Source organism: Hibiscus syriacus, unplaced genomic scaffold (assembly GCF_006381635.1).
Source record: "Hibiscus syriacus cultivar Baekdansim isolate YM2019G1 unplaced genomic scaffold, ASM638163v2 tig00110911_pilon, whole genome shotgun sequence".
Lineage (NCBI taxonomy): Eukaryota > Viridiplantae > Streptophyta > Magnoliopsida > Malvales > Malvaceae > Hibiscus > Hibiscus syriacus.
Genome location: NW_024062910.1, coordinates 328955 through 401043, shown reverse-complemented (window position 1 = coordinate 401043; position 72089 = coordinate 328955). Strand labels below are relative to the sequence as shown.

General features: G+C 33.9%; 1 protein-coding gene and 1 long non-coding RNA gene across 2 annotated transcripts; one reads left to right on the top strand and one right to left on the bottom strand.

Moving 5' to 3' along the window:
* Positions 1-13846: 13846 nt before the first annotated feature.
* LOC120146329 (BES1/BZR1 homolog protein 2-like) lies at positions 13847-14512 on the top strand. Its single transcript, XM_039159923.1, has 2 exons — positions 13847-14056; positions 14144-14512. Exons 1-2 carry the CDS (start codon positions 13847-13849, stop codon positions 14510-14512), a joined length of 579 nt encoding a protein of 192 aa, XP_039015854.1.
* A 33787-nt stretch (positions 14513-48299) lies between these two features.
* Positions 48300-60752, bottom strand: LOC120146318. Its single transcript, XR_005518207.1, has 3 exons — positions 60741-60752; positions 57645-57651; positions 48300-48436 (listed from the first exon to the last, which is right to left on the bottom strand). It is a non-coding gene; the product is annotated as an uncharacterized LOC120146318 (long non-coding RNA).
* Between the last annotated feature and the right edge of the window lie 11337 nt (positions 60753-72089).

Below are 72089 nucleotides of genomic sequence, written 5' to 3'. Positions count from 1 at the left end.
AGGTAGACATATTTCAAATGTAATGGAAAAGTTTTAAGTTCCAATTTAGGTGCATGCAGTAGATATGATTCTGGGGGTTAACTTCATTAAAATCTAAGGGTTCAAATTTCATACCTGATCTAGTATGAAGGAAACTAGATTGTTCCTCTGATTATCCTTCGTAATCTACTTTCATGTCCTTGGCGAGGAACCCAGTTAATGCTTTATTCAGACTGGTATTTCCAAAGCCATAGTTCTCAGAATCGTCTTCTAAAAATATTTCGCCTGGGCCATGATTTTCGTGTTTATGCATCATGATTATTGAGTCATGGCACAAAGTATTGTATTCATCTAGCTTTAAAAATTTATCGAGGCTAAGAATTGCCTTTTCCTCTTCTTCTATTGAGTCTGTTTCTCTAATGATTGACATTCTTATGAATCGTCCACATAATTCATAGAGTTGAATAAATTTATTGTGACACTTTGCTCTCTACCCACATTGTGAGTTCTCCCTTCTTGCAATCTATTATGATTCGTCAGTGGCTAAAAATGGTCGTCTAAGGATGATAGGTGCATTTTCATTGGCTTCGCAGTCCATGATGAGGAAATCAACTGGAAATACGAATTTATCAAACTTCACAATGACATCTTCTATTCTTCCCTCAATACGCACATAAGATCGATCAGCTAGCTCTAGGATAACTATGGTTGGGCAAAGTGTCACAATAAATTTATTACCAATTGAACATGGTATTACAAAATTGCCAGTCTTTTTGGTTTGGTGGGAGTTTGCTTACTACAGAGAAGATTTCTGTTGCCATGGCAACATATTCCATTTTCCTCTTCTTTGTAACGACGTCTTTTAGAAACTTAGCATAAGAAGACATTTGCTCAATGACTTCAAGTAAAAACACTTTGATATACAACTGATCCAGAACATCAACAAATTTCTTAAACTGTATATCATCATTATGTTTCTTTAATCGTTAAGGGAATGGTGGTGGAGGTCTTACGCAATCTGCTATTGGTGCTGAGGAATCTCTGGCCTTGGCCATAAATTTCCTATTATCTGGTTGATGATTTTTAGAGCCTTCATCCTTTTCCTTCTTTTTGGACAATTCATCATTCTCCGTATATTTGTCTTGATCTTTGTTTGTGTAGTGCCTTGGCGAGAATTGTTCAGTGTTCTCCCCAAACTTGTCATTATGGTTAACCTATGTTCCATCCTCAATGTAAGTACACTGCACTGCTCCTTTCCATGATGTTTAGTGATTTCAGTATCACTAGGGAGATTTCCTTGTGGGAAAGAGTGTAATGTTGTTGTAATTTGACCCACTTGGTTCTCTAATGCTCTCAGGGATGAGCTATGGCATTGGAAAAGGGCTGCTTGGCTTTGCAACAAAGTTCCTTGGTTTTTTATTGTTGATGAATGCTCGTGCATCAGGGTCTTTGTTGAAGCCATGAAATCCTTTGTCGAGGCCATGAATTCCTATAATGAAACTTCTAAGAAGTTAGAATTGGGATTGGTATTAGAGGAAGAAGTTGTGCCTTTAGCGTTTCACCAGGGTAGCTGATGATCTTGATTATGAAATATTGATGGTCGAGTTACTCTGCTGTGGCCTATTGTAATTCACTGCTTGATTGTTATTGTTTCCCTGATTACCCCATGAAAAATTCGGATGTTGTCTCCAGCCATGATTGTATGTATTTGAGTAGGAATTATTGTTGCTTCGGTTGTAATTGCCCACAAAATTGGTAGACTCATGATTTTCTGTACATTCATTCTCATGATGATTGCTGTGACAAAATATGCATGAATTACTGGTTGCCTTAACTTCTCTCACCACATTAGGACGCTGCAAATTTTTCAACATATTAGTTATGGCAGAAAGTTGAGCATCTACTAAATCCTTACCCTCAATTTCATATGCTCCATATGTTTTTCTGTTGGTTCCCAGCCTTGTGTTTGGGAATTGATAGCGGTTATTTTCTATCATGTTAAGGATATCAAAGACTTCTTCGGGTGATTTGTCAAGTAAGGTGCCATTTTATTAGGCATCTATCATCATTCGAGTAGGTGCATTAACTTGTTGTAAAACATCACTAATTGAGTCTAGTCATGAAATCCGTGGTTTACACACTTGCAAAGTAAACTTTTATACCTATCCCAACATTCGTACATTGATTCATCATCTCCTTGGTGAAAACTTGCAATATCATTGCGAAGCTTTGTATTCATATTGGGTGGATTGTATCGAAGTAGGAAACTTTTGTATAAATCTGCCCAAGATTCCATTGAGCCTGAAGCAACTCCACTGAGCCATGCCTTGCTCTATCGCGTAGGGAATAAGGAAAAAGTTTAAGTTTAAGCACGTCTTGATGCACACCTTGTTGTCAGAATGAATAACATACTTCAAGGAAGGCACGATATGATGTCTAGCATCCTCATTAGGTGGACCACCAAATTGACTGATAGAATTTAGCATGTTAAACATCAATGGTTTGAGCTCAAAATGGGTTGCTTGTATCTCAAGTGCCATGATGCCTGGATTGAGATAATAAAGAATTGGATTCAAGTGATCTCGTATTGCTTGTGGTCTTGCAACTTCTCTCTAAAGATTAATTGCCATATTAGGATCTGTTTGATTTCCTATATTGTTGCCTTGAAATTGTATTTGGTTCATATACTCTGCAGTTCATTGGTTACGTCACCTTTGTCTGAATGATTATTTAATTTCAGGGTTGAATGGTTCCAATGGTTTACCAGCCACCTCAGGGTCATGCAATGATAAAAACCAAAAAATAAATTAAAAAAATAAAATACGTTAAACTAAGTAAATATAGGGTGACAAGAAAAACTTGTTATGGCAAAAAATGAAAACAAATTAGTTGCCAATCCCAAGCAACGGCGCCAAAAACTTGATCGCTTGTAAATGTATATGCTAAGGCAAACAATTATGTACAAGTATACACAATCGATTCAAGTAATATAGGGTAAGTGAGTTATTGTCTCCTCAAGGATTGGTCGAATATGTTTAAGCTCCACCACAACCAGAACTAGTTGTCGTAAGCTAATTCCTATAATCTTGTCAAACTAGAAAACTATTAATAATAAAGCAAAACAAGGAAATATTGTAAAATATGGTTGTAGAAAAGTTTGGTCAAGAGAAAATAAATATGCAAAACTATCGAATTAAAATAAAGAAAAAACAAACGTTGATTCAAATATATTCAAAACAACATCGTATATTCAGACTTTTCACAGAGCACTCATGCTAATCTTTTGTTATGACAAGCAATTATTCTAAGTCTAGAATGAATTATTATGATATGCTTAACTGCCCTATAGGATTACTAAGTATTCTTAGACGGTTGTTATAGCAATACTCGTCAACTACAACCCTTGCTTTGTCAAACTGTTGTTGTAATAATACCTCTAAGCGGAAACTATAATCATTGTCTATCCTACTCTAGCATCTATCCCTTTTAGTCATTAAAACTCGCTCCTTATCTCTAAGGTAGACAAGTTAGAACGTCACCATCCCAGATCCATTCCGTTGTTCATGTAGATCTATCTTAATTATCTCGAATCTAAGAATCAATATCTAGACAAAAGGCAATCTCTCGACACTCTTACAATGTCAAGACATGTTTCACCTAGACCCAAGGCAATCTCTCAAAGCTCTTACAGTGTCAACGAAAAATATTCAAACAATGAACAAAACAGTCATGAGCAAAATCATAATTTGTCATTCATAAAGTAGAAAATAATTGTTTAGGCAAAACAAAGATTAACACCAAGTAAGACAAATCATGGTATTATCAAAAAGTTAACCAAGTATCATCGTTTTAATACAACCCCAAATACGTAAAGAAATTAAGAACAAAGGAAGAACGACTCCGAAAACCGGGGGCTCTATCGTCACAATTCTGATTAACACCGCGCCTTCCCTGGCGACCAGCCTCTTTCGAGGCCCGACCGCTGCTCTACTACCGTCTGGATACGGAGGACACCAAGGAAAGTCGGTTGGTAAACGGTGGGGAAGCACTGTTGTTGCTCGCTCACACTTTAAGTAAAGCTCTTCTAATTTCCTTGCCTACCTTTGTTGGCGACTATGCTGGGTATTATAAAGGAAATCTCCTAGGGTTTCACATAAGTGAAGATTCCCTAGATACCCGTTAATGTCTTGTCTAGGCTAAAAAAGGAAAGGTGGCTGGCTGTTGTCAGAATCTTGAGGGTTTGCTTGCACGTGAGGGAAGTCGTACAACTGGTATGTGATATAGGCGATTTCGTCATATCCGCTTCAACTTTGAAGATGAACCTTGCCTTGGTGAGATAAATCTACTCCTTACTCTCTTTAACTTCTCTATTTCATTGGCCCTTAGAAATTACGTTGTCGCGACTAAAATGTTCTTCCTAAGTAAATTTCCTGCACTTACACAATCCACACATACCTTTCTCCTCAGCAGCATCAGTCAAACCAAATAAATCTTGCCGAAGCAAAACTTATCCACCACAAATAAATATAAACTAAATACAGCTAAATGCAACTAATATGTTGTGCATACTTTGTTTAGATGAGCAATAACTTATGTAAAAAGACTAGAAATAGAGTCTTTTTATGAGTTATCAGTTCGATATTCCCAAAGTGCATCAATTTATTTTAAACTTGAATCCTTTCGGTCGGTTTAACAAATTTTTCAAGAATTGTTTTAATTTCTCGATTTGATACTTCGGTCTGTCCATTTGTTTATGGATGGTAAGCAGTAGCAATTCTTTGAGTTACTCTAAATTTCTTCATTAGCAATTCGATTACTCGATTGATGAATTGAGTTCCCCTATCGCTTATTATAGCTTGTGGTGTGTCAAACCTGGAAAAATAGTATTTTTTAAAAAATTAACTGTGGTTTTAGCATCATTATTCCGACTGGCCTTAGCTTCCACCCATTTAGAATCATAATCTACAACTAAAATAATATATGTATTTCCAAATGATGAAATATAAGGACCAATATAATCAATTTCCCAAACATAAAAATTTCACAAACTTGTATAGAATTAAATGGCATTTCATTCCTACGGCTTAAATTATCTGTACGTTGAATATTTCACAAGTTTTACAAAATATATATGAGTCTCGAAAGATATTAGGCCAAAAGAAATTGCATTCAAGAATTTGATGAGTTGTACATTTTGGCCCAAAATGACCACCGCAAGAGTAAGAATGACAAAATTGTAAAATTGAATTTACCTCACTTTCGACAATACATCGCCAAATTATCTGATCTGAGCAGTGCTTCCGTAAATAAGGATCATCCAAAATATAGTATTGGGATTCACACTGATTCGATTGATTTCAGCTCTCGGCAAATCTAATGGTAACTTACTGTGGCCAAATAATTGACCATGTTGCAAACCATGGGGTTATGCTTTGCGCCACCATGAATTTTTTTCAGGAAATTCTTGTCTAAGTGGTGGGTTAGATGTGGAAAGGGGAATTCGACTCAAGTGATCCGCTACCAGATTTTTGCATCCCTTTTTGTCTTTGATTTCCAAGTTAAATTCTGTAAAAGAAGGATCTATCGGATAAGCCTCGATTTTTCTTCCTTTTTGCTCATCAAATACCTTAAGGTTGCATGATCAGAAAAGACAATAATTTTAGTCCCAATCAAATAAGATCCAATTTTTCTAAAGAAAAAATTATAGCAAAAAGTTCTTTTTTCGTAGTTGAATAATTTTTCTGAGATGAGTCCAAAGTTCGGGATGCATAGGCTATGACATGTTAGGGTCATGTTGATTAATGCTGACTAATCCTCCTCCACTGGCGGCATCTACTATTTTCATCTCCATTGGTAAAAAACCTTCATAAAAGTATTGAATTATCGTTTACTCACTCAATTCGTGTTGCGGATAACGTGCACAAAGTTTTTTAAATCGTTCCCAATAGTCATAAAGACTTTATTCGCTCTTTATTTGAATAGAAAGAATGCTCCTTCATAAGTTACTTGCTTTAGCCGCTGGAAAGAACATGTCAAGAAAAATTAAACTCATGTCAGCTCATGAATTAACTGAATTTGGAGGTAAATAAAATAACCAATCTTTAGCCAAGTCGGATAAAGAGAAAGGGAAAGCCCTTAATTTAATTTGATATTCGATAACTCCTTGTGGTTTCATGCTAGTACAAACCATGTGGAATTCCAACAAGTGTTTGTGTGGATCTTCAGTGGGAAAACCGTGGAAGATGGGAAGAAGATGAATGAGTCCTGTCTTTAATTGAAACAGAGTCCCTCCACTAGGAAAATTGATGCATAATGCGTCTGAGTGATAGGTGTTGTGGCTAGCTCTCGGATCATTTGTTCTTTTTCTTCTGCCATCGGGATATTATATGTGTATGCTTCAGAGTTTGTCTCCGGATTTGATTCTACTTCTGAACTCTGCTCTTGTTCTTCTTGTATTTTTCTCTTTTCTCGAAGCGTTTGTGCGTGGATTCTTCGTGCTCGTGCTTCGATCTCCGGATCTAGATCTACTAATTCACCTGGGTTTCTTCTGGTCATAAATCAAAAACTAGAAAAATAAATCAGTACTTGTCGTTAGTCCCCGACAACGACACCAATTTGATAACCGTCGTTTTGTTATCAAAATAATTTTGGCTTCTTAATAAATAGAAAGGAAAATGTAGTATAAGAAGTAGGGTCGATCCACAGGGATTGTGGTGTTTCTGATTTAGTAAAACTCTTTCTTGATTTAAAAGAAAATAGAGTTCCAGATGAAGATGAAAAGATATAATAAAAATAAATAATTATAATTTTAAAAAAGGAAAAATAATAAAATAATAAATATTAATAGTAATAAATATAAAAGGGGGTTTTAAAATTATTTAAAGAAATAAAATATAAAGATTAAAAATAAATAAAATAGATAGGGATAAAGAAAACATATTGTAAAAGCAGCCACCGGCTTCATCTTTGCCTCAAATTCCTCGGATCATCGAAACTGATCTTTACTTCAAGATTCACGTCGGTTACTACAAGAACAATTTCTCGCTGCCACTCGAATTATGTTGTTTCAATAATAACTGATTTCGATCTCCGTTTCCTCTTAGAAAACAATTTTGCTAAGTGTGTTCTCAGGAAGTTGAATGTGCTTCAATAAGCTAATCCTTCTTCAACGTTAACCATAACAATCTCCAAACCAATGTTGAAATTCGTTTTGATTTGAAAAATATGCCCAGAAAATAGAGAGAAAAATCCGAAGCGATTTAAGTACTTACAATTCTCACGTTTGGAATTGAGCCTTCGCTTTAGCCCTCGGCTTAAAAGAAATTTAGCTAAGCATTACCAAAGTCATACTTAGCATATTTGAAAACAAAATTTTAAAGGGAAATAAAGGAAGTATGCGAAAAATAGAGAGAAAACTATAGAGAAAAAGAAGATTTTATTCTCAGATTAGAGAGAGATATTTCTAGGCTTTCCCTGAGAGGGCATTTATAGTCTTCAAATTCCTAAATACAAGCTAAAGATAATTCCTAAAATAATATCTTAAATCTTAATTAAAACACTTAAAACTATTTAAACTAAAATACCTAAAACAAAGATAAAATAAAATAATATTTAAAATAATATCCTAAATCCTAATTGAAATACTAAAACCTATTTAAACTAAAATACTTAAAACAAATATAATGTTTAAAATATTATCCGAAAACTTGAGTTTAATCCAAATCCGAATTCCAGAGACGTGCAATTGATCTATTTGTTCTTCTAAGCGCTAACTGGACCTTCTAGAAACTGCCACATCAAACCGTGTCATGCCTAGAGTCGTGCCCATGTCTCCAGCCGTGACCAATTAATAAAAAAATTGCAGAATGCACCCGTTTTACTACTAATTCTGGAGAGTAAGACCCTGCATGAAAATAAGCATAACACAACCAAATCAGCAGCAATAAATCCATAAAATCGAAGAATTAACGAGCAAATATTACCGATTCAGAACACTCATCAATAGTTTAACATTTCTCCAACTTCTACCAATGGATGTTAATGTGGAGTTTTTTTTAGCATGTCTAAGAATTTTCTAAATTGATTCTCTTGCCTATGGGGTTATAGACGTTGTGAGAACGGTGGAAGTGGATGAATCTCAATATGTGACTATTTTTATTTTTCCATAGTATTTTGGCTGGTATTGGGTCCTGATACTGTTGGAGTATTACCTAGTCCAGCTTTCTTCATCTGCTGATTTGGTGTCTTACTTTAAACAAATTCTAAGCTATCTAATTTTGCAACAGCATTTCGATCAACTTCCTCTATTTGGGTACCGCTTCTCAGGGTGATTATCTTGCAGTGCTAACTCCCTTGTTGTCGATCATTTTTAGTGTTTCTCGAAAAAGTTCCTTGTGGCCTAGAGTTTAGAGCATTTGTAATATGACCCACTTGATTCTCTAGGGATCTCGAGGATGCAGCCTGAGTTTGTATTATGTCAACAGTGCTTGCATTGTTGAATAATATGAAGATAATGAGGCTTTATTCTAATGTGGTCTTTGTGGTGGCTAATTTTGACTGAAACCAGGTGGTCATTGCCATAGCATTTAGTCTGACATTATTAGATGTTCCAGCAACTTGATTTCCCCACCCTAAATTTGGGTGTTGCTTCCATCCTGCATTATAAGTATTAGAATAAGGATTATTGTTCTGATTTTAATTTCCCATATAATACACTGATGTTGGGTTTGGACACTTATCAAACGCGTGATCATCACCATAATGCACGCATAGTGAAATGGATGATTTAACTTCCTTTACCTCGCTAGTCTTCTACATTGTTTTTATCATATCTGCTAAAGATGATACATGGGTAGAAAGACAAGTGATGCTTCAAGTTCAATGGAATCTGGAGCCCCTCTTCTCATCCCTATCCGAGTGGTAGGGTATTAGTGATCATATTAGAAATACGTTCTACGATATCATATGCCTCGTTATAAAACTTATCCAACAAGGTTCCATTTATCTAGGTGTCACTTACCATTCTTATATTTTTGTTTAACCCGTTATAAAATATTTTCATCTGAGTCCAATGCTGGAAACCATGCATAGCACATTTGCGAATAAAAAATCTTTGTATCACTCTCATGCCTCGTACAAAGTTTCGTCATTTTCTTGCCTGAGAGATGTTATACACTCCTTAATCTAGCATTCATATTAAGTGGATTATACCTGAGTAGAAACCTCTGGCATAAGTGATTCCAAGATGTGACTGAGCCTGATGGCAAGGCATTAAGCCATCCTCTAGCTTTATCCCATAAAGAATAAGGGAACAACTTCAATCTTAACGCTTCTTCAGGAACACCTTGTGGTTTAAATGAGTCACATACTATCATAAATAGTCGTAAATGTAATTTTTGATCTTCTACTAGCATACCTTCTAATTGTCCCACAATTCGGAGCATTTGCGATATAGTTGGATTTAATTCAAATTGTGTAGCTTACATTGGAGGTCTGACAATTTCAAGATTTAAATCATCCAAGATAAGAACCACATGTTCACGGATTGGTCGATCTCGATCATCACACTTGGCAACAATAGGAGGATATTGGGCAACCAAATTACCCTACTCATTCAAAATAGGCAGGCCATCCCCCCTTGAGTCATGTTGCACAGTTATCTTCTTCTCCTCCGAAGAGTTTGTTCGATTACCCTACCAAAAGGATAATGATCTTCGGCATGAATGCCTCTTCGCTTACAATAGATGATGAACCTGTTGATGGAGAAAACTCAACAGATTAAATAAAAAGAAGAAAAATTCAATAACTGAAATAAATAATATTAATTGTTAATCTCTGACAAAGGTGTCAAAAACTTCTTGCATGTAAAATAATGCTATGGAAATCTATGTAAGTATACACGTCGAATAATGTATTAAAATGGACACAGTGTCGGTTGTTGAACCAAAAGGATTAGATTATCTGATCTGCTAGATATTGTAAAAGAATGAGAGTGGTTTGCAGAATAAATTAATTAAAAAAATGCGTGAAATAATAAACAACAATCTAAATTAGGAACTAAAGCTGAGAGTGATTTTAATGGTTGGAATTACTAGATATTCTTCCTTAATTGTTAAGGTATGATATGGAAAAATTACCCAATTTCTCTACTGTTTGCTATGGTTCTAATGTGAACCGTCTCCGTCGATGACTAGTTCTACGGTCACTTCCCCTTAAAGGCTCTATGTCTATAGATATTAGTTAAGTGACACTAATGGAGTACTCCCTATCTCAACATGTAAGACGTGTCCTCTATTTCTAAAGAAACCACGAGAAATCTGTTGAGTCGCCTCTCACACTACCCTTCCGATGTTGAGATTAATCTAAGTATCACTAAAAAATCATCATTAACTTAGTGAGATTGGCGTTAAAAACTCCAATTGAGTAAAACAACAAATTACAAGTTAAGAATCATCCATCAATATTAAAGAAATCATCCAAGTAATCTCAAGCCTAATGACTTTGTTCATGCCCCAAAAATAATGAAACATCCTCATCGTTTGCAACATCATGCACTTTCCACCAGAGAAAAACAAGAAAGAAACAAATAGAGTGCTAAACTAACAGTTCATAATAGCATGCTTTAATTATAAATGCAACTATTATGCACCCAAGCACAACCAATTAGGCCTGTAAACGAACCGAACGCACACGAGCGGAGGTATGTTCATGTTCGTTCATTTAATAAATAAGCGAACATAAATGAACACGAACATAAACGAACAAATTTTTTTTTGTTCATGTTCGTTCATTAAGGAATATAGCTTGTAATATGTGTCCAATTCTGACTTGACAAATGTAAAATTATCAACACTTCTAATATGTTGGTCATATTTAGCTGTGCCAGTTTTAATACCTTTACCAAACTGACTGAATAAGGAGCTAACACTACTCTTAGAAGTACCACAAATACTAACACTTTGACTCCCATCAGTAGATGAAACAACATTTGCTGCTTTATGAGCCTTAACATATTCTTGGTACAACTCATATAAAATACATCGAACTATTTGCATTTCTCTCGAAGCCTCATCATGTGAATAAATAGTATGGAAAGAAAACTCAAGCAATTTCATTTTATACCTGGTAAAGAGAATGACATCAATTAGAACTCAAATAAATTCATTAAAATAAAATTCAAACAACTTAAATTTATATCTGGGATCTAAAATGACACCAATTGAAATTAACAAGTTACAAGTACCCCAATACTTGTCAAATTTTTTCTTCATTTTCATAGCCATAGCTACCATGTAATCACTTCCTCCTAAAACTACTGCATCCAATGCTTCTTTTATCCCAAACAATTCGCTAAGAAATAAATTGTATGTAGGATATTCGAACCTATAATATTAAAAAAATAATTAGTAGTAAATTCTTTGTATTAAAAATTAATAAAAAGGAATCAAGCTATACCTGAAATGATTTTTGTAGCTTCATTGAAAAGTGCCAAGAATGAGCAAACCTCTTCAACTTTTTTCCAGTCTTCCTCGCTCAGTAAAGTAGTGTATGTAGACTCTCGATCGACATAATTCACAAACACTTCTTTGAACTCTAAAGCAGTAGACAACATAGCATATGTAGCACTCCACATGGTACTAACATCTAAAATCAAGTCCTTTTTTGGCATTGAGAGTTGTTTGGCGAGTTAACTAAAAATATACAATCGACCCGGAGAGGCATTGACATGTTTCACACTCTCATGAACATTATAAATTATGTCTTCAATTTCTCCAAGACCATCCTGAACTAACAAATTAAGAATATGTGCACAACACCGCACATGGAATAATTTTCCACCAACATCAAGTTTCTTCTGAAGATTCAAATTTTCCATCAATTTTCTAGCCACCGCATCATTAGTCTTAGCATTGTCCACTGTCAAAGTCACCACCTTTGTCTCAATGGTCCACTCCTTTAGACACTTAAAAGTGAATCATAGATACATACTCCAGAATACGGTGGAGGCACGTCAACAAAACTTAATATGCGTTTGTGAAGCTTGAAATCAAAATCTACAAAATGGCATGTAACTACCATATAATGGATGTTTTGATTCCATGTCCACATATCTGTAGTGATGCTCACACGCTTGACAGAATCCAACAATTTTTGAACTCTTTTCTTCCCAATCTCATAACTGGAAATACAATCTTATTTAACAGAACCACGTGAGATCTTGTTAAATCCTGGATTTTCTTCTTTCATTACCACATTAAATAGTCCATACTCCACAAAATTAAAAGGTAATTCATGAACCATGATCATGTGGGAAATAACCTTTCTCATCTTTTCATTGTCAAACTTCCAATTTCGAACTATAGATGAAGAATCTGATTTACCAGGCTGCACTTTTAAACTTAATTGACCTCTGTTAACCACTTTCAACTTTGACAATCACCATATGCCTATGCAACGGCGTGGTGGTTCCATATTTCATTTTCTTAAACTTTTCTCCACAATGGCTACATTCACACAAGTCAGTTCCATCATGCAACTTTACCATTCGGAAATGTTCCCAAACTCCCGAAGTCTTCTTTCTCTTCCTTCTAGTGAATGGAGTTGGTTCTTCATTGTTGGTTGCATCAACGTGTTCTACACTAGCTGTAGCTACTGCATCTACTTCTTCATTATCAGCTGTAATAAAAACAAAATCTGGATTTTGTGTACTTTCCATGTTGGAGTGTTGGTACTTGATTCAAATTTAGTTGATTCAAGTGGAGAATCAGACATTTGTGGTACAACAATGAGTAAATGTTAGCATTAGCAAATAAAATGATTTTTTTCTATTATCAAATTAAAATAGTAGCATATCAACTAAAATAGTATAGCTAAATTGATGTAAAGCAAACACAGCGGCAATGGAATGAAATCAACTTACAGTAGCGACCATAATAACTAAACCTACTAAAATATGGCATCATAACAGTACATAACACCAAAACTTCATCAATCTTCAACCCATCTCAACATCATCCAGTCCCCATATCATACTAACACCAATACAAACCAAGCATGTATATAGAGTTATAACAAAGTGGACAACAATTCCGATATACCGCAAATACAACACCAAATGGATACATCAACTCAGCAACAAAAACCATATTCATCGAACATAAACAACCTCCCCACAGTGGCATAAACGAAGGCCAACAATAGTCTTTCGCAACACTACACAGCACCAGCAAATCTCTAACTGCAGGAATAGGCCTTTCTGTCATTTTCGTTTTCTATTGAGCTTTTCCTTGACAAATATACTGGTATGAATATATCAATGCTAACTACTTTTATTTTCTCTTCCTACCGTGTATCTGATTTCATGTTATTCTGTTGAGAAAGGGATTGGTTTCTAGTCAAAAGGGTCTTACTTGTTCGGGCATTTCAGTATGCCATAGATTAACCAAACTACACATTTCCTTTTTTCCACGAACCAAAAATTAAAAACACAAAACATGCCATAAAAAATCCTTAACAAAAAACCAATCCACCACGTGACAGGGCAGGGCAGTTTCATGTTTTCCAACCTTGATTAGGCTATCATCAATACTAGTATTCTTTTCTGGGTTTATATCACTTTAGATTACTTGTATTCAACCAAGTGTGAAATCAAAAGAGAAAGACAGGGCCAGAAACATAGGAAGAATCTAAGAAACCAACGTTACGAAAGCCTAAAACTTTCCCAACTTCAACCATAGAGCAAAGCAATATTTTCGTGAGAAATAGATTTGGTCTCATGCGTGTCTCTATTGGGACTCCACACATTTCTGCATCTTCTTCTCCCAAGGTTGGAACTTGAAAGAGAGAAAAAAGTAAGAAATTAGTGAAGATGATAGGGAGATTACTCACATGGAAAGAAAGGGAGAACATTAAGAGGAGAGAACAGAGAAGAAGAGCCATAGCTGCAAACATATACTCTAGACTCCGAGCTCAAGGAAATTATAAGCTCCCCAAATATTTCGACAATAACGAGGTCTTGAAAGCTCTTTGTGCCGAGGCTGGTTGGATCGTTGAAGAAGATGGCACCACTTACCGCAAGGTTTCCTTTTCCCTTCACTTCACTTGTATGGAATTTTACTTTTTGAAGCTTGTTCTAAAATGGGTTTCTGTTCATCTTTTGATGCAGGGATGCAAGCCACCTCTGTTGGAGCTCGGAGCGACTTCGACCAACATCAGTTCATGTTCATCTATTCAACCCAGTCCAGAGTCTTCATCTTTCCCAAGCCCCGAACCTTTCTACCATACGAGTCCCTCATCTTCCTTATGCTCGAGTCTAACTCGTTTCGATTCAAATACCTCGACTCACCTCCTTCCATTCCTCCGCAACATTGTAGCCATATCCAGCAGCGCTCCACTGACCTCGCCACTTTCTTCCCACACTAGAGGATCTAAGTTCAAATCTGACTGGGACTCCCTAAGAGCAACTCTAACACGGATGACTGGGCAACGACGGGTGGGCTGGAGAAGACCGACTGGTCGAATGCACCATTCATAGCGGTGTACAAGGGGTTCCACATTGTTCAAGATTCCATAAAAAGTCCCTAAATTCACACCCCAAAATTAACAGACCAAAAAAATCAAATTATTTACCTTATGAAATCACGTTCAAGATGCCAAGATGAAGGGAAAGAGATGAAGCTCTATCGAATCATTGCACTTGAAGACTTGAAGTTCTGTCGAATCGTTGCAGAAATAAAAATTGTGGAGAGTGGGGAGAGTTGAGAATCAAGAACGGCTAAATGACGGGATGGAGAAGAGTTGAGAAAATATTGTTTTTTAGATTTAGGGTTTTTTATTACCGCTTAATCAGGCTGTAAAATTGGGTTAATTATGAATTTGGTCATCAAAATATCATATTAATTAATATTTTTAAGATACATACAAATTGGTCACCAAAATTGATTTAAGAATATTGGGTTAAACATAAATGAAAGCACATAAACGAACATAACTGAACGTTCACGAACGTAAATGAACGAACGAGACCTATGTTCATGTTCGTTCATTTAATAAATAAATGTACATAAACGAACTTCCCGTCGCACGGTTCGTAAACGGTTTACTGAACTTTCAGTTCATTTACATGCCTATCTATAGAGGAGTATACTCCAAAAAAAAGAATAGGAGTAAAAATGACCATTTAGGTAAACATTGGAGGCTCTTTTTGGTATAATGCCTATATTAAAAATGTAGGAATCAAAATTAATAAATGAAAAATATAGTGGCCAAAAGGGCAATTGTAGTAACCAAATGGGAACAAATATAAACATGGTAAAAGACAAGGAAAAAATGTGAATGACATGAAGCACAAGCAATAAAATCAAGTAAAGCCATAAGTAACATATAGGGCTAAACCAGAAATTATTAAAATGATATATCAAATGTATGAACAACATAAAACATAAGCAAACAAGTAAAATGGACTAAAATGAAAATGCTAAAAAAATTAAAGGCTCGGGAAAAAACTTCATTTAATGGCTAAAGTGTAACTATTACAAATGTTGAGACCCTTCCTACACAAATATCCCCTAACAAGTCACGCGAGTCCCCTCACCCTAAACAATGTCATTTGACGCTCCATATATAAGGCAAATCTAGGGGGAAAGATCTCATGTTGCAATTTTTCTCTTTTTGCCTAAAATGGAAACACAAACCCTCTACTTTTTTTCTTTATATTTAGAGATAGAAGAACAAGGACCACCACGCCGACCGTCGTAGACGGGAATTAGAAATGGGCGAAATGAACCACTTCGATCCTAAAACCCCTAAAATGATATACCTAACTCTAAAATGAACCAAAATAAAACCCTCGAATACTCAAAACACTCAAAGCAATGGCTTTAGACTCGCCCCTCTCCAAACAATGGCTCAAAGCCTAAATTCTAGAGGTAAATAAGTTACCAGTGGTCTGAAAACCCCTTTGACTCCGATGAAGTAATCAACTACGTTTTGTGAAGACTAAGGGTAAGTTTTAGGGTTCCTTTTCTTCTAGTTTTTTTCTATTTCTTTTTTTCCTCTGATTTTTCTCTCCTCCCTATCTTTGGTTTGGTTAGCTGCTTATATATCTCCAAAAAATTCCAAGGAGGCTCTTTTTTTTTCTTATTTAGTTTCTTTTCATCCTTGCGAGTGAGGGAAAAAAGAGGTGCCTTTTCCAGTTGATTCGTCTACGTGGCTCAATCAAGGGCTAGGAGAGGCCCTCGATATCTCATAATATTTTTGCGCAAAAGGATGCCTCTGCCACTACCATTGTTGTAGCATTTAGAGAGGCAGCTAATGTGGTGTGGGGATCAAAGTCTGGCATATTTTAGTGGTGAGAACACAAAACAACACGTTTATGAGCTAGAACGTTTGGTGTGTGTGCCACACGTGTGGGCAAGTCAACGATTGAGATTCCACAACATTTGCAGTTAATTCATATATTAGGGTAAAACACTAATTTTGGTTTAATCTAGATCATTTTATATGGTCTATATATGATGGCTCCCATTGTACGGTGATGGAAGGGTTAGAAAACCTTTATGCATTGCTGAAAGGGTTAGAAACCCTAATTTCTTCACGCATGGGGTACCATTGGATCTCAAATAGATCCAACGACTGATGATATGCAAGGCTTTGAGAAAGCTAGAAACGCTAACTGCTTGGGTCACATGTGGGCTTCTTCTATTGGGCTCATTTGTTGGGAACTTGTATTGGGCTTGCTTTGTAATTAATTTAGGCTTGAAGTGTTTGGACATGTAACATGTTAAATAAAAAGTAAATGATATATATATATATATATGTGTGTGTGTGTGTGTTTAATATTTAATAACAATTAATAATCGATATATATATATATATACACTTATATTTAATATAATAATAATAAACCATAGTAAATAACAATTAATGTTAGTAGTAATGATATAATATTATATTATAATAATACTAACTAGTAACAATGATACTAATGATTATAAAAAATAAGAATAAAATGGATCTCAGACAAAATTAGGTGTCTACAACTTCCTCTCTTTACTCGTTGTTGTGGAACAAGAACAGAGCAAAGAAAAATGATAGCTAATTTTGTTTGGTCATATCGTAACTTCATTTTTCTGGAGCTCATTGATAACCCCGTAAAAAGGTTATATTTTGTGTTTTTTCTTAGGTTATTGGTTGTTTAAAAGCTCATTTAACTACATATAGTTGCATTTAGGTCTATAAAGTTGCATTTGGTGGTTTAATTTTGCTGCAACATTTTATTGTTGAAACTGGTGTTGTGTAAGGGGAAAGGTCATGTTTTGTTGATGATGTGCAAGTAACTGATGCTAAAGGAGACAAGGTAAAAAGGTTGAAACAGAATTGGAGAAATGCTACAAATTTTAGATAGCATTTCTCGGTGTAGAAAAAGACAAAAATGATGAAGATATCTTTAATCGTTGCCAGTTGTCTAGATATGAAACCTCCTCTACCAGCTGCCCAACCTAAGAATATGAAGACAATATTTCCTTAGGTTAAAAAAGGAATTAGAGTGTTTTATTGTGAATTTAAGAGTCTCTTGGGAGTTACAGTGTTTTATTGTGAATTTAAGTTAAGAGTTCTTGGAAGTTGGACATTTTTTAGTATAAATAAGATAAGAGATGAAGAGAAAGGGGTGAGGAAACAAGAGGAAAAACAAAGTGCTCCGTTCTTTTATTTTCTTTATTTTCTTCCTCCTTTTGTAGTGTTCTCCATAGCCAATATCCAAGGGGATAGTAAGCTAGGCCTTTGAGAGAAACTAGCTTACAAAATTGGTTCAAGAAAACTCACAACAGAACTTGGGAGTTCTCTTCTCCTTCCTTGTTTTTCACTTATATTTATTTGTGGCTTTTGTAATAGAATGAAATATTATTCTTGTGGATGATATGTACCCCACCATGAACTAACATTATTGGGTGTGGGTTTGCTTCGGATAATTACATTTTAATTTTAATGAATGGTTTATACTTCTATGTTTAAATACTGCTTTGTTCATTGTTTAAATGTTAATAGCTTAGAATTATAAGAGATTTCGAGAGTTAGACATTTTCTAAGTTTTGATGTCTAATATCAAGAGAGTTAAGTTAGATCAACATGAAAATGGAGCTAACCTAGGATGACAAGGTTTTAAATCGCCTTAGAGATATGGAAAGGGTTTCAATGACTAAAAGGGGTAGAACTTAATCAATAGGACTGTATTGCAGTTTATACTGAGAGGTATTGTCGTAGAATTTTATCTGTCAGGTTCCTTACTAGAGATAACCTAGGATCACTTTAGTAAAACCCGACGAGCAGCATACTCATGGAAAATGTGAACCATTCTAGAGACAAGGCATATGATTCCTTAGTAAACCCAATCGTTTATCCCTATTGTAGCTTATTTGTGAGAGGTTCTCAAGTTATCTTATTTCATAGTCCAGTGCTTAACTTTATTTTGCTATAGCAATTCTTTGACTTTACTTTGTTGTCTGCCATAGCATTTCACAATCGATACTTCAATAATTTTCCACAATATTCTCACTCAATTGTTTATACTGCCATATATATATATTTAATTCATATATTTTTGGTGCATTAGCTTAACTTGGAAATCCCTTCAATCCATATAGAGATGATACTCACTACTACTATATTACTTGTTCAATTGTGTATACTTGCACAAATTTGCGTTTAATTTATAGCACTCACATACACAACAAGTTTTTGGCGTCGTTGTCGGGGATTGGCAATTGATTTTAAGTTTAGTTATTGCATTGTTTTCTTTATTTATTTTGTATAGATTTATTTGTTATTTTTGTTTACCATTTTTAGGTGTTGTGCTAGTGCATGACCTGAGGAAGACGTAAGGGATCCTTATTACATTTGGTATAAAAATCGAACACTTTTTTCATTAAAGGAGACATTTTTAAAGAGTGCAAAGAATCATGCAACATGGAAATTAACACGTAGAGGATTTTGAAGATCTGAATGCTACAACAATTCAGAATGTTGAAGTTATACTTTTCCCACATGTCATTAGAGATCACTTATCTCTTATTTAGGATGATCTTAGCCCTGATATTGTATCCCCTGAAATTTAGGTAGCCTAATTCGAGGTTAAGCCGATAATGTTCAACATGTTAAACTTGATCGGATAATTTGGTGGTGCGCCTCACGAAGATGCAAGCCAATATATTCATGCATTCTTGTATGTTTGTGATTCATTCAGGCAACAAGGTATGCATGAAGATGTGTTAAAGCCCAAGTTATTTCCCTATTCATTGTGTGACCAAGCAAGGGCTTAGTTCGGTAGAGTTCCATCCAGTTGGATGGAATCTTGGGCAGATTTGTGTACAAGCTTTTTGTTGTGGTATAATCCACCCAACATGAACACCCAACTTTAAAATGACTTAGCAACCTTTTATCAAGCTGATGACGAGTCAGTATATGAGTGTTGGGACCGATACAAAGGATAAGTCACCTGAAGAAGCTTTTGATATACTTGATAGGATAAAAAACAGTGACTACCAATTACCCTTTTTAAGGCTACAAACGGGGATGAGAACCCAAAGAATGTTTGAGTTGGATGTTAAGGATTCAGTTTAAGCTCAATTGTCGGCTATCACCAAGTGCAGTGAATGAAGTAAATGTGGCTAGTTCTGCATTTTTTATGCCATGGCAATATCATGTGAGCAGATGCCCTGACAACCATGAGTTTATCAACTACATGGGGAACTTCAATCGAAGCAACAACAAACCTTACTCCAATACTTAACCCCCAAAATGATGTCAAAATCCTAATTTCTCATGGGGAAATCAAGGCAACAATAATGCAAGCGGCTCACCTAGGCAGCAAAATATGAATGGACCCCCGAGGTTTCAACAAAAAGTTTCGTGGCAAAACGCCAACAAGGGCAACATCTTCATCAAATACCAATTCATTGGAAGCTACTTTAAAATATTTCATGATGACTACCAAGGCTCTACTGCAAGATCATACCACATCTATTAAGAACCAATGAGCCTTATTACAAATTCAGGGAGCATTGTTGCAAAGTCATGGCTCATCTCTAAGAGCTTTGGAAGGCCAAGTCGAATAAGTTGTTGCAACATTATATGGGAACCTACAAGGCAGTCTGCCCAGTGATACTAAAGTCACTAAACAACATGGTAAGGAGCAGTGTAGTGCACTCATTCTATGGAGTGGCACTAAAATTAACCAACATGATAAGTTTAAGGGAAAGAAAATAGATGATCCCAACCCCAAGATTGTATAAATAGAACCTGAGTTACAAGAGAATGAACCTTTGGAGAAGGATGAGAATGAGGGTTCAACAAGTGAATCTATTAATGGTAGACAGAATAATGCTACAACAGAAGAGAGAGCCCGACCAGCAGAAGTAGAAATCGTACCCCTACCACCCTTTCCTCAAAGGCTGAAAAAGCAAAATCAAGACCTTCAATTCAATAAGCTTGTGAATATACTTAACCAATTGTACATCAATGTCCCATTTCTAAAGGCTATTTATCAAATACCCATATATGTAAAATTTCTCAAGGATATCATCACCAATAAAATAAAGGTTAAGAAGTATGAAACAATAGCCACTACAAATGAATGATTTTCTGTGATGAGTAAACTTTCGCCAAAGTAAAAAGATTCGGGTAGCTTTATCATTCCTTGCTCTATATGTGGATAATTATATGGGGATAGCCTTATGCGATCTTGGATCGAGTGTGAATTTAATGCCCAAGTCAAAATTCTTAAAGCTTGGAATGAGAAATGCAAGGCAAACCACTGATATCTTGCAATTAATTGATCGATCCCACATGCGACATGAAGGAAGAATCAAAGATCACATAGTAAAGGTGGACAAATTTGTTTTCCTAACTAATTTTCTTATCCTTGATTGTGAAGCTAATAACAATGCACCCATCATTTTGGGGTGACCAGCCACCTGTCAAATCTTAATCGATTGCGAGAAGGGTGAATTCACCATGAGAGTGGCAGATCAAAGTGTGACCATTAATGTATTCAACACACTCAAGTATGTGGATGATTCCGAAGAGTGCCAATACCTTCAAGATGTGGATTCGATGGTGGAAAAGAAAGCCGTAAAATTTAGCTATAGCAATTTAGTGCATATTGAGGACTATGTGAAGCTCAATGAAGAACATAGCGACGAGCTCAAGCAATTCCCAATAGAGGTACAGTCTAGTATGCTCGTAGCTACACCAGGTACGTGATTCGATCATTTAAATTTTGATGAATTTATTCCTCTAAAACTTTCGCTAGAGCATGCACCTACCTTATAATTAAAACTTTTACCATCGCATCTTAAGTATGTTTATTTGGGTAGAAATGAGACATTTCCCTTGATTATTTCTTCTAGTCTTAAACCTAAGCAATAACATAGCTTGATAAATGTTTGGTCACAACATAAGAAAGATTTAGGTTGGACTATGGCTGACTTGAAGGATATAAGCCTACTATTTGCATGCACAAATTTTGCTTGATAAATGTCACAACAATTTGATAGAACCCCAAAGAAGGCTTAACCTTGTTATAAAGAATATGGTAATAAAGAAGATCATTAAATGGCTCGATGCTGGGGTAATTTACCCAATATCTAACAGTTCATTGGTTAGCCCAGTGCAATGTGTACCCAAGAAAGGAGGCATGACCATGGTGATTAATGAGAACAATGAACTCTTACCTACAATGATCCTCAGGGGTGGAGGATATGCATGAACTATCGAAAGCTCAACAAGGCAACCAAGAATGACCATTTTTATTCATTTTCATCGATCAAATGCTAGATTGATTGGTGGCCAAATCCTTTAATTACTGCCTTAATGGATATTCTAGGTACAACCAGATTGTTGTAGCGCTAGAGGATCAAGAGAAGATAACCTTAAAATGCCCCTATGGTAGTTATGCCTTTAGGAGGATGCTCTTTGGATTTTGTATTGCTCTAGCAACCTTCTAAATGTGTATGCCTACTATCTTCTCAGATATGGTGGAATAACTTTTGAAGATCTTCATGGATGGCTTCTTTATTTCAGGAAACGATTTTGAGAATTGGCTTGGAAATTTAGAAGAGATGTGATGAAGCTAATCTAGTGTTGAACTAGGAGAAGTGTCACTTCATGGTGACAAAGAGCGTTATTCTAGGCCACAATATCTCATACAAGGGCATCGGGGTGGATAAGGACAAGGTTGAGGTGACCAAGAAGTTACCTCCACCCACCACTGTGAAAGGAATTAGAAGCTTCTTGGGACATGCAGGCTTTACAGGAGATTCATTAAAGACTTCTCCAAAATCTCCAAGTCGTTGTGTATTTTGCTACATCAAAATCAGCCCTTTGGTTTCGACAAAGATTGATACGATACAATCAAGGAGTTGAAGGAAAGACTTGTCTCAGCACCCATAGTCATTCTGCCAGTTTGGACTACCCAATTCGAGCTGATGTACGATGCAACCGACTATGCGGTGGAACAATGCTAGAGCAAAGGTGAGGTAAAATTTTTCATGTCATCTACTATGCTAGTTGTACCTTGAATGAAGCACAAATAAACTATACAACCACTGAGAAAGGAATACTTGATGTAGTATTTTCTTTTGATAAGTTTATGGTATACTTGATAAAAACAAAGGTTATTGTTCACATTGATCACTAGCTATTAAATACTTAGCGAATAAAGAGGATGCTAAACATAGAGTTATTAAGTGGACCATTTTTTACAAAGCTTTGACCTAGAGGTTAAAGATAGGAAAGGTACCGAGAATCAAGTTATCGATCATCTTTCTAGGCTAAAGAAAAAAGATGCATACTATGACACAATAGAAATTAAGATGGAATTCTCTGACGAGAAAATTTTATTTTTCATAGAAATTCTGACATTGTCAACTTTCTTGTTAGTGGTATTTTGCCTTCTGATTTAAATAGGCAAGGAAAAAAATTCAGACATAATGTGTGATACTATTATTGGGACGAGTCCTATTTGTTCAAGCAATGTACTGACCAAATGATTCAAAGGTGTGTCTCCGAAGAGGAGCAAAAGGAGATTCTATTCCATTGCCATACAACTCCTTGTAGAGGCCATTTTGGAGGGGTAAAGATTACTGCAAAGGTTCTACAGTCTGGTTTCTATTGGCCCACACTCTTCATAGATCTTTCTCACTTTTACAAGGCATGCGATCGATGCCTACAAACTGGAAAATATTGAGACATGAAATATCGTTGCAAAATATTTTAGAAGTTGAGCTCTTCGATGTACGGGGAATAGATTTCATGGGACCCTCCCATCTTTTTTTGGTGATTTATACATCCTCCTAGCAGTGGACTATGTGTCCAAATAGGTTGAAGTTGTGGCAACTCTAATAAATGACTCTAAGATAGTGCTTAAGTTCTAGCGCAAGAACATCTTCACAAGGTTTAGAGCACTGAGAGCCATCAAAAATAATGAAGCCACCCACTTTGAAAACAAGTTAATTGCTAAAGCATTACAGAGATATGAGGTGCGATATAGAATTTCTACTGCATATCATCCCTAGACCAATGGAAAAGCTGAAGTCTCCAACTGTAAGATCAAGCAAATCCTTGAGAAGGTGTTGAACCCCAAGAGGAAGGACTGGTCCCCCAAGTTAGATGAATCACTCTGGGCATATCGTACATCATTTAAGACTCCAATTTGGATGCCACCATTCAAGCTAGTCTATGGCAAAGCATGCCATCTTCCCGTTAAGCTAGAGCATAAGGCCTATTAGGTAATCAAGAAGCTCAACATGGATGCACAACTAGCTGGAGAAAAATAATGCTAGAGCTAAATAAAATGAAGGAATTTCGTGCTCAACCATACGAAAATGCTCACCTATCAAAGAGAAAACAAAGAAGTAGCAAGAAAAAAAACTTTTGTTGCAGTATTTTCACAAAGGCCAACAAATCCTCTTATATAATTTGAGGCTGAGATTATTCCCAGGCAAGTTACAGTCCAGATGGTTTGGATCATTCCAGGTACAGCAAGTATACCCACATGGGGCGTGGACATCAAGAACATTGACAATGGCACAATCTTCAAGGTGATTAGCCAACGGCTAAAGGCCTACACTGGTTCCCCATCCTGCGCGACAAGTTTTCAATTTCCTCCATGAAGCATGAATGTTTTCACTCACTACCCTTTTTCTTTGTTTTGTAATAGCATTTTCATTTTATACTATGTTTATAAATAAAATATTTTTTATCTTCACCATGTTTTCATTACTTTTTCTTCTTCATTTTACAAATTTTCTTTTTAGCTTTTTTCTGTGACATGATATGGAAAATGAAACCGCTGAGCAAGCTACCAAGATCCCTTGTTCACCTAAAATGCCATAGTATACTGACACAACCATACCCACGATAGCCCCACCCCAGAGCAGTCACACACCACAACCATAGTGAGGTACTTCCATTTCCATTAGTATTACATTTCATTTAGTTTGGTTTCATTTAGTTTTCATGCATCGAGGATAATGCTTCCTTCAAGTTTGGGGGAAGTATTGTTCATACTTAGGCATTTTCATTTATAGTAATCAACATATTTTTGTTATTTCATTTGTTACGTTTTAAGATAGTTTTTTGAATATTTTGATCATGGCCCATGATGATTAATTTTTTAAGGTTGTTATTAAATGTACATGACTTCTAAAATTGGTAGAATTAGTTATAGGGCTTGATTTTTTGCAATTAAACTTTTATACGATTGTATGCTTTCTATGCTTAAGAGTTTTAGCAATTTTTTATGAAATAACTCTTGCATGCCTTAGCATGACTTATAAATGAATGCTTGAAAGGTTATTTTAAACTTCCCTGTGCTTAATTGAATATTCTGAATTGTGAATAAACGCTACAACATAATTTAGAGGGACACTATGCTTTGTATTGTTTGCCTGGATAACCCCTTTAATAAATGGCAACAATGGAAAATGAGTGAATGAAAGTAGTCACGGGATGACTCTACCTACTAGCTCAGAATGAAATGTTTAATCCAATTCATCTAGAGTAAAGGACGATAACTGTGAAGAGCTACACCCCTCGTAGCAATTAATGAAAATAAAAAACAAAAGAAGAAGAAGAAGAAAAATAAGGATAATGATAATACTTGAGCTTCATTGATTAACAAATGCTAAAGCATAATAGAGAACTTGATTAGGATTTTTCTAACTTGTTAAGCATAGATTGGATATAATCATGCACACACGTGCAAAAGATCTTGTCTTAGGGAAAAATTCTTAAAATCACAATGTGTCTATCATGTTGAAGCCTATGTTTCTGGGGGTTGAATTTTATGCCTTGTAACTGTCTTGGACTGAACTTTTTCATAACATTTCTTTTATTGATTACTATTCATTACTTGAGAAAAAATAATAGATTAAGTTTGGGGGTCTGATAACCCAGTAAAAAGGTTATATTTTGTGTTTTTTTCTTAGGTTATTGGTTGTTTAAAAGCCCATTTTACTACATATAGTTGCATTTAGGTATATGAAGTTGCATTTGGTGGTTTAATTTTACTGCATCATTTTATTATTGAAACTACTTGATGCGTAAGGGGAAAGGTCATGTTTTGTTGATGATGTATAGGCAACTAATGCTAAAGGAGGCAGGTAGACAGAGCTGAAGGAGAATTTGAGAAATGCTATAACATTTTAAAAGACATTTTTTGGCGTAGAAAAAGACACAAATAACGAGACATCTTTAATCGCTGCTAGATGTCCATATGTGAAACCTCCTCTATTAGCTGCCCAGTCCAAGAATTTGAAGAGAATATTTCCTTAGGTTATAAAAAGAATTAAAATATCATATTTAAAGAGGAATTGAAGAGCCTCTTCGAGTTAGAGTGTTTTTATTGTGAATTTAAGAGTCTCCATTATTTATTTTCTTTATTTTCTTCCTCCTTTAGTGGTGTTCTCCATAGCCAAGCTCCAAGGGGATAGCAGCTAGGCCTTTGAGAGAATCTAGATTGCTAAGGTGATTCATAGTGGTTCAAGAAAGCTCACAGCAACACTTAGGGGTTCTCTTGTCCTTCATTGTTTTTCACTTATATTTTTTTATGGCTTTTGTAATGGAACGAATATTACTTGTGGATGATTTGCACCCGACCATGAGCTAACCTTATTTGGTGTAGGTTTGCTTTATATAATTATATTTTGTTTTTAATGAATGTTTTATTCTTCCATTTTTAAATGTTAGTTTGTTCATTGTTTAAATGTTAATAGCTTAGACTTGTAAGAGCTTTCTGGAGTTAACCATTTTCTAATTTTTGATTCCCAATATTGAGAGTTAGGTTAGATAGACGTGAACAATGGAGCTAAGCTGAGATGGAAAGACTTTAAATTGCCTTAGAGATAAGGAAATGATTTTAATGACTAAAAGGGGTAGAACTTAACCGATAGGATTATGTTGCAGTTTACGCTGAGAGGTATTATCGTAGCATTTTCTTTGTCAGGTTTCTTACTAGAGATAACCTAGGAACACTTTAGTAAACCTTGTCGAGCAACATACTCATAGAAAAGGTGAACCATTCTAGACACAAGGCATTTGATTCCTTAGTAAACCCAATCATTTATCCCTATTATATCTTGTTTGTGAGAGGTTGTCAAGTTATTTTATTTCATGTCCATTGCTCAACTTTTTGATTAAAAAGTATTTTGATTTTAAAAAGATAGGTCGATTACCAATCTTATTACTCCAAAAAAAAATTGAGAAAATAACTCAAAGTTATTTTAATGCTTTTTAATCCTCACAATAAGAATTGAGTCATCACTTCAGCCCATGGCTATGGAGAAATTAGCTAAGTATGACAATCATACTTAGCATCTTTAAAAGTAAAAATGAAAATGAGACTTTGAAAATAAGAAAAGAAATTTTTTTTTAAACCAAAGAAAAGAAGAAGAAAGAAATATGATGTGTTCTTAGGCTTACCCTAGAGGGTATTTATAGCCTTCAAAAATCCTAAAAACATGGAAAAGATAATTCCTAAAAAGAATAGATAATTCCTAAGGATAATTATTAAACTATTTATACTAAAATTCTTAAAAAATGATAAGATAAAAGATAACTCTTAAAATATTTAAACTAAAATCCTAAGAACATGAGTTTGACTTGAATTCGAATTTTAAAAACACAGAAGACTCATTAGTCCTTTAGAAGAGCTGAATGGACCTTCTGGAAGGTACTGACTCATTGCCTCGTTAGATGCGTCATACCCAGAGGTATGCCCACTAATCCAACCTTGATTTCGAAATAAAAAACTGCATAATTATGTCCTTTAACTGCAATTTCCAAAATCTAGTGTCCTGTATAGAAAATGAATCAAAACAATATATCAGCCACAAAACTAAAACTAAGGAGCAATTTAAAGGTAAAATAATAACTAAATAAAGCACCTATCAAATTCTCCCTCACTTATTCAATGTTTGTCCTAAAGCATTCCTAATTAACACATCAAAATCACAAGTTTCCATCCAATTTCAATTTATTCCTCAAATTTCCAATGAAACTAAGTCCATGACAATTGTTGAATTCAAGACACAATAAAACAAAGACACAACTAAGAAAAATTTTAAGCAAGCAAGATATCCCAATTATTTTCCAACTTTAATGAAACATAACTCAATACCTCACAAAGATTCACACATATATGCCTAAAGTGTTTAGGGTAAAATGAAATCGCTCAAACCGGAACTAACCAAGATATTACCATAGTCTTGGAATTCAATCAAGTGTCCACTACTAAGAGTGAACATAATGCAATAATCAAGGGGTCTTTAAATCAAGGTGTAACGGGGATTAGGTTAAAAGGTCATGATGATTGATTTAAGTACCAAGACAAGAATTTACAAATTATTCCTAATATTCATAAAGTAAAATAAAAGTAAAACTAATAAACATAAAGATAAATCACTTTTTTTTTTTTTTTTTACTTTTACTTTTTTTTATTTTTTATAATTTCTTTCTGGTTTTTTGTTTCTTTTGCTATTTTTCTGCACAATAATGTTGTTCGAACTATTTTTTTTGCAAATATAAAGTAACAAAAATAGTAAAATAATGAAATGATAATATAAAGAATATATATTAATGTAAACAACTAATCTACTTGTCTTGATAAGGGTACAAAAGATGGATACAAATAAAGGTTTGAGTTTAATTATGTGGTTTAAAATAAACAAAAATGATAAAGGTTCAAAAAGTGGTTCACTAGTGGATATATAAATGTGCAACCTTTTTGGGAAAAAGTGGGTTTAATCCTAAGTGCCCCTATCACATTAAAACATTGTGTCCAACATGTAGTATCGATTTGCATTGTGATTACAAGTTCTAGAATATCATAAATAGTCTGGTACACTCAAGTTAAAGAATGAGCAAGAAAGAAAATGTATTCCCGTTAAGCTCGAATCTAATAAGAAATGGCTTATATGTACTAAGTCAAGTTCATCTCCATTAACAGAAGCATGAAATAGCAATACTTAACAGAAAATCACCAGCTATGCCAAATACCATCATGCAAATTAAGTTAGATCAAAACATGGCCACAATTCAAAAGGAAGCAAGATTATAAAGTGAATTTCAAGATAAGGAACTAAAAATTCCAACACATCAATATCAGAACAAATTAATTCTAACCAATCAAACAATAAATAAAAAAAATTGATAGCAAATTCTACCCCCTAGTTAGACCATATTATCCCAATATGAATAAAAAACACAAGAGATGGAACATAATTACTCCCCTGGTTTAATGGCTATCGTGACCGTAAATGATAATGGTGAATGAGCGACGGAGAAGGCAAGGTGCGACAGTAAAAGAATAAATAATGAAAAATAAAAGGGTTTTCATTTTTTAATGCACGTGAGTATATAGAACAGAAAAAGGAAAATGAGTTGGAAAATGAGTGAAAAAGTTTAAATTAATGATAATAATTAAAATAAGGGATAAGTGATAAAATAAAAGAGTTTGTATTTAATATGGAGAATGGGTTTGGTCGGTTATGATAGGGATAAACATGGGGGTAAATTTTAATTATTTGAAATATAATGTGGGGTCCAAGGGGAGTTTAAAGTATAGGAAAAGAAAAATAATAAGTAGTTAAGTTAGAGTGAGAGTGTGCCCGGTCAAAAGAAAATATGAGTTTTTTTAAATAATTGCAAAGTGTTAGATAATGATAGGTAAAATAATAAGTGAGACCCATGGAAAGTTTAAAAGGAAGGAGATTGGTGTAAGGTGAAGTAAGTGATAAGGTGGGACCCATAGGGTAAAAAGGTGGAAGTTTAATTTGGTAAAACAAATGTGGCATCATAATTAAAGAAGGTTTGGGTTTTGCTAACATGCGCCAAAAGTGGGGTGGAGTTTTGCTAACCCGCACCGCTTATTGTTGAGTTATGCTATCTCCACACGCTAAACATTGCTCTAAGGTTGTATATTCGATTGAAATTTGAATCTGTTCAGAGAAAAATAAATAAAATTAAGCATACGATAAAATGAAAATAAAATAAAATAAAATAAACTTAAATGAAATAAATTGAGTTAAAAATAAAATAAAACGAAATAGGTGCCTCCCAAAAAGCGCTTTTGTTTAACGTCGTTAGCTCGACTACCTATTTTAGACTATAGGTTTCAAGAGAAATACTTCCTCCACTTTATACGCGTTTTCGAACTAAGAACTTTCTTATGAGAAATTCTACGATCATATAATTCTTTTATTATTTTCTTTTTGATTTTGCCATTCTCATAGGCTTTTCTACAAATCCTTTTCATATTGTCCGAAATAATTGCTGGAAAAGTATCTTTTTTTCCCGAAAATGTGTTCTTCAAGTTTTCTGGCAACTGCTTCAAATCAATTTGACATAGAAATATTAGCCCATTTATCTTAACCAATACATCTTCTAAGAGTCCTCGGGATAAATTATTGATCGATTCGTTGGCTGTATTGTTACTCTTGTATCCTTCAATGGCTCATTAGAAAGTAAGTTGTATATAGATAAATGAATTATATTAATAAAAGAACCTAAATCGTACATTGCACATTTAATTCCAACTTTACCAATTTTGCAAGGTATATCAAACATACCTTGATTTTTCAATTTGGTGGATGCTTTCGTTGGAAAACAGCTGAAACATGTTCGCATAAATTTACCTTTTCTGTTCTATTAAGCCTTCTTTTTGTGGTACAAAGGTCTTTAAGAAATCTAGCATACCTTGGTATTTTTCGAATTACGTCAATGAGAGGTATGTTGATTTCATGCTTTTGAAATACTTCCAAGATTTCCTTCTCTTCAACGTGTTTTTCTCTTTTTAATAACCTGAAGGGAAAATGTGGTGGAGTCTCGTAGGAAGATGGTGTCGGATCGGGATTTAAAACTTATTTCTTCTTTCTATGGGGACTTTTGTCAATCCCCTTTTCCTTAGGGGGATCTGCGCCAACTGCTTCCTCTTCTATTTGGGATTTCAGATCTTCTTTATTCCTTTGTGGGTTTACACCAACATCCTTTGGGACTAGTTGTTCAAAAATTGTACCGCTTTAGAGGGTGATGGCGCTAACATTTTCCCGTGGGTTTACCTTGGTTTGTGATGAAAGCTTACCTTGTGATTCCAAGCATCCCACAACCTGAGCTAGTTGAATAATATGCTTATCTATTTCTTATTAATGAGCCTCAGTCCAATTCTGTAATTTTTCTTGAGAAATAGCCAACCTCTCAATGACATTTCCAAAAAGGACTTTGGCGGTTCATGAGGTGGTGGAGGTGGCCTTGATTGATAGGCTTGATTAGGCCTTGGGTTTTTTACATAGCTCAGATTTGGATGGTCTCTCCATCATGGATTATAAGTATTCGAGTATAGGTTATAGGGTCTCTGGGGAGGTCCCAAAAAATTCCCTACAATATTTACTTATACGCCAACTTCCTCCTATAGTATTGGACAACAGTCTATCGGATGATCTGGCATTGTGCATATTCTGCATATTCTCACTGCTCCAATTTTTCCTTCAACCAAAGAATTAACTATGTCAGTTAACTTATCAATTTTGTTTTATAAGGAAATAGTACTTATCTCGTGAACCCGTTGGCTGGGTTCACTTGAAGTACCAAACTGCTGAGAGTTAGCAGCCATTATCGAAATTAATTCCCTTGCTGCAAATGGTGTTTTGTTCACATACTCCTCTAGTAGAAGCTTATATAGTTTTCATCTCCATTGGAAGCGACCCTTCAAAGAAATACTGGAGGAGTGTTTGCTCGGATAATCCGTGTTGTGGACAGCTTGCACAAAGCTTTTTAAATCGGTCCCATTAATCATAAAACGATTCTCCATCTTTTTGCCTTATTCCTAGAATGCTTCTCCTTAATTCACTTGCTTTTGCTACTGGGAAAAACCTATAAAGAAAAATCCGAGTTAAATCAGCCCAAGTAGTTATAGAATTGTGGGGTAAATAAAATAGTCATTCTTTAGCTAAACCAGATAAAGAAAAAGGGAAGCCCGTGGTTTTATTTGGTCTTCAGATACTCCCTGAGGTTTCATGATTGAACAGACCGTATGAAACACTGTGAGATGTTTGTGTGGACTTTCATTGGGAAGCCCATGTAATATAGGAAGAAGATGAATAAGGACTTTTTTCAGAGGAAACGGAGTTGTGGTTTGAGGAAAAGTAAAGAGAGGTTGTTGTACAATAGGTACGACAACTAATTGGTAAATTGTTTGATACGCCATTGGTTCTGGCATGTTGTTTTTGCCTAGTGTATCTTCAGTTATCAGTTCTTCATTTTTATTAAAGAAAGATGATCTTTCATATTTAATTCTGGATCTGAATGCTCCAGTTGCTCATGTTGTCGTTTCCTACTTTTTCTAGAAGAGTTTTTGCGTGAATTCGTCTGGCTCTAGCTTCGATTTCTGGATCAAATTCTACTAAATCACTTGGATTACTCCTGGTCATAAATAAAAAAGAAACAACTTTATCAGTTACTTTAGCGGAAGTCCCTAGTAACGGTGTCATTTGACAGTTGTTGTTTTACTGTGAAAATAATTTTTCCTTCTAAAAAATAAATAAATAAAGAGAGAGTAGTGAAGAGAAGTATGGTCAGTCCACAGAGACTCTGGAGTTTTTAATGAAGTGAATTTTCTTATTCTGGATAAGGATGAGATAAAGTAGAGATTTGGATGAAGATGAGATTAAAAAGGGGGTTTAAAAATATTTTAAAATAAAAGATAAGGATAAAATAAATAAATAAATTTAAAATAAATTGAGATAAAGAAAAACTTATAGTGAAATTAGCCTCAGGCTTCAGCTTTTGCCTCAATTCCAGTTGATAATCGGAATAAATTTTTGCTTCGGTTATTTCTCGGTTACAGTCTACAGTGACCAACCCCTGTAACTTATTTTTCTCTCTTATGAACTGATAACCCAAAATATATTTTTTGATATCAGTTCTTTATGAAGACTTACTATGACTATCGTCGTCTGCACCAACTTGTTTTATAGATCTAGAAAAACCTGACTCACACTATGTTGCTTCAATGAGAATCGAGCTCACTCTCAATTTCCCTTAGCAGACCGCCGCTAAGTGTGTTCACAGGAAGTCTATCTTGATACAAGCCAGTTCTTCCTCCCAACTATAAATCATAACAACTTCCAAACCAATGTCGACTTTTGATTAAAAAGCGTTTTGATTTTAAAAAGATAGGCCGATTACCAATCTTAAAGGTCGATTACCAATCTTATTCCTCCAGAAAATTGAGAAAATAAATCTAAGTTATTTTAGTGCCTTTGAATCCTCACAGTAGAATTGAGTCATCGCTCAGCCCTTGGCTATGAAAAAATTAGCTAAGTATGACAATCATACTTAGTATCTTTAAAAATAAAATGAAAATGAAAACTTTAAAAATAATAAAAGAAAAAGTTTTATTTAAACCAAAGCAAAGAAGAAAAATGAAATATGATGTGTTCTTAGGCTTACATTGAGAGGGTATTTATAGCCTTCAAAAATGCTAAAAACAAGGAAAAGTTAATTCCTAAAAATAAGAGACAATTCCTAAGGATAATTCTTAAACTATTTAAACTAAAATTCTTAAAACAATGATAAAATAAAAGATAACTCTTAAAATATTTAAACTAAAATTCTAAAAACATGAGTTTGACTTGAATTAGAAGTTCAAAAACGCGGAAGACCCTTTCGTTTTTCTAGAAGCGCTGACTGGACCTTCTGGAAGGTGCTAACTCATCACCTCGTCATGCCCACTAATTCAACATTGATTCCAAAAATAAAAATAAAAACTTCATAATTCTATCCTTTAAGTGCAATTTCTAGAATGTAGTGTCCTGTACAGAAAATGATTCAAAACGAATAAATCAACCACAAAAACTAACAACTAAGGAGTAATTTAATAGCAAAATAATAAATAAATAAAGTACCTATCATACTTGTTCGATTGGTATACTTGAACAAATTTGTATTTAATTTATAGCACTCACATACACAACACTCATTCCCTCCTCATCCTTCAGTTGATCTTTTTTTCCGTATTTATATTGATAGATGTATTAATCGACATATATAAAAACACACTTTTGATTGGTTAGAATTTTTAAGGATTTGTTTCTAGTTTTTATTTTCTTTTTTGTTTTCGTGAAATGGGTGATTAACTCATTCGTTTGAGAACTTCAAATCTAAAAACAACATTGTTCTTCACATTGAAAACGTCTAGTCATATTTCAATGATTTGCTCTTTCATTTAAGGATGTCAAGTTTGTTGACGACATTGTTCCTTCACGTTGAGGGTGTCTATTCGCGTTTGAATTATTTGCTCCTTCGTTTGAGGATGTCAAATATAAAAATGGCGTCGCTCTTTCGCATTGAGGAGGTTTTGTTACCTTTGAGTGATTTTCTTCTTTATCTAAGGAAGTCAAATATGAAGACGAAACTACTCCTTCATGTTAAGGACATCTAGTTATCTTTTCTCATTTTAACATCTTGCCCAGTGGTCTTATAGATGGCCTGGAGGACTTAACATCCTGCTCAGAAGACTTATAGATGGCCCATAGGACTTAGCATTAGGCTCAGAAAACTTTTAGATGGCCCGAAGGACTTAGTAATTGAGAAATCTTTTGGAAATTAATTTCTCTTTTCTCGTGATAAAATGTTTTGATATCATGCTCCTTCATCAAGGTTATGACTCATATGTTGATTAATCTCATTCATCATCGAAGTTCCTCCCTTCTAAACATGATTTCCTCAATTCTTGAGGTTTAAATTTTGTCTCTCTTCTTGAGATCTTGCCACCGAAAATCTTCTTCTTTCTTTTAAAGATATGTAAAAAAACATGCATTTTTGTATAAAAGTATGAATGCGATTATCTTGAATGTATATATCATCAATGCAATGTATTTGTTTCATGAAATGATGTTTTCATGTGTGTATGTATGTTGATTATCAATTTTCTTTGGTCGAAGACCTCGATCTTCTTTTATTCATCATCTAGAAATTCACCCCTATATCAATGTGGTAGCTTGTTAATTCAAGATTGTACTTTTCAAACAATAATCTTGTCATTTGATGTCTTCTTTGTCTTCTTGTTTTGTATATTTTTTTTCAAAACTTTACAAGAAGCATTTTCTCTTTTAATGAACACCTAATCTAGGTTCTCACCTCAGTCGGGTATTTGGCCTTGATTCCTTTTCACTTCCCATTAAAGTAGTTGTTTTGGTTATTTACTACAAATTGATGCATATTTTCCCTTATGTCCCAAATATAGTTTGTTTTTTTATATAATTTCTTTTGGTCTTCATATTTTGTCCTCAACTATCCATGTAATGTGATTCTTCCTCGTTGCAATGAATCTCCTTAACTATTATGTTGATCAAGTTTAAACTTGTTATATACCATGATATGGGTCTTCAGTAATGCCCTATTATGGTCATTCTTTCCTTTTTTCATGGCTCGTTTTCATTTTAGTGTCATTGTTCTCCCTTTTTTATAGGTATTTTTTCTCATGCCATTTTTGTCAATAATACCAGACTCAACATTGGTCATCATAAGCATCGACATAGGCATTTCATTCTACTTCTTTGGTTCAATGATAAGTGGTTTCGCTCCATGCGATCATACTAGTGTAGAAATGCTTTGGATCCATACAAAATCTTTAAACATTGTTATCAACTGTAAGTGAACAAAAGTCTGCTTATTCATAGCTTATTTATTTTTTATTGATAGAAAAGTAAATAATGTATCTGTTACGAGAATATCTCAAGTCCTCACTATGAGTTTCGATACCGGAACATCCTATAATATGTCATAATTTTCTTATTAAGGAAACCATTCACTTTAAGGTCAATTATTAATGTTGGTGATGTCAAAAAGAAGTGTAAGAAGTCTTTGTTCTGGAATCTTTTGAGCCTTCAGATTTTCAAACGTCGAATGATGTTTTCATTGTTTTCTCATTGCTTTTCTCCTTTCTCACTTGTACCTCTTGCCCTCTTTTATTTTTGGACATTTGAGGTAGAATGAGCCTCATCAGCTTCAAGAACCTCTTTTATTCTTGCGAGATTGTAATATTTGGAATTATTTTTTTGAATTCAAAAGAATAAAGGAATTTTGTAAAATAAAATAGTGCTCACTACTCCGAGCTCACAATTGAAACAATTCATCAATTCAATGAATATTAAATAAATCAAAATATTTTCAGATTTTCAAAAATTATATCATTTTGAAAAGTGTTAGGATTGATGAGTTGATTTTGAGTTAGCTTCTTAAATTTTCCAAGGTTTCAATCATCGAACTTCCATTATTTTCTTAGTCCTGGTGAATATTGTGGCATGCCCATCTATCTCGGCTTGTCATTCCAATCGAATGCGGACAAATCGACGCGAATGTCATATTCAATTGCTAGATCTTTTAGAGCACTTATATTTTGATTATCTAAAATACTGCATTTGTTCAGGCTTCATAGACTCCTTTAGTAAAGCCAGAGCAAAAATATCAGTCTAAAAACAGAATTTCTAAGTACTTATATGAAGTCAACTATAATAGGTGTTTCTCAACTCCCTTAGTACATTTGCACCAAAACTCATTGTTAATTCAAACCTCAGACTTTTTTATTTCCTTGAATTTTATTGACTTTGGTTTCATTTATGATTGCTTTGATTTAGTTGTAGGATTCGTCTTGTCACAAATGCTTCACTTGACAACCATAGTGGAGCAAACACCAAATTGTCAAGTATCCAATCAATGTCACAATTTGAATTTAATTTATTCATAAAGCCAAAGCTTTTGAGTTTCCTCTATAGAAAGTTGTTTTAGCGAAATACCTCTAACTTTATTGCACTTACCTTGTGATGATACTTCATTAATGTTTTATATATTCGAGTTCAAAATTTCTTAAGCTCATTGAGAAGAATCTTTTATAGTCTAGGTGTCGTTAAAAGTCAGAAAATTTCATCTTTAGAGTTCAATTCACAAGGAATTGACCTAAATTAAATTCATGTACTTCACTATTCCATCTATGAAGATTATGATCATCACTAAAGCCTCGATAGAAGTGTAATCTAATTAATTTTGCAATATCATACATGTAACACCCATTTCCCGCATACGTTACCGAATACGAGTCCAAGGTGCTACATGATACTTTTAAAACTTTCTTTATTCAAAAATCAGTATAATTTTGTTTCTTAAAAAATCATTAAATTAAACAATAAAAATCAAAACTACTTAATCACGTAAAATCAAAATACTACTTTCAACATCTAAATAAAGTCCATTTTCAGGCAGCAACATGTCAATTCAACATTATTTCATACAAAGAGTGAAACTACTTGAAAACTACATAAAACAAAATTCATGTTAAAGGCAAATAAATTCAAATTTTATTCATTTTAAAACTAGTTTCAAACATATTCATATCATATTTTATTTACTGAAAACCACATATATAACTTTTACAGTAGAATGTCATTATTGATTCTGGTAACATACATTGATAAGTGATGTCAGACTAAGCTCCTTACTCCACTCGACTTCTTTTACATATGCGTGAAAATCATCACACGCTAAGTATATACTTAGTGAGGCATTATAATGTTAATAATAAGACATATGCTTAATAAAAAATAGAACATGTATCATAATAAGAAAACATTATATAAAAATGTTTAATAAAATCAATCTAAATGATCAAAGTCATTTTCATATAAAAATTCACATGTAAGTCAATAGTTCATATATAAGGCATTCAAAGCCAAATCAAAGTTCTTGATGAAAACTTTTCTTTCAATCAAATCTATCAAACATGTACGTTTCCTTTTCATTTCAATTCATAACCCAATGTATGATGAATGAGAATGCATGATAAGTGAGTCACGTAGGAGTGTACGTAAATATGCATTCGAAACTGCCACGTAGAATATACGGGTATTGTAGAATAGGGCATTGATGTATCAATCAAGAACACCATAATGGCTAACATCACGAGTTTCTTTAATGCAAAAATAGTGTCGCGTAGAGTTTCACATATAGTGCCACGTAGAATGTACACAAATGTGCCATATAAGATTGATCAAGAATCACTCCGCCTCTTAGCATGACAATTGTACCAGTAACTCTCAATGCACATACAATGGACTTCATATTTAAATTCATATACCATTAACATATCAAAGTTTTCATATATACAAATATATCAAAAATCATAAAAATTCATTGGGCAGTTCATACCCAAAATCTTTCAAATATTTTCAATAAAATATTAAGAAAAATATCATAATATAAACCAAATTATTTTTTTGATTGTCAAACTTTCAAGGTTGGCTTATCACAAGCCAGATCATTCAAAAACCATTTAACAAGGTAATATGTCAATATACCAAATATGATTCAAAACCTTTTTCTTTCAAAATATTTAAGGTTAACTCATAAGTTATCCTCATATCATATTTATAAAGTATAGTAAGAATTTAGTCACCTGGTAATGCCTCACCAGTAACCTTACGCAGCGATTCAAGCTTCACTCCTGAACTTTTTCTTTAGCTTTAAGCTTGTTTTGATTTCGATTTTGATCACGATCTTCATCTACATCATATACAAATCACATACAATTTCAAAGTTCATGTTAGTATCTTACTAACATGAACATAGGCACATTAGCATAAATATTTCTAAAATTTCTTTTTATACTTAATTGATACTAAATCCATTTCATATAATCCATGTCCACCAATAGCTTACATAATTATTTCAAAATCCAAAATCTAACCATTCACATGAATTCTTTTAGAATTCATCCCAACATATCCAATTTATTCACAAAGGTCCCTCTCCATTTAACTTCAATCAATTTCCATTTCATTTCTATACTTTACATATATTGACAGCTTGCATTACCCTTAAAGAATCATTACTCTGTATTAATCTGCACACTGGAATTTAATTCTGTTTGAAACTAGATTCGAATACAAATCTAACCATATAAAGCACTCATTCTAACTCAACTTGTATAATTTACAGTGAATTTTCTAATCTAATTCCATAATATGCTACCCTATTTTTTAACCTATCATCGATAAAAAATTATATCTTTAAGTATACACTTTAAAATCAATTCCCGTTTGCTATAATTGAAACTAGATTGACATAGAACACAACTCACCTCCTAATCATTTTTATAGAATTTCTGGTGATTTTTCAAGCTTACTGCCAGATTCAGAAATCTAAACAATTTTTAATGTTTTGCATCCTTAATTTCTTTGCTATTTCTTACAACTTGTATCATTGTCCTTAAATTTTTAAAAACTTAAAATTGGTCCAAATCACATTTCAAATAATGTAGAATCATTCATACATCAATTCTAGCACTTAGGAAAATTTCCATAGTTTCCCCTAATTTCTTCACTATGGTCGAATGATATAGGGTATTTTTAGCATGATTTTCACTTTGATTCAATCATGATTTCAAGCTCCTAACATCAATTCCATGTAGTTTCAACCAATTCCATATCAATTTCAATTCAAAATTCCAATCTCAACATAAACCCTAACATGGCCAATTTCAATATAAGCATTTCCAAGTGGTTTCAATCATTACAAGCATGGAAATAATTCTCCAACATTAACTTCATCATAATCCATCCTTTAAACATAAAAAACTAACATCCTCTTCATCCATACAATTCAAGAACTTAAGGTTTTAAGCATGAAAAACATGAACTAATAGTATCAAATGATAGAGAATTTCATGTAGATCAATTTTGTATTTCATGATTTCATCCAAATTCCTAATAAATTGGCTTGAAAATCAAAAAGAAATATTTTTTCTTATCTTTGGAGGAGCTCACGTCCATGGAGAGAAAGATGAACACCAAATTCTTGAATTCTCTTCATCTTTCTTTATTAAATAAATGAATTAAAAATTCATTTAATGTCAAATTACCAATTTACCCTTAAAATTTCAATATCCTTACCATTTTACCCTTGAATTTAATGATAATTACTAAATTACCATGATTTAATCATCCCTTACATCATCATAGTCAGACATGAACAACTAATTTCACATATTCTAATTTTACCCTTATAATTTCACAAAAATTAAAATCTAGTCACCTAAATCCAAAGGTTCATATTTAACATGGAAAAATCATCGTAAATCCAATGATCCATATTAAATCCTTCCAAATTAAGACATTGAAATGAAATTATTGATCTTGCCTTATCATCCTTTAAAATATCTCAAAAATGATTCGATATGATTATTTGAAGACTTTATCTCTTTATAACTTTTAATACATGATCCATACGAAAAATTTGAAACCCACGGAAACGTCATTCTTGGGGGTGAACTATTCATATACGAGAACATATTACATAACTTTTTAAAAGTTTCCCAAGTTTATATTTTGGCCACTAAACTTTCAAAATTTACATTTTGGTTACTAGATGAAATTTCGGGGTATTACAATACACTAGAGATGTCCCCTTTTTTACACTCCTATAACTACTAAATATCAAGCCCTTTGATCATATTTTTATGGGAGGAAAAGGTTATCTTTGTCTCTGCAAGAGAAGAGTGATGTTCGGGTGTATTTTCTAGACAAGGATCAAGAGTCCTTGTTTTACACAGGTTTAATATTTTCACATGTCAAAAAGGCTATGAGAACATTTATCATCATCATCATTATTATTCATTGGAGTTTAGAAAGAAACTTGTTTCATTTCCTATAGTCCAAAAAATTAGGTTTTATTCAATTCAACAACTTTAAAAGCGTTTAAGAAAATAAAGAAAGAACTAAAAACAAATTCAAACAAGAAATGGTTTTTTATGGGAACACAACTAAGCTTCATGGTGGATGGATAATGACCACTTCTAGATCATCGAGTATGCCTCTATTGACCCTATAATGTTGGGGAACTTGACTCGTTCGAATATCACATCTTGTGTTTCAATGATCTGTTTACTTTTCCTTCCATTGCTCAACTAATTCTTGTGTCAATACTCCATTATCAACGAACTTTTCTAACTCTTTCATCAATGACCTATGTGTTAACTATCCAAAAAAGTTATCATATCAATCATTTGTACCTAGGTTTAGTTTGAACTTAAGCATGTTTTGAAGCATTTTAGGATAATTTTTATTTTATTTGAATATATATTGCCTCATGAGAAATTTGTATAACTTGCACTGATTTTTATTTTATTGTGGAAAATGGTACATAAACGATGCATCATTGGTAGTCAACCTAGATCACTTCATCTACACATGTCGTCCGCCTGAGATAGGGGATTATTATGATAGTTTTAATTTGTTTTATTTGGTGGATGATGTTTGATTTAAACTTGGTCGTTTATTTGGTTTATGCTATGATGAATGTTTTAAGTTTATGACTTTGTGTCTTGTGCTTTTGGAATATTAAAAATATTTTATTATCACATGCATTTCTATTCATATAGTATAGAAATATGCATATTAATGTTCATGCTACTTTTTTGCATTGGTATTGCGAGAAACAATTTTACATATTGAGATGTATGATGACAAGCATTTGGCATAGTTAATAGATTAATAGTTTGATTTAGTGAAAGTTGATTCTAAATGAATAATTAGAGTTAATCTATGCTAGATACTTAGTTATGGATTTTAACACATGATTATAGTAGAAATTTCCTTTTATCATTATAATCTATTTAATGGTTGATCTTGTGCTCTACTGAATGCTGTAGCATGACATAGTTCTTTTATTATTGAATTTACTATTTTATAAATTTTTTTCTATTACATGCCACTTAATCAACTTTTCTTACAACTCTTTTGCAAATTGCATTTTCTCTTTGTGGATAGATACTCGATGCTGCAAAGCATCTATTACTATTTATGGCAACGTATACTTCCGTTTTGCTATATCATAATTAAAGTCATCAGGTTTTTAGAACCATTTTTAGGGAACAACTATTTTCATTAGAGTTTTATTTAAATTTATTTACCATGTTTCTTTTCTTTTGTATGTAATTTCTTTCATTCTTAGTGTTTTATGTCTAATAGCGATGACCTCATGCCATTAGATCCTGATATCGAAAGAACCTTCCACCGCCGTCGAAGAGAAATCAATTGTAATGGAGTCAAGATGGGTGATCAAGAACATGGTCACAATGCTCTGCCACTATTGCATCATGTTGGAGAAGGAGATTTGTTGCACGGTATTGAAGCTGATCAACAACAATATTTCAATGTGGATGACTACATTTGACTTAGTAGGGAGCATATTATGCTTATATTGGATGACTTACACCCTGGAATTGTGTGACCAGCCATCCACGTTGCTAACTTTGAACTGAAGCTGGTAATGTTTCAAATGTTGGAATCCATGGGGCAATATAGCGGCTCATTTATCAAAGATCTGATAGTACACCTTAGGGCATTCATGGAGGTATGTGATTCTTTTATACAGTAAAGAGTTCTGGAGAAAACGTTGAAGCCAAAGTTGTTTCTTTATTTGATGTGCGACAAATCTAGAGCATGGCTTAATTCGCTGCCACCTGGTGTTATAGCATCCTGGAATGAATTAGCACAAAACTTTCTAGTACACTTCAATCCGCCCAATATGAATGTGAATCTGAGTAATGACCTTACCTCCTTCAAGCAACTAGAAGATAAAAATCTATACGAAGCTTGAGAGCATTTTAAAGAGTTGTTGCGAAAGTGTTCGATGCACAAATTCCCCATAAGACACAAATGGAGATGTATTATAATAGGTTGAAAATGTAAACTCGTATGGTAGTTGATGCTTCAGCAAATGGAACATTGTTGGACAAGTCATACAATGAAGCATATGATATATTGGAGAGGATTTCCAGTAAGAGGAACATGTTCGACAGATGTAATGTTGCAACAACGGACAATGATGCTTTGAAATCAATGTCTTCCAAAATCACAACATTAATTACTATGGTAAAGAAACTACAAAGATTGGGTGGCATGTATGAGGTAAAAGTTGCATTCAATACCTCTTGTGTTTATTGTGGTGATGCATATAATTATGAAGAATATCCATAAAACCTCGAATCTTTTTTTTATGGGAAATTTTTGTAGGGGTGATAATGCCAACACTTATGGGAATTCATACAATGCCAACTACTGTAACCATCCCAACTTATCTTTGAGGAGTCAAAACGTTTCTAATCCCAATGATGTGCAATCCAAATTTGACAATAAACAACAACATTACAATTAACAACTGATGATGCCACAACATCAACAACTAGTGCAGCCCCAACAAAGGTAAAATTACCAAGGGTAGAATTCTAGTCAAACTACCAACTTGACCTCTCTTGAAGCTTTAATCAAGGAATATATGGTAAGCTAGTTAGCATCTCTAAGAGCATTGGAAAACCATGTTGGACAGTTGGATAATGATTTAAGCAATAGGTAACCAGGGACGCTGCCCAGTGATACTGAAGTTCCTAAGACTTATAGAAAGGCCCATTGTAATGAGCATTATAAAGCCATCAATACTTGAAGTGGAATCCATCTTATGAAACCCACTACTGAAAGCAAGAAGAAAGATGATGAGAGGATAAATCAACAAACCAAAGACAAGGAAGTGGAAAAAGATACATCCATTCGATGCTATAAAAAGATATGTTGGACAAAGTAGTAGTTCTGGGTCAATGCCATCAGCATCACCTCAAGTAGTACCTCCTATTATCCTGTGATACTACAGCCTGTGTTGAATCAACCTAATCCAAGACCTCTTCCACCATTCTCACAAAGGTTCAAGAAAACCAATGGAGATCAGGAATTCAAAGCATTTATGATGTACTTCAACAGTTGACAATCAACATCCATTGATCAATGATTTAATGCAAAATTAAAAATACATCAAGTTTATGCAAGAAGTACTTTCCAAAAAGAGAAGGTGAGGTGAGTTCAAAATCGTAGCACTTACCAAATGTTGTAGCGCAATGGTACAAGTCATTTGCTACCAAAACTTAAAGATCCAGGGAGTTTTACTATTCCTTGTAACATTGGTGATCAATTTATAGGTAATGCTTTATATGATTTAGGTGCTAGCATTAATCTTATGCCCTTGTCAATTTTTAACAAGTTTGGAAGTGGAGAAACAAGGCCCACCACCGTGACTTTGCAACTTGCCGATTGTTCCACCGTACAACCTAGTGGAATTATGGAAAAATGCTCGGGCGAGTGGATAAATTCATTTTTCCTACTAATTTCATTATATTGGATTATGAAGCCAACAAGGATGTTCCAATCATTCTTAAAAGATTTTTCCTTGCTACAGGGTGACCCTTATAGATGTGGAAAAGTGAGAAATTACAATGCGTTTGAATGATGACTATATCACATTTAATGTCTTGAAAATGTTTCTTATATGGATGATAATGTTGAATACAATAGCATTGATGTTATTACATTTATGTGCATGAGCATTTGGAGGAACGATGCAGCATGAAGGAAGTCGTTGCTACTAATGATGTAGCAATTACAAAACTAGAAGAAAATGAGGCAGCTAAAGGGAATTTCATGCAACACTTTGAATCCTTATAATTTCTTGATCGACCTATTTAAGCATCGAAGCTGTCAATAGAAGAGCCTCCTAAACTTGAGCTCAAACCCTTGCCCGAACATTTGAAATATGTTTTTCTTGAATAAAATGAAACTTTGTTAGTCATTCTTGCAACAAAGCTCACACCATCACAAGCGAACAGTCTAATTGTTGTTCTAAAACAACATAAAAGTGTGATTGCTTGGAGTATAGTTGACATTAAAGGAATCAGTCCAACATTTTTTATGCATAAGATATTTCTAGAAGACCCTAACAACATTTCAATAGAGAAACAAAGAAGGTTAAACCCATCATGAAAGAAGTTGTTCGAAAGGAAATAATTAAGTGGTTGGATGCTGGGATATATATCCTATTTTGAAAGCAATTGGGTAAGCTCTGTGCAATGTGTTCCCAAGAAAGGATGCATTATTGTAGTAGCCAATGAGCAGAATGAGTTGGTGCTTACACGCACAACTACGAGCTGGCAAATTTGTATGAATTACTGAAAGTTGAATAAAGCCACAAAGAATGGTCACTTTTGTTGTCGTTTACTAGCCAAATATTGGATAGACTTATTGGAAAAGCTTTTACTAATTTCTTGATGGATATATCAGCTATAATCAGATTGCTATAGCTCCTAAAGATCAAGCAAAGACTACCAATACTTACCCATATGAAACTTTTGCATTTCAGAGAATATCTTTCGGCTTGTGCAATACTCTAGCAAAATTTTAGCGTTGCATAATGGCAATATTCTCTAATATAATATGATTAAAGATTTTTGGAGATATTTATGGATAATTTTTTGGTTTTTGGGCAAGAATTTGAGTAATGCCTTGCTAATTTGGAAATTGTTCTGAAGCGATGTGAAGAAACTAACTTGATTTTGAACTGGGAAAAGTGCCACTTCCTGGTGACTGAGGGCATAGTTTAGGGGCATCATATTTCTCAATGTGGCATTGAAGTAGACAAAGCTAAAGTTTAGGTTATTGAAAAGTTTCCTCTTCCCACCAATATGAAAACCGTAAGGAGTTTTTTAGGACATGTGAGTTTTTTATCGATGATTCATCAAAGATTTTTCTCAAATTGATAAACCCTTATGATCATTGCTAGAGCAAAATAAGAAATTTGAGGTCGATAATGAAGTCCTTAAATCCATTAAGACCATCAAATCGAAGTTGGTCAATGTTTAAATTATTGTAGTACTAGACTGAAGTTTACCTTTTGAATTGATGTGTGATGCTAGCGACCATGTTGTAGGAGTTGTGTTGGGGCAAAGAAGGGAGAGAGTCTTCCATGCTATTCATTATGCTAGTAGGACATTGAATGATGCTCAGGTCAATTACACCATAACTGAAAAAGAATGCTTGTTGTGGTGCTTTTTTGACAAATTTTTCCCATACTTGGTTGGGATCAACGTAATTGTCTACACTGACCACTCAGCTCTGAAGAATTTATTTTCTAAGAATGACACTAAATCGAGATTGATTTGATGGGTGTTACTTCTTAAAGAATTTGACACTGAAGTTCGAGAGAAAAAATGATCTGAAAACCAAGTGGCTAATCATTTATCCCGCTTGGAATCCAGAAGTGTGGATAGAAAGATACTTGTAAAGTCGGATGTTTTCCCCGATGAGAAGTTACTGGCCATCAAGGATCTACCATGGCATGTAGACTTTGTGAATTATTTAGTTAGTGGTATGCTACCACCAAATCTTAATCATCAAGGTCGAAAGAAGTTTATGCGAGATATTAAAGCCTATTTTTGGGAAGAACCTTACCTTTTCAAGCAATGTAATAACCAAATTTTAAGGAGGTGTGTTCCAAAAAATGAGCAGTAAAGCATTCTACATCATTGCTACAGTGCACCATATGGTAGACACTTTGGGGCATGTGTACAACAACAAAGGTCCTTCAATGTGGTTATTATTGGCCATCGTTATTCAAAATGCTAATGACTTTGTGCATCATTGTGATTGCTACCAATGAATAGGTAGCATTTCTCATCGTAATGAAATGCCAATGCAGCTATACTGGAGATTAAATTATTCGATGTTTAAGGATTTGATTTCATGAGATCATACCTATTATCTTATAGCATTCTTTTCATTCTTGTTGTTATAGACTATGTTTCTATGGGGGTTGAAGCTGTAACATTACCTTCAAGTGATTCTAAAGCAGTTCTCTGATTCATACACAAACATATTTTTGCTCGCTTTGGAACACCAAGAGCCTTTATTAGTGATGAGGGTTCCTAATTTATTGGTCGACAAGTAGCAAATGCACTACAACGTTATGGAGTCAAACATCACATTGCTACAACATACCATCCTTAGAAAAATAGCCAAGCCTAGGTCACTAACTGCAAAATAGAGGAAATCTTGGAAGATGTAGTGAATCCTTCAAGGAATGAGTGGTCCTTATGACTTGAGAAAACTTTATGGGTGTATAGGACAGCCTACAAAACTCCTTTGGGGATGTCTCCTTATCGCTTGGTATATGGAAAAGCTTTCCATTTACCTATGGAGCTGGAGTATAAGACAATGTGGGCATTGAAAATTCTGAACTTTGATCTTGATGTTGCATGAGAAAAATGAATGCTACACCTCAATTAAATTGAAGAGCTTATAACAATGCTTACGAGAGTGCCTGAATCTACAAAAATGAAAGTAAGAAATGGAAAAACAAAATATATTTCCCATGTAATTTTATGCTAGACAATAAGTTCTATTATTCAACTCTCGCCTAAAGTTTTTCCTAGCAAACTTAAGTCTAGATGGTGTAGACCTTTTGAAGTGGTCGAAGTATATCCTCATGGGGAATTACTTTCAAAGAATTTAGTGGATGGGACCACGTTCAAAGTCAATGGGAACCTTTTGAAGCATTATTGTCAACAACAATGCCTTAGCATTGCGCCCATTACACTAAGAAAACCCCCTCTTTTTAATTATTTCTTGTTATGAAAAAGTCAATTCTCTTGACATTAGTTTAGATTATTTCTTTTCTAGATTTCAATGCACTCCACTATTTCTATTTTTCATGTTGTTGCTGAAGCTATCTCATTATCTTATGTTCCCCGTGTGTGCTCCTGCTGCATGGTAATTACCTCCAATTCCAAAAAAAAATTATATTCAATGCTAGCAGCAATAGCCAGTCGGGTAGGTAACCTTTGGTAAAAAAGTAATTTGTGTCAGTTGTCATCCACATTTACTCATTTCATCTCCACTGACCACTTTACTCTACCAAAACCATTCATCTTGTTTCATCTATATACTTATCACCTAATTTTAAAATTTATTTTCCCCATCTTTACACGCCACACATTTAATATCCCAACAACCCTAAAAGTAACTCATACTTATTGGGCTATTTGAGACACACTTTTTTCCTAATATTCCCTTTCTAATACCGTTTGACCAATATTTCCCAAAGTAGCACCCTTTCTGTTGAGGTGGTAAAAGGCGCATCCCTGGGGACGCGCTTTACCTGGGTTTTAACTGAGTCGGATGCCACGTGGGTAAGAGGCATCCCCGGGGACGCGCTTTACAAAACGTGTAAAAAATTGAGTGCTAGTTTTATAAATAATATAAAAATAATATCTAATATGTAATTAACTTCTGTTAGAGTGATATTTGTGTAAAAAGTCAACTTTATTTGCGGCAAAACCCACACGTCCTGACTCCAAAAGCAGTGACCTGCTCTGCTCTGCCAATTATTGCGGACTGTTTGATGCGGACTGTCACACAAAAGCTGCAGTTTTCTTCAATATGCACTTCCAACTAGCTGATAAATTGTTTTTGGTGTTTGATTTATAGTGCGAATATATTTAATATAAAAAAATTTTGATTCTTTCATTGTGTTTTCTTAAACATTGGGATGGTTAGGCTTACAAGAGTAAACTGGAGTGTAGATACATCCATGAAATCCCCGTATTTCTTGGACTCGTTAACAAATAATTTACTTCATGTCATGTAAAATGCAGGAGAATTTCAGTTATGTATGGCATGCAAATATCATATGCAATGTATTGTATTTCTTATGTGGAGCACCTGTGTACATGTATTATGCAGCATTTGCATCAATCAATGAACAAAATGCCACACACAGCTACAATACGAACTCTGTGAACCAACCATTTGACACTCGGAGATACTTTTCTGATAGTGACTAGGATCATAACGAAAGAAAGGGTATTAGGAAGCGATGACTGATATCGGGATTCTTTTAGCTGATTCAGATTCAGATTCGAACTACCCTTGAGCATGCTTTGCCTGTCACATAAAAGTGGAAAGGTTTTTCATGCTTGTATTGCGGAATGTTGTACCTGTAAGCAATATGGATAAAGTTATGATTTTATATGAGATCTCTCAAGGAGTTGTAGATATTGGATGTGAATTCAAGATGTGCTGATAGCCTAAAGTCTACTATAAGCGCTACATTTATGAATAACTAGTGTCCATTGAAAAGAAGAATGAGGTAATTGGAGGAAATAAAACAGTTTCACTTTCTCTTGGAGAGATTTAGATCTCCTGTTTATTGAATATTTAACTTTTATGGTAATGTGTGTATGTGTATGTGTATGTGTATGTGTATGTGTATGTGTATGTGTATGTGTATGTGTATGTGTATGTGTATGTGTATGTGTATGTGCATGTGTATGTGTATGTGTACGTATTGATCTTTCGAGGTGTGATATATCCGGACTGAATCTGTTTATTAATCGATGAGTAAAAAAAGTAGGACTAAAAAGGAGGGAAGATCAAGGTCCTGCATGAAGATTAATTTCGTTTAGAGATTAATTACAATTTAATATTATTTACAAAACTAACATCATTTTAATTTACAAAATGTGTAAAAAGGAGGGGACGTATTTTTAGAATTTAATGTATGGGATTTTGCGGTAAATAAAGTTGATTTTTTTACACAAATATCACCCTAACAGAAATTAATTATATATTAGGCATCATTTTAATATTATTTACAAAACCAACACCCAATTTTTTACACGTTTCGTAAAGCACGTCCCCGGGGATGTGCCTTACCCAGGTGACATCCGACTCAACTAAAACCCAGATAAAACGCGTCCCTAGAGATGCGCCTTTTGCCACATCAACAGAAATAGTGTTAGTTCGAGAAATATTGGTCAAACAATGTCAGAAAAAAATATTAGAAAAGTCAAATCGCCTACTTATTGCATTTTCACTTTTTACCTTGTCTTCAGCCGTTTCTCCTTCCCACTCAAAGGCCCTTCATTTTTTTTCTATTCTTTCTTTCTTTCTAAACAATTTCTTCATTCAACCATGGCTCCAAAAATGAAGGTTGCCATTAAGGATTTCGGTCGTACCCCGACCCCTCCGCTACCAACTTCACCAGCAAAACCAGTAGCTCGCTCTACCGATGAACCAATGCATTTCATGGAAGTCAAGCAGTAGAGGCGGTATAACGAGGAATTATCGATCATGAGTTCTGTCATGAACAAGAGTTTGACTTGTCCACTGCTGAAGATGTAAAGCCCTTTGCATATATGACCGATACCATTGCACGGCTAAAATGGGAGACCTTTTGCTACCACCCACAAGATATTAATAACCATTTAGTCTGGGAGTTTTACAGTAATCTGGTAGTTGAAAAGAAACCATTGGTCTTTGTTCGTGAGAAACTAGTTCATTGGTGGGCTACACCCATAAACAATTTACTCAGACTTGGAGATGGTGTTTTCAAACACACTGAGTTTGTCAACAATCTCACAACGGTTGCTCTGGATCAAGTTGGCGTGGACGTGCTCTTATCAGGCAAAACTTGGACCAAATCCTCTTCTGGCGGCTATACTATGCGTCGATTGGACCTCAATCGGGAGGCATGGGTATGATTTTATTGCTACAATGTACTTTTCGACAATAACTAAAGATGTGATTTTATTGCTACATTCTATTTTAATGGAAAGAAAAATCGATGTGGGAAAAATCCTTTTTGTTGAGTTGTTTGCATGTAGTTAAAAAAAACTATTAGATATTTGTATTTTCCTTCACTTATCACAGCACTATTACCATTATTACCATAAAACGGACCTTGTTGAAGGAATGACTTGAGTCGGGATCATCAGTGCCAAAATTTAGTGAGCTGCCTACTACTGGTCAGTAATCTGAACTCCCAACCTGTTAATGCATCCTCAGATCTGCCAAATGCTATAGTATTTGTGGTGGGACGACATAAAATATAATGAGTATGTTGAACCATACAATTCAGATTCAATCACAAATGCACTCAGCTCAGGTGCAGTATTGGTAATATGCCCAGGCCAGAGACTCTGTGATGAAGAAGCTGTCAGCAAATATGATCAAGGATGGCAAAGTTGTTTTTCCAGCTTTCCCGATGAGTGTGCTTACTGACCTTGCTCAGCCAAATATATCGGATGCTACTAATAGTTCCAACAGCATTGAGGAAGAGCCAACGACCAAGACTACTGATGGGTAAGACACCATAGAAACTAAATCTAAAACTAATAAAGTAGAGGAGTAAGAAAGAAATGAGGAAGAGTAAGAGAGGATGAGGACGAGGCTGATTTAGTTACCTCGACGGATGTGATTGCAGTTGTCACTGATGATGTTAAGCATTTTGTTTTAGCATTGTGTTTAAAAATTGCATGAAACATTTTGTTTAGGGTTTACATGGATAATACCATTGGTTTGTGTTATAAAATCAAAAAGCTTTTAAATTAATTTTGATAATGCCCAATGATGATAAAAAGTTTAGAGGATGAAATGTTATGGGATTGTTTAGGGAACTTGTTCGAATTAGGATCCATAAAAGAATTTTACACCTTAGGTGTATGTTTCAATACTTAGAGAATTTAGGAACTTTTGAATTAACTCATATATCTATTAGATGTTGTGGCATTTCACAACTAGAGGTGCCAGAGACTGGCTCTAGTGAAAAAAAAACACTCAACTAGAGGTGCCCACGATCGGCTCTTGCAATAATAAGGGTGAAAATAAGTTGGAGGTGCATAAAACTGGCTCCAGCATTAATATAAAATAAGTGCATAGCTGCAACATTGAAAAACATTATATGAGTAGGTTCACTTTTTTCTAAATTAACTAAGTATTGACTGAATACACCTAACCTGCACAATTACAAGCTGTGGATTTTGATTTGAGTGAGTTAATAATGCAATTCCAAATTTAAAGTTATATGAATGATGTATGTACTACTAAAGCAATGAACTGACGGTTGAAAAATGAAGTTAAATGCTGAGTTAATTTATTGATATTGATATGTGGTATTATTGTTTAGGTTAATTGCATTCATGCATGTTGTTGCTTGAAGACAACTAAACATTTAGGTTTGGGGCTGTGATAACTCTCCAAAAGAGTTATCATATCAATCATTTGTACCTAGGTTTAGTTTAAACTTAAACATGTTTAGAAGCATTTTAGGATATTTTTTATTACATTTGAATATATACTGCATCGTGAGAAATTTAGTATAACTTGTGCTAAATTTTATTTTTATTGTGGAAAAGGGTACAAAAATTCTCCAACATCGGTTGAAGCTATAGAAGATGCTGAGTAGAGGTCGTAGAAAGCGATGAGTCATCAGATGCTAAGTAGAATGTTCTCGAATGGGACAGCTAGTTGAAGCATTGTTATTTCTCCAACCAACACCAAACATGTGGAACAATTTCATTGGAGATATGATGGCTCATTTTACCTATAAATATGAGGGTCACTTATTCATTTACGCATCAGATGTTGTACACTTCACTCTCAAACACTCATCACAAATTCTCTTATCTCTTGCCATGGCTGCTTAAGCCACTTAGCTGGGGAGTGCTACAGCATTCGAGGAGAAGCTTTTTCCTAGTAGATCGATAATCAATAAAGATCACTTCATCTACACCTGTCCTCCGCCTGAGATAGGATAGTTTGAATATTGTTTTATTTGGTGGATGATATTTTATTTAAACTTAGTAGTTTATTTGGTATTTGTGCTATGATGAATATTTTAAGTTTATGACTTTGTGCCTTGAGCTTTTGGATGATTAAATAGATTTTATTATCACATGCATGTTTATTCATATAGTATAGAAATATATATATTAATGTTCATACTACTTTTCAGCCTTGGTATTGCGAGACACAATTTTGCATATTGAGATGTATGCTGCCAAGCATTTGGCATACTTAATAGATTAATTGTTTGATTTAGTGAGAGTTGATTCTGAATGATTAATTAGAGTTCATCTATTATCACATCCTAACTTAGGGGTTAAATTTGTTTAAAGTTCGAAATTTCAGTCTAATAAATATTGTTGAGTTTAAAAGAAAGATTAGAAGAATCAGGGAACTTGATTTCAAATTAACCTTCCTTGGATATTATGGATTTAGGAAGCTCCAGAATTTTTTTGATACTTCACCTATTGATTGATGTAAATATTATTATTATTATTATTATTATAATGTTGAGAGCCACTCATTTGTAGATTTTTGGGATAAAACTCAGTTTGAAACGGGGGAGTTGAAAACCAATCAGAACCAGCTACAAAAATATCAATTTATTCTTTTGTTTTTCCGACCCAAAGTGTGAACATGTACGTTCACCAAAATAGTAAATTGCTAACACCAAACTCAGCTCAACCTTACCTCCAATGAACCCCTACCAGTGTCGAACAAATCATCTAGCGACCCTGGTGAACCAAGTGAATCGGTAACAAGGACACCAACCATTTCTTCTCCGACAGTAGCAGCGAATGGCAAGAGAGAATACTTTTCCCCTCGTCCAGTAACCTGCAAGTCAAAACAATCCAATCGACTCATAACAACGTAAAACAAAGCAAATGGGAAGATGAAGGTCGACGAGAGGTCAGGGTTTTTTTATGACGTTATGGGCTTTATCTTGGAGATCCCAATAGTTAGAAGCATTTTAGAGAGGAGAGGAACAACATATCTCGATCTTAGCTCTGTCGGACGGTTGTCAGCGACGAACAAAATTATTTTATGTTAAGGAAACCAAACGATTTTTGTTAAATTTATGATCATTCATCATTATTCTTGGTGAATGAAGGCCATATCTGTGATGAGGAGAGCGAGACGAGTCCAATGGTGTGCTTTAGGTCTTGAATGATGATTGATGACGGTGGTTGGTGTGGTGGTCTCCAATGATCAGCGGTGGTCAGTGATCGGTTGAATGAGCAGCTTGCTTGTGATGTGAGAGCTTTATGGAGAAGGGAACGAAACAAAGTGGGAAAATAAGAAATGAAAATTTGGTTCAGAGAGCATGTGGGTTTTGAGAATATTGATAAAGTGAAAAAGTTGAAAATCACAAGGTGAGTCATCCAAGTTTGGTGAGATCTTCCTTATCTCTTAGTTTCCAAGTGGTTATAGTTATGACATAATAGTTTCTATAGGATCAATTTAGTTCCTAATTTAAGTAATTAAATATTTTGATGGCATCATTAGTTTTTAGTTTTACCAATTGAGGCCTCAAATTATTATTTAGATTATAATAAGTTATTTAGGTGGCAAAAGAAATTATTTTGGATTCGAGTTCGTATATTTGATGGTCCGAGTTCGTGGGAAAAAAACTGGAAGCTAGACCCATTACCTTTCGATCTATTTGCATGTCTAAGTCGTGATTAGTCGTATGGTTCCGCAACCCTTTTAAATAATTCCTTTAGAATATTACTCCGATAGCAACTATGTTATAATATAATGTAGAATGGTGCACTACTTTTTATCGTAGCGATTCCAGTGCTCAATAGATTTCCTGATCCAACCCATTTTGCGAGGTGTGTTCCTTGTGTGTAATATAAATGTTTTAAATATCTGTTTGAAATATCTTGTGCACATGAATGTTTTCTCTTATTTGAAGTATAATGTTTGATCTGATTTGACTATTGTATAAATTACTTGTTTTGAAACCTCATTCCTGATTTACTAAAATATAAAGCATGATTGCCTGAATTATGATTTCTGGTTACTGTTTTAATGAATTGATGATCTGTCTGAACTCTGTTTTACTGCTATTGGTTACTGTTCGAAAAATGTTTTATTCGGGGCACTCTAGGATCTGGTATGAAGACTCTGGCAGGTTCAGTCGTTGTTGGTAATTCCTTGGATAGGTTCAACACCGACTGGTAATTCCTTATGGACCTAAGGTGACCCTAGGCTCTGCGGCCAGAGATTTTCTTGGGTAAGCCGTGGCCCCAAGAATTGTCTTGGGTAGGCTCTCAGGCCCCAAAGTACTCCCTTAGGTTGTGCAATTCTGGGGAACGCATATGGCGTTCGGTTGGAGGACGATACAGAGTTTTTAAATTAAAAAATCCTATGATGTTTTAATGATTGTGATACATACTGATTTTAAAAAGTATAATTGTATGTTTTTATTTTTGCACTGTTGTGACACACTGATCCTCTAACTCATTTTTCAAACCGTTTTACCCCCTTTCAGATATTCTCGGATAGGCATTTTGTATCATGCACTTAAAGGATTGGCACATTTAGTACAAATCATTTTGTTGTAATGTTTCTATCTTCCGAACTGTTTTTAATTATGGTGACATGTGCCTTATTTTTGAAGTACTTATTTTTTATGATGTTTACTGCTTTTGCTACTGATATATGATTTACTGTGCTCCGGATTTGTTACATGTTTTATTTTACCTAGTCGCTTTTAGTTTTATATTTACGAGTTGGGTTTTTATTGTTAGTTATTATACTTTTATAAATGTTATTTGTAATATGATTTTAAATTATCGAATAACATTTTTGGAAAAAGTTTTTAAGAATCTTTAATGTATTCTGCTAGACTTAGTCGAAACGCATAGGCTAGGTCTAGGGGGTTACACTTAATTGGTATTAGAGCTTTTGGTTTTTAAAACCTCGTACTGTGGATGAGTCCAAAATAAATCACGGATTTAGAATGTTTTATAAAATTAGTTATAAAGGCCATGTCACTAAGTTTTTACAATTTTAATTGTGTAAGAGACTCCAAGTGTCAAATATAATCTTAAGACTTACCTCTGTATAGCAAGTTTTGAAATTCTCTTATATTAGTTTTAGACGTGGTCGTCGACTTTCCTGAGGGCAAGGATGAGCCACTAGATTCTCTGATTTGATAAATGATATGTATGTAGATTCTATGTCTCTGTTAGCTTATTCTACCTCTCGAGTACTTGTAACTCCGATAGATCTACCATATGCCCTAGGTAGTGATATGATCACTCTGGTTAGAGGAAAGTTAGAACGCTTTTTATCTCAAGCAAACTCTTTTGATCTGTTAGTGAATATTTTTACTTATCTATATAACCCTAATTTCCTCTGATAATTGATATTCATTTTTGGAAAATTCTACGATATCTTATATCTGTTAAGTTAGTTGAGTTAAAAGAGTCATTATGAAAAGAGCTTGATTTGATCATTGGACAATTAGATTGATAGAGTATGGTGTTGATTTGAAATTTGAAATTAAGAAGATTATTTTAAATGCTACGATGATAAAAGAGTAGTGGAGGAAGTCGAGTAGTGTCGTGAACCCCGTTAGATGTTGCATTGATTAAAGTGGACTTGAAGATGATCAAGCAAGGACCTAAAGTATTTTTTTTTATGTTATGAATAATAAATCTCAAACCTCATAATTGAGGGGTTATAATCTAGTGAGAACATAATTTTTTTTTGCCAATGAGAAACTTGTTTGACCTGTTCTAAGTGATCACTCTTTCTTCTTAAGATATATTCATAATTTAATACTCATTCTGTTGAAAACATTTTGATGTTTTGATATAACAAATTAAGTATAAATGAATTTTAAGATTTTACAAATGATTTTCTAAGTATATTCGATTTAATTACTCGAATATCAAATTATTACTCCAAGTCTTCAAGATCAATATCAAACCTTAATAAATGTGTAAAATTGTGTTTTTATAGTTAATATATTTTTGAAACAATTTTCACAAAGTATTTTGAACCAAAATTAAGCCTAAAATCAATTTTTCAAAGTGATGCACTGATGCACCAATCCATGCATCGATGCACCAAGGAATAAATTGAACATCGAATGCATTTCATGCATCGATGCACTCAGAGTTTTATGAAAATATCGAATGCATTTGATGCATCGATGCACCAGCCATGCATCAATGCACTCTGGCTATTTTGAAACATCGAATGCATTTCAAGCATACCGATGAACTAAGGGTCCAATTGTCAAAATATTTGAATTTTACACTTGATGCACCTAGTGTATGCATCGATGCACTGACGCTCCCAACTGATTTAATTAATTGTTTTCACGCTTAAATGGCTCTATTGACTCCACTAATCATCCCCAACGTTCAGAATCATTTGAAGGTGTATTTAAACAAGCTTAGAAGACATTGATCAACAACAAGAAAACACAAGAAACAAGATTCAAGAGAGAATCAAAGAGAAAACACAAAAACCTCAAGTTTGAGCATTTCAAGCCTATTTTTCATTCAATATTCATTTTTCTTTCAAGAACACTACTTGTACTCAATTGTGTTCATTTTAGTGTTCTTTTCTTTGTTCTAGAATTGTGAAAACAATCTACCTTGTGAGGATTTCCTTGTAAGTTTGTAAATTTATAATCTTCTCTTTGAGAAAGAGTGTTCTCAAGAATTGGGGTATATTCCTAAGGGAGTTGTAAGGTTATCTCTTTGGCCTCAAAAGAAAGAACAAATTAGTGAATTTGTTGGAAAATCCTTAGTTTGGATAGCTAAGGTAGTGGACGTAGACTTTGGTTGATAAAGTCGAACCACTCTAAATCGCTATGCAAATCTTTTCAATTTTCTGCAAAAGCTTCCACCAAAATTTTAATTGCCAATTCACCCCCTCTTGGCCAATTCCATCGATCGATTAACTCAACAATTGGTATCAGAGTGTCACTCATTTGAAGGTTTAATCACCTCTTGAGTCGATTTGGGAAGAGTTACATCGATTATCAAGTCATCAATGGCATCTACTTCAAATGTCGACTCCGGTCTCGATTCGATGCCCGTCAACAAGCCTCCTTTCTTCAATGGAGATAACTATGCCTATTGGAAGAATAAGATGATGTATTTCATTCAAGCAAGTGACACGGGAGCATGGAATGTTGTAGAAGACGGATATATCAAGACTCTCACTCATCCAAGATTGTGTAGTGAATGAGAGACAAGAATGTTCCAGCTCAACTCCAAAGCCATCCATATCATATTTTGTGCTCTTGGACCAGATAAATATGGAAGAGTTTCATTTTGTACAACCGCCAAAGAAATATGGGATAAACTAAAAGTCACTCATGAAGGCACCGACGAGGTAAAAGAATCTAAAATTAGTCTTCTAACACATAGCTATGAAAATTTCGGGATGAAACCAAATGAAGATATCAAAGCTATGACGGATAGATTCTCAATGATTGTCAATGGTCTCAAATCATATGGAGAGATCATTCCAAATGAAAATCTTGTGAGGAAGTTAGTTTACTCACTTCCAAAATCGTGGCAATCCAAGAAGACGAAAATCATCGAGGCTAAGAACCTAAAGTCCTTAACTCTTGAAGAGCTAATCAGTTACCTCCTCACTCATGAAATGATGCTTGAAGATGAGGTAGACCTCGATAAGATTGACGAGACACCAAAGGAGAAAGAGAAGAAGAAAAACATTAGAGTTGTTCTCAAATCCACAAAAGATGAGAGTGATTCGGATGAAGATGACGATGACGAGGAAATGGAATTATTTTTCAAACGGTTCAGAAAAATGATGAGACCTTACCGAGGAAGAAAATTCAAACGAAATGAAGGCCTAAAAAATGAACCGAAAGAGAATGACCCTATCATTTGCTATGAATGCAAAAAGTCAGGGCATGTCAAATATGATTGCCCACAATTGAAGAGAAAGGGTCAAACAAAGAATAAGCACAAGGCTCATGTGGCTACATGGAGGATAAAGAAGGTTCTGATGAAGAGGAACAAGAAGTAGCAAACTTGTGCTTGATGGCATTCAGGGAAAATTCTAAGGTAACCTCTAACTCATTTGAATTAGATGATTTATCTTATGATGAGTTATTAGATGAATATAATGGGTTGGCTTCAGATTATGAGAAATTGTTTTTAAAATATAAAAATGATGTGTCAAAATTGAAAAATGAAAATAAGCTCATATCCAAGACCAACAATGATTTTGAAAGTAAAATCAAAGATTTGCAAATCAAACTAGAAGAGTTTGAAAAGAAAATTTCGTATTTGCAAAATTTACTTTCAAAGGTCAATGATGATCATCAAAAGAAAATTGAAGATCTTAAAGCTTCTTTTGATAAAGTTGAAACAAAACGTGTTGAAAATGGAGAAAATTCAAAATCCAACTTTGTTAGAAAAAGTTTTAAAAACTACAATCATAAAGGTCCCCGAAGAACCTCTAATGGAAAAATCGTTAGAAGTATATGGGTTCCTAAACGACTCATTACTACTAAAGATAAGGATATCCTACACAAATGGATACCTAAGGGGACTAGGATTTTGGAAACTAATGAATATGGACCCAAAAGAATTTGGGTACCAAAAATTAGAAATTAATCTATGTTTGTAGGAAAAGGAGCATTGCTACAAGGCACGGGAAACAAATTCAAACTCATGGTACCTTGATAGTGGATGCTCAAGACACATGACCGGGGACAAAAGCCGGTTCATAGAGCTTAACGCCAAAAATGGAGGAGAATTGACTTTTGGTGATAATTCAAAAGGTCACATTGAAGGTATAGGTACAATAGGTAATACCTCTTCCATACAAATTAAAAATGTTTTATATGTGAATAGGTTAAAGCATAATCTTTTAAGTATTAGTCAATTATGTGATAAGAGTTTCAATGTCATGTTTGAAACTAATCGGATTATGCTTGTTGGTCATAGACTAGGAAACATCTACATGGTGCATTTAGATTCTATTGATATGACTAATTTATGTCTAGTTGCTAAGGATGAGCATGATAGTTGGTTATGACATAGGAGACTAGGACATGCTAGTAATAGCGTTTTGCAACGGCTAATTCAAGGTGATTTAGATCGAGGGTTACTAAACTAAAATTTGATAATGATAAAATCTGTGATGCTTGTGCTAAAGGAAAACAGAAGCGAGTTTCTTTTAAATCCATTAACGATGTATCAACTAGTAAAGTATTACAATTGATCCACTTAGATCTTTTTGGGCCATCTAGAACTACTAGCTTGGGTGGAAAACAATATGCATTTGTCTTGGTAAATGACTATTCTAGATATACTTGGGTTATATTCTTAAGTACTAAAGATGAAGCATTAGAAAAAATCATCACGTTTTCAAAAGTAATCCAAAATAAAAAAGGTTACTCTATAACTAGTGTTAGGAGTGATCATGGAACTGAATTTGAAAATCTTGGATTTACTGAATTTTGTAATTCAAATGGTATTAGCCATAATTTTTCAACACCTAGAACCCCTCAACAAAATGGAGTTGTTGAGAGGAAAAATCGAACTTTAGAAGAAATGGCTAGAACCATACTTTGTGAAAATAATTTGCCAAAATATTTTTGGGCGGAAGCCACAAATACTGCTTGTTATGTTATTAATCGAGTAATAATTAAGCCTATTTTAAAGAAAACTACATACGAACTTTTTAAAACTAAAAAGCCTAACATTAGCTATTTTTATCCTTTTGGATGTAAATGTTTTATTTTAAACAAAGGTAAAGACAATCTTGGCAAATTTGATGCTAAAAGTGATGAAGGAATTTTTATGGGTTATTCCTTAAATTCTAAAGCTTATCGAGTATTTAACAAAAGAACATTGGTTGTAGAAGAATCTATACATGTTGTTTTCGATGATAATCTCCTTCCGAGAAAAGATTCTTGTTTGAATGATGATGAAGGTGTTATAAATACAAATGAAGTTAGACATGACATTGGAGAACCATCATCAAAGGAAGAAACGAAAGATGAGGAAACCCATGATCCTCTCGAGAATCCAATATTGTAGAAAGGGAAGTATCTTACCCAAGAGAGTACAACTATGGAAAGGATGGTGAAATTATAGGTGATCCATCCAAAGGGGTAACAACTCGATCTTCTCTTAAAAATATTTGTAATTATGTTGCATTTATCTCATGCATAGAGCCTAAGAATATTAAAGAAGCATTAAATGATGAACATTGGATTATGGCTATGTAAGAATAGTTAAATCAATTTGAGAGAAGTAAAGTATGGACATTAGTTGAAAGGCCTAGTAATAAATCTAATGTAGGTACTATATGGGTATTTAGAAATAAGCTTGATGAAAGTGGTAATATAGTGAGAAACAAGGATAAACTTGTTGCTCAAGGGTATACTTAAGAAGAAGGCATAGATAATGATGAAACATATGCTCCCGTAGCTAGGATGTCAGCAATTATAATGTTATTAGCATTTGCATGCTTTCATGAATTTATATTTTATCAAATGGATGTTAAAAGTGCATTTTTAAATGGTTTTATAAAAGAAGAAGTGTATGTGGAACAACCTCCAGGTTTTGAAGATTCAAAATTTCCAGATCATGTTCTTAAATTGACAAAAGCGTTTTACGGTTTAAAACAAGCTCTTAGAGCTTGGTATGAAATATTGTCAAACTTTTTAATTGAAAAAGGTTTTTCAAAAGGGAAGGTTGATACTACATTGTTTTTAAAGCATAAAGGTAAAGATTTATTAGTAGTTCAAATTTATGTTGATGATATAATATTTGGTTCTACTAATGATGTTCTTTGCCAAGAATTTTCTATGCTAATGCAAAGTGAATTCGAGATGAGCATGATGGGGGAGCTCTCATTTTTCTCGGGACTCCAAATCAAGCAAAGAAAAGATGACATCTTCATCAATCAAGATAAGTACGTCAAAGACATGCTCAAGAAGTTTGGACTGGAAAATGGGAAACCACATGACACTCCAATGAGCTCATCAACAAAGCTTGACATAGATGAAGGAGGTAAATGTGTGGATGTTAAATTATATAGGTCAATGATTGGTTCTTTGCTTTAACTAACTGTAAATAGACCGGACATTATGTTTAGTGTTTGCTTATATACTAGATTTCAATAATTCCCTAAGGAATCACATTTACTAGCTGTTAAGAGAATCTTTAGATACCTTAAGGACACTCCTAATTTAAGACTTTGGTATCCTAGAGACTCTAGTTTTAGCTTGCATGCCTTCTCTGATGCGGATTATGGAGGATGCAAATTAGATAGGAAAAGTACATCTGGTACTTGCCAATTCCTTGGAAATATGCTGATTTCTTGGTTTTCAAAGAAACAAAATTGTGTTGCATTATCTACCACTGAAGCGGAATATATTTCAGCCGGTAGTTGTTGTGCACAAGTTTTATGGATGAAACAATAAATTTTTGATTATGGAATTAAAGTAGGTACCATTCCTATCAAGTGTGACAATACTAGTGCTATTTGTCTCACTAAAAATCACATCCAACACTCTAGAACTAAGCATATTGAAATAAGACATCACTTCATTAGAGACCATGTCGCTAAGGAATATTTAGTTCTAGAATTTGTTGATACTTTGCATCAATTAGCGGATATCTTTACAAACCTTTAGACAAATAAAGATTTTGGACACTTAGGAGAGAATTAAGTTTAACTGACCTATCTTCACTTAGTGTTTAAAATAATTTTAAAATTTTTAAGAATAAATGAAAAATGCTTATAATAGTAATTTTTGATTGCATTCATTGCTATTAGTTAAGGGGAGTTTATGTTCTTTGGTGAAAATTAGTTTTATGTTCAAATATTGTTTAAGGATTAATTTGATTGATTGAACATGATTAATTTTCAATATATGAGTTGCCAATACCACTAGAGCTAATTAATTATTAAAATGGATTTTTGTCATTTTTGTGCTTCATGCATCGATACACTTAACAGTGCATCGATGCATCCCGAATGTGCATCGATACACCATGAAGGTGCACCGATGCACGCCTTGTGCATCGATGCACAAGGCCATGCATCGATGCATCCATCGGGTTTTGTTTAAAAACCCTGATTCTCTTCGTTTCAAAACCCTCAAAAACATCGCTAAATCTCCATTTTCTCAAATCAACAAAATTTATCGGAAACTTCAAGCTTTTCATCTCTATATCCTGCTATCTCATTAAATCGTGCAACACACCATCTCATTCTTATCAATCCAAAATTTTCAATGTATTTTTCTAAAATCTTCTAGTTTATTATATTTTGATCTTAGGACCAGTCTTAATTAGTTCTAGGATGAACATTATATCGGGCATTGATTGTTTGATAATTTCAAACTAGATTTTACAACCAATTTCATCAAAAACTCACAAATTTTCAAAGAATTTTTGAATTTTCGAAATAAAAAAAAATAAAAAATCTGAATTTAATTTTTAAATTTGATGTTTTTTATTTCATTATGTTGTTTGTATGAAAACTATACATATTATGATTTTTCAAAAATTATTTTCAAATAGTTTTCAAAACCTTGCCCATTAGGATTCGGTTTAGAGAACCTTGAATTATTGAGGACCCAATTGAGTTTTGGGATTGATTATTGTGCATACATGTGTTTCAAATTGCAGGTTTCATTCCTTTTTCGATTCCTAAACCATGTCTAATCCCAAACGCCCTAGAACTTCAACGAGTCGTTCTCGTTCAAACCAACCTCCTAATCTCGTTCCTCCTCCACCTACATCTCTTATAGGATCCTGTTTTAATATGCCTGAACATCGTAGAGACAACTTGTACTCTAGGTACATAAATTCTTTCCAATCCTATAGAATCCGGGAAGAGCGTATTCCTTCTCTTCAAGCCATGATAGATATTGACTTCGAATACCTTCCGATTCTTAAAACTTGGAAGTTTGATAAAATGTTTCACCTCAAACCTATCGTCTATCATCAGTTAGTCCGCATTTTCTACTCTAATGCGGTATGCATTCAAAACCAAACTCAATGTGGGACTATAGCAATTAGATCATATCTTTTAGGCCAATATATTAATATTAACCCCGAGACTATAGCTTTTCGTTTTGGGTTAGATGACGAAGGTTTATTTAATGAGAATGAAACTATGGATTATCCCTATAATCCAAACGCTAGTGTTAGTACTCTACGTTCTCATCATGATCATTTTCTTCATTTGATGATCTCTTGGTGGTTTAGACCATCCGGAGGTAGGTACTCCACTCTTCATGCTAGGGATTTATGGTGGATGCACTGTCTCAAGAATAAAAACAAAATAAATCTGCCCCACATTATTTTTAGTCAACTAGTGGATATCATAAACATTGTTCCTTCAAAACATGTCGAAACATTAGTTTATGGATGTCTTCTTAGTAACCTTTTTATCAAACTTGGTCTAAACGTCTCTCTTGACAATCCAATTCCTCTCCAAAACCCAATCAATCTCACATCGTTGAAGAAAGCGGATTGGAAACAAGATGAGGAAACCGGTCTTTGGGTCTTTCGACCCGGTATGCAAACTCCGGGAGCGAGTTCTTCACAAGCTGCTCCTAGCTCTTCTCGTGCTCCTCCTCCTCCTCCGGCACCGGCTGCTGACGATGATCCAGAATTTTAGTAGCTCATGCAAGATATCGACGATCACGTACCAGACGATTAGCCTGCACCGGAACCAGCACAGCAAGAAGATCAAACGCCACCATATTTTCGATCTTTCTTAGAGTCATTTGATCTGAGGTTTGCCTCCATAGAGTCTCAGATTACTGAGTTTCAGCGGGAGATGCGTGAACAAATGGACGCTCTTACTCTTGAAGATTGAGCTCATTATCCCCTCCTCCCGATCCTCCGATGGAGTAGATTTGTTTCCTTGTTATGCTTTCTTGGTTTTCTAAAACTTGGATTGATTTTGATGTTTCTGGATTGTTTATTTTGGATCCTTAAATGTTTGAATTTGTTAGGAGTTATGTTTTGGATGTTTGGGTGACTGAACTTATTATATATATATTTGGTTTGATTTTAACTTTATTATTTTGAGCTTAATGTTTCTTAATTTTTGCATCATATTAGTTCATTATGAGCAATTATGCCATTTCACATTTGATTATGAATATTGATTATTAAACTAATGGTTAATCTCTCTTTTGATCTTTGATCATAACAACTTAAGCTATATATACATATCAATTGGCTATGTTTTTCAAAACCTTGTTTAAATCAATTTTTAAGTCTTTTTGATTTAACAAAAAGGGGGAGAAATGTTAAAGTGTTAAAATGTTTTAAATGGGAGAAGTGTGTTAAAGTAAGGGGGAGTAATTTCAACTTAATTTTTCAAAATTTATTTTCAAAGAACATCTTAAAATTACACACATGTTTTGTTATATCAAAAAGGGGGAGATTGTTGAAAATATTTTGATATTTCAATATAACAAATTAAGTATAAATGAATTTTAAGATTTTACAAATGATTTTCTAAGTATATTCAATTTAATTACTCGAATATCAAATTATTACTCCAAGTCTTCAAGATCAATTTCAAACCTTACTAAATGTGTAAAATTGTGTTTTATACTTAATATATTTATAAAACAATTTTCACAAAGTATTTTGAACCAAAATCAAGCCTAAAATCAATTTTTCAAAGTGATGAACCGATGCACCAATCCATGCATCGATGTACCATGGAATAAATTGAACATCGAATGCATTTCATGCATCGATGCACATACTATGCATCGATGCACTCAGAGTTTTATGAAAACATCGAATGCATTTGATGCATCGATGCACCAATGCACCTAGTGTATGCATCGATGCACTGACGCTCCCAACTGATTTAATTAATTGTTTTCACACTTAAACGACTCTATTGACTCCACTAATCATCCCCAATGTTCAGAATCATTTGAAGGTGTATTTAAACAAGCTTAGAAGACATTGATCAACAACAAGAAAACACAAGAAACAAGAATCAAGAGAGAATCAAAGAGAAAGCATCAAACCTCAAGTTTGAGCATTTTCAAGCCTATTTTTCATTCAATATTCATTTTGCTTTCAAGAACACTACTTGTACTCAATTGTATTCATTTTTTAGTGTTCTTTTCTTTGTTCTTGAATTGTGCAAGCAATCTACCTTGTGAGGATTTCCTTGTAAGTTTGCAAATTTGTAATCTTCTCTTTGAGAAAGAGTGTTCTCAAGAATTAGGGTATATTCTTGAAGAAGTTGTAGGGTTATCTCTTTGGCCTCAAAAGAAAGAACAAATTAGTGAATTTGTTGGAAAATCCTTAGTGTGGATAGCTAAGGTAGTGGACGTAGACTTTGGTTGAGAAAGTCGAACCACTCTAAATCGATGTGCAAATCTTTTCAATTTTCTGCAAAAGCTTCCACCAAAATTTTAATTGCCAATTCACCCCCTCTTGGCCATTCCATCGATCGATTAACTCAACACATTAGTTAAGCTGGAAATTTCTGATGATCTTAAGATATTTATTTGTACGCGCTCGATCATATTACAAACATTTTGAGATTCAAGTTTATTTGAGATAATACTAAGTTAATCTGTGGGAATATGGCATTGAGTTCTATTTTGAAGAGTATATGCTATCTAAGTATTTTAATGGAAGAAAGTACTAAGATTTGGATGTAAAGGGTAAGTATGAAAGCGTTGTGGGATGTTTTATATATGTACCAACATTGAGATGATATCGTTATGACCCTTTCGTTCATAATGTGCTAATTAAGGATAATCAATCAAGATTTGAAATTGTTGTACTAAACAAAATTCTGGAATATGATTATAGAGTTTTACGAATTAAATGACTTTCGACGATTAAGGTATAGTGAAGGGATCATGATTTGGTAAAAATTACTTGAGATACTAAGGTTTCGATAAAAGATTAGCTTCATCATCTTTTCGACTCAATTGAATTTCGAGGACGAAATTCTTTTAAGGAGAGGTGAGTTGTCACACCCTAACTTAGGGGTTAAATTTGTTTGAAGTTCGAAATTTCAGTGTAATAATATATTTGAGTTTAAAAGAAAGATTGAGAAGAATCAAGGACCTTGATTTCAAATTTACCTTCCTTGGATATTATGGATTTAGGAAACTCCAGAATTTTCGTGATACTTCACCTATTGATTGATGTAATTATTATTATTATTATTATTATTATTATTATTATTATTATTATTATTATTATTATTATTATTATTATTATTATTATTATTATTATGTTGAATTTTGAGAGCCACTCATTTGGAGATTTTTGGGATAAAACTCAGTTTTAAACGGGGGAGTTGAAAACCAATCAGAACCAGCTACAAAAATATCAATTTATTCTTTTATTTTTCCGACCCAAAGTGTGAACATGTACGTTCACCAAAATTAAATTGCTAACACCAAACTAAGCTCAACCTTACCTCCGATGAACCCCTACCAGTCTCGGACTAATCATCTAGCGACCTTGGTGAACCAAGTGAATCGGTAACAAGGACACCAACCATTTCTTCTCCGGCAGCAGCAGCGAACGACAAGGGAGAATACTTTTCCCCTCGTCCAGTAACCTACAACTCAAAACAATCCAATCGACTCATAACAATGTAAAACAAAGCAAATGCGAAGATGAAGGTCGACTAGAGGTCAGGGTATTTTTTATGACGTTAAGGGCTTTATCTTGGGGATCCCAACAGTGAGAAGCATTTAAGAGAGGAGAGGAACAACATATCTCGATCTTAGCTCTATCGGACGGTTGTCAGCGGCAAACGAAAGTCTTTTATGTTAAGGAAACCAAACGATTTTTGTTAAATTTACGATCATTCATCATGATTCTTGGTGAACGAAGGTCATATCTGTCAGGAGGAAAGTGAGACGAGTCCAATGGTATGCTTTAGGTCTTGAATGACGATTGATGACGGTGCTTGGCGTGTTGGTCGCCAACGATCAGCGGTGGTCAGTGATCGGTTGAATGAGCAACTAGATCTTTACTTTGTCTCTTAATTTTCAAGTGGTTATAATTATGACATAATAGTTTCTATAAGATCAATTTAGTTTCTGATTTAAGTAATTAAATATTTTGATGACATCATTAATTTTTAGTTTTACCAATTGAGTCCTCAAATTATTATTTAGATTCTAATAAGTTATTTATGTGGCGAAGGAAATAATTTTGGATTCGAGTTTGTATATTTAATGGTCCGAGTTCGTGGAAAAAAATTGGAAGCTCAACCCATTACCTTTCGATCTAACTGTATTTGTAAGTCGTGATTAGTCGTATGGTTTCGCGACCCTTTTAAATAATTTATTTAGAATATTACTCCGATAGTAACTATGTTCTGATATAATGTAGGATGGTGCACTACTTTTTATTATAGCGAGACCAATGCTCAATAGATTTCCTGATCCGACCCATTTTGCGATGTGTGTTCCTTGTGTGCAATATAAATGTTTTAAATATCTATTTGAAATCTCATGTACACATGAATATTTTCTGATTTGAAATATAATGTTTGATCTGATTTGACTACTGTATAAAGTATTTGTTTCAAAATCTCATTCCTAATTTACTGAAATGTAAAGCATGATTGCCTGAATTATGATTTCTAGTTACTGTTTTAATGAATTGATGATATGTCTGAACTCTGTTTTACTGCTACTATTGGTTACTGCCTGAAAAATATATTATTCGGGGCACTCTAGGATATGGTATGATGACTCTAACAGGTTCAATTGTTGTTGGTAATTTCTTGGATATGTTCAACACTGATTGGTAATTCCTTATGGACCTAAGACGACCCTTGCGTAGGCTCTATGGTCCCGAGATTTTCTTGGGTTAGCCTATGTGGCCCCGAGAATTGTCTTGGGTAGGCTCTCAGGCCCCAAGATACTCTCTTAGGTTGTACAGTTCTGGGGAACTGCATATGGCGTTCGTTTGGAGGACGATACAGAGTTTTTAAAACTACTATGATATTTTAAATATTGTGATATGTATTGATTTTAAAAAGCATAATTGTATATTTTTATTTTTGTACTGTTGGGACACACTGATCCTCTAGCTCATTTTTCAAATTGTTTTCCCCCTTTCAGATATTCTCGGATAGGCATTTCGTATCAGGCACTTGGAGGATTGGCACATTTAGTACATATATTTTTGTTGTAATGTTTCTATCTTCCGAACTACTTTTAATTATGGTGACATGTGCCTTATTTTTTAAGTACTTATCTTTTTATGATGTTTTCTGCTTTTGCTATATACATCTGATTTACTGTGCTCTGGATTTGTTACATGTTTTATTTTACTTGGTCGTTTTTAGTTTTATATTATGAGTATCGTTAATTATTATACTTTTATAAATGCTATTTGTAATATGATTTTAAATTATCGAATAACGTTTTTGGAAAAAAGTTTTTAAGAATCTTTAATGTAATCTGCTAAACTTAATCGAAACGCATAGGTTAGGTCTAGGGGGTTACATCTATGTTAGATACTTAGTTATGGATTTTAACACATAATTATAGAAAATTTTCCTTTTATAATTATGATCTATTTGATGGTTGATCTTGTGTTCTACTCAATGCTATAACATGACTTGGTTCTTTTATTATTGAATTTACTCTTTTATAAACAATTTTCTATTACATGCCACTTAATCAACTTTTCTTACAACTCTTTTGTAAATTGTCTTTGCTCCCTATGGATACGATACTCGATGCTGCAAAGCATCTATTATAACTTGTGACAATGTATAGTTGTGTTTGGCTAGAGCATAATTAAATTGATCACTACACCTCTCTTTGGAATGCTCGGATGCCCCCAAGTGGAAATCACATATTCTATTTAGATTATAACTATGAGCAAATAAGTCTGATGTTCCTTTCATTGGTCTGGGAAGAAGATATTAACCTTTAATCAGATGAGGGAGAAAATTTACAATGGGCACTTGCAATATCTTAAGAGTTTTACTCACACAAAAAAACTTTGTTTGGTGATTTCGAGTGATTTGTTGATCGCTTTCTTTTATGGCCACAAGCAAGGTTTCAAATAGCGGAAAGAAAATACTATAGTGATTGCTATTTTGCAGTAATGCTACCATCCGAAATCAGTATTGATGTATTTAGTGGTGGGTAGCGGATTCATGTCAATAGTACTCTCTCGTGCCCGCAATTTAACAGATAACGATGTATAACACCAATAACGGGACCTATTAGCTTTCTCCTACTATTATTGCAGAACAAAAGAAAAAAATGAAATAAAAATTTAAAAATGCAATGAATATATTCCCCCGCAGTCTACACTCTGCAAAAGAAAAAAAATATATTAGCAAAAACTAGTTGAAAAAAAATAATGAAAAAAAATGAAATTTGAAAAATAGTACTAGAGTAGTATAAAACAAAAAGTCAAAGACCAATCTAAAATTAGTTTAAATGGTATTGAATTGAATCGATAGAAAAAAACTCTGTAAATTCTAAAATTAAAAAAAAAACAGAGAGCATTTTGAGACTCCAAATATAAAGATCAACTCACCCAAGATCAAATCGGGAAGGGGATGAGCCAACAAAACAAAGCCTCTATTTTTGGTGAAAATCTTGTGTCTGTTGAGCTTCGTTGTCGGTGAAGAAGTTGAGCATGCTTCAATTTGAGAAGGTAAAAAATTAATATAACCAAAGGTATTGGATTAATTGGTAAAAACACTTCCATTCTTATAGAACTTTAGAAGAAATGACTAGGACTAGCTTTGTGAAAACAATTTGCTAATGCATTTTTGGGCTGAAGCCACAAATACCATTTTTTATGTATTAATAGAGTGATTCTTAGGCCTATTTTAAAGAAAACTCCATATGAATTTTTCAAAGATAAAAAACCCTAACATTAGTTATTTTCGTCCTATTAGATGCAAGTGTTTTGTTTTAAAAATGAAAAAAAACTTGGTAAATTTGATGCAAAAAGTGATGAAAGGATTTTTCTTGGTTACTCTTTAAATTCTAAAGCTTATCAAGTCTTTAATAAAAGAATTCTAGCGGTAGAAGAGTCAATTCATGTTGTTTTCGATGATAATCCCTTTCCGAGGAAGAATTATTGTGTTTATGATGATGTAGGTATCATAAATTTAAATGAAGTTGGTGAATCATCATTGAAAGAAGTAAAGGAAGAGGAAACTCGAGATGTCTTCAAGAATCTAACTCTAGAGGAAATGAGATCTCATACCCAAGGGAGTACAACTATGTCAAGGATGGTGAATTTTTGGGTGATCCATCCAAAAGGGTAACAATTAGATCTTCTCTTAAAAATATTTGTAATTTTGTTGCATTTATCTCATTCATAGAGCTTAAGAATATCAAAGAAGCCTTAAATGATGAACATTGGACTATGGTTATGAAAGAACAGTTAAATTAATTTGAGAGAAGTCAAGTATGGAAATTAGTTGAAAGGCCTAGTAATAAGTCTACTATAGGTACTAAATGGGTTTATAGAAACAAACTAGATACGAGTGGTAACATAGTGAGAATAATGCTAGACTAGTTGCTTAAGGTTACACTCAAGAAGAATAAATTGACTTTGATGAGACATATGCTCCCGTAGCTAGGATAGAAGTCATTAGGTTATTAGTTGTTTTTACATGTTTTAATAATTTTAAGCTTTATCAAATGGATATTAAAAGTGCTTTTCTAAATGGCTTTATTAATGATAAAGTGTATGCTGAACGACCTCCCAGTTTTGAAGATTTAAAATTTCCAAACCTTGTTTTTAAACTTTCAAAAGTTTTTATGTTTTAAAATTGAAAAGGATTTTTCTAAAGGGAAAATAGATACTACACTTTTCATTAAAAGAAAAAAAATGATATGTTGGTAGTACAAATTTATGTTGATGATATTATATTTGGTGCTACTAATGATGATATTTGCCAAGAATTTTCTAAGTTCATGCAAGGTGAATTTGATATGATCATGATAGGGAATCTATCATTTTTCTTGGGACTACAAATCAAGAAAATGAAGGATAACATCTTCATCAATCAAGCTAAATACATAAAGAACATGCTCAAGAAGTTTGGCTTGGAGAACGTCAAACCTTAAGCCACTCCCATGAGCACTTCAACAAAGCTTGGCAAAGATAAGGAATGTAAATGTGTAGATGTTAAATTATATAGGTCAATGATTGGTTCTTTTCTATATCTTACGAAAAGTAGACCAGATATTATTTTTAGTGTTTGCTTGTCTGCTACATATCCTTGTCCTAAGGAATCTCATTTACATGCCATTAAGAGGATCTTTAGATACCTTAGAGACACTCCTAGTTTCGGCCTTTGGTATCCTAGAGACTCAAACTTAGTTTGCATGGTTTCTCAGATGCGGATTTTGAAGGTTGCAAATTAGTTAGAAAAAACACCTCCAATATATGTCAATTCTTAGTAAAAATGCTAATTTCATGGTTTTCAAAGAAACAAAATATTATTGCATTATCTACCACCAAATTGGAATATATTTCGGCCAATAGTTGTTGTGCATAAGTTTTATGGATAAAACAACTTTTAGATTATGGAATTGATGTTGGTATCATTCCAATTAAGTGTGACAACACAAGTATAATTTGTCTCACTAAGAATATCATTCAATACTCTAGGACTAAACATATTGATGTTAGGCATCATTTCACTAAAGATCATGTCCTTAAGGAAGATGTAGTTCTAGAATATGTTGATACTTTGCATCAAATAGCTTATATATTTACTAATCCTTTATATAAAGAAAGATTTTAGATGCTTAGGAGAGAGTTAGGACTTTCAAGCATTCCCAAAATTTTGAATTTTTATGCTTTTAAATAATTTTTTGGCTTAAAATTAGTTATTATACATGTTTAAGTAGTTCTATAAGGTTTTTCAATGCAAAACGTGATGGGGGAGATAAGCATGTCATTCCATGACATTTTGGACTAGTTTTGAACACTTTAAAATGTCTGAGTATGCATAAATGGAATTTTCTATGTTCATTCATACAGAAAATGTGTTTAATTCAATGCCATATAGCTTCAATCTTGTTTC

What these genes read in the sequence shown, in the direction of transcription:
- LOC120146329 (XM_039159923.1), top strand. Translation starts at nt 13,847, where the DNA reads ATGATAGGGAGATTACTCACATGGAAAGAAAGGGAGAACATTAAGAGG. An exon ending in ATGGCACCACTTACCGCAAG is followed by an intron (nt 14,057 to 14,143) that starts GTTTCCTTTTCC and finishes CTTTTGATGCAG; the next exon opens with GGATGCAAGCCACCTCTGTT.